We start from the raw sequence: 72,089 nt of genomic DNA, 5'->3' as shown, positions 1-72,089 counted from the left end.
AGTGCCTGCTAAGTGAAGGATTTGATGTAGAAGGTCTAACACAAATTACATCATAGCATGATGGAACGAGTCCCCAAAGTAAGGAGAAACAGGAAGACCAGGAGACATGTGAAGAATAAATATGGACATGGGGAAGAAAAAGAGAGTTAATATGGTGTAATATCTATGCAATACATTGACTGTCCTGGTTCTGCTTGCTCCTTGCTCCTTGTGTTATGAAGTTCTGCTCATATTCACACATCATGAAGAATAAGTTCTGAATTGCGAAGTTATAATATTACTTTTGGTTGGCACAGTGGAGCAGCATGTAACATTTTTGTCACACAACAAGAGGTTCGCTGGTTCAGTTCTTAGCAGGAGTGCCTTCTGTGCAGAGTGTGCGTGTCCTCCCTGTGTTTGTCTGGATTTTCTCTAGGTGCTGGGGTTTACTCCCACATACCAAAGACATGCATTAGGTGCAATAGGAACTTTAAATTGTCTGTAGGTGTGTGTGTGTGTGTGTGTGTGTGTGTGTGTGTGTGTGTGTGTGTGTGTGCCCATCTTTGTCACTTGTCCATCTTAGTAATGTGCACTAACCTTAACCCTGCCCCTAAACCTAATGTGCATCTTAACGTAAAAAAGCCCTTCCATAACACTATCACTGTTGAGACAAATTTGAGCTGAATGTGGTTGGGTTATGAGTAGTGCACTGGAGAAGGAATATGCTGAATTACTGGCTACAGTCACTTGGGCATTACATTGATGGGCTCAGTGTTGACACAGCAACATTGAATCAAAAAATGCTGACACCTTCTACACATGCCCAGAGGTTACTGCTGGGAACTTGCATTAATACAAGCTGTTTTGCAGGTTTGCAAGCCCCTCTGCACCCCCACACCCCTTGCTAATTACATATATACTAACTCTGAGATCCCACAATCCATGATGAAGGGGCATATTACCTTTCCTTGGGATTACTCTTTATCTCACAACTGTTGACCATCTGCATTGTCAAGCAAAACAGGTAAAAAATACAGAGGTTAATTTTAGTCACGATTGACCAAGCTTCTTTCATAAAAGCTGATAGTGCAGCTAATTCATTTATTCGTGAATTATGGCTTTATGAATGAATAGCTCTTTTTCAGAATTATATATTTTTGTAACTTGAGGCTTGCTTATAGTGTCTATATTTTTTTTCTTTTTTGTGTATCGACTCAGACTGCCAGTTATTGGATACTGCTAATGGAGTTCCATTCAAGAAAAGCCAGTAAAGGCACAAACAATGGTGTAGCTCACTCATTCTTTTATTAATGAAAGAATGGATAATTTTTGTAAAACTGACAAGATGTTTTTGCCTATCAGCTCAGCTAATAATCTATACTTTTCTTTTTTAACAAAACAGGCATTTGTTTTCTGCAATGAATGTTGAGTACCACTGAGTTACTCCAAATCATGAACTGTTAAGCATTTTGTGTGTGTGTGTGTGTGCGCGCGCGCGCACCATACATGACAGTTGAGAAGTATAAGATTGTCCTCAATTTAGTGTGTTATTTTTCCATTAATTGGTGGTCTACCAAGGGGGGTGGGATCCTGGTCAGTTTCCCAGCTTGCCCACTAACACAGGCCCTGATTTCATGGTGATGTATGTCTTCAGCATATTTACTTTGGCCCTGCACCAATTTTTTTTAATTTTTAGTTTAAAATAACTAGATTATTAATGGCCTGCTGTAAATGTTCCAGCTTTACAGACATTAAATGCATTATCGAAAGTATATCTGATAAATGTTGTGATGTTGTAGCTTTAACTGCAGCATGTTACATGCCACGGACGAATCTACTTTTGTGACATGTCATTGTGGAACAAACATTTATTCATTGTGAGTGAAGGACAAAGGTTGATCTTTCCTGCATCAGTTGTATCACAAATTACACTTTCAGTTTATTAATGTTAGTACAATCAGTAATAGCATCTCATTTACAACATTTTATGTCCGGCCAGAAATGCCAAGTAGTCTATCTAGCTTACAGCCTTTCAGAAGGAACAAATCTGGATCCTCCCTAACCACAGTCAAAGTTTTAATTAGTGAAATTTTTATGTCTTTTTGTACAGTAAATTTCAGTACCAGTCATGGTTTGTTGCTTAGTTCATTTAAAATCAGATTTCTGCTGTGATGCTGACTTTGGCCTCTCCCCATGCAACACCATCTCATATATACAAAGTACTTATGAAATCTGATTACCGTCAGCCAGATTCACTTGTGATGGATTAAATATGAGCAGCTCTTCACTTATAAAGGATATTTGTGAAATATACATTATCCTAAGAGGTATAGATGTAAATACACGTTAAGTATTAATGGTGCATTCCTGGCCTGACATTTTCTCCTTCTCAGCCAAGCTCAGTCTACGTTTGTTGTGCATGACTTCCCAACTCCACCACCTTCAGTGTACTTATTATATGGTAAGTACTGAAACTCAGTACATTTGTTTAAGTAAAGGCAGTGAACTCCAGCAATGTGAGATTTATTTATGCTAATCATATTAACATGGTAAGTCTACTAGGCACAAACACCTCTTCTCAGGGGTAAACTGGGAGCAGCATCCTATCTTATTGACTTGCTCAGTCACACAGTGTGCAGGTGCATGATGTAGGACTCAAACTCAGGACTGTGATATAATGCATGTTTCTTACTTCTAATTTTAACCCTTTGTGATAAACTACCTGTGGTCCTGATGGTTTTCAGGTTGGTCAAAACTGAGGAATAGTTTTGCTGGGAACCTCATAGCTTTTAAATATTTATTGATTTATTCCAGAAGAACACAAAAATATGAAAGATGTTACATACTACCCACTGAAAATGAATGGGGAACATAATAGTAATATCTGATAAAGGCAGTTTAAGACATGTCACCCAGTGTCAAAGTTAACTGTATCACTAAGGCTGCATTTCGTTTGAACGCTGTTGGTCTTAAGACAAAGAATCATTGATGTTAATCATAGACTTCCCAGCCATAATATCTGCTTCATATTGCCATGGGTAGTGGGTAATTGCATCATAATACCTACATCGTGAATGGGTGTGGGCGGCCAAGGTGGTGCAATGGTTAGCACTGCTGCCTCACAGCAAGAGGTTCTCTGGTTTGATTCTTGGCTTGCGTGCCTTCTGTGTGTAGTCTGCATTTCCTCCCTGCAGTTGTGTAGGTTTCCTCCAGGTGCTCCGGTTTCCTCCCACATTCCAAAGACATGCTGCAGGTGTACCGGACACTCTAAATTGGCCCTAGGTGTGAGTATGAGTGTGTGTGTGTGAGTCTGACTTCTGTGGAAGGTTGGAAAAGCTGAAAGAAGAAGACCTACATTGTGAATGGGTCATATAAAGTAGAAAGCCAATACATGTAAGCCTTAACTTGCCTTGAATATATGTTAAGTTACTGGGCATCATCTTCAAACATCAGGAAATTTATTGCAAAGTAAGTCACTACTAATATACCTGTTTTTACTACGATGGTAGTGAAGGCAGTGTAACAGAACCCTGACATAACTTCCAAATTAATACAACATAGGAATATATCTGTGTGCACACTAAGAAATATCAACATTCGTGATCAATATTTCTGTTACTGTGGTCAAATAATAGCTGCACTCACCTCCAAAGGATTGGAAGAGAAGAAGCTATGAAGTTGTATATGATTGTGTTATGATTAAGTCAGTTAAAGAAATAGAGGTCAATGGATATAGTTTACTTCAGAATTCAAGAAAGCCCTTACACCATGCTGTACAGGTAGCCGATGAAGATGATGAGGGCTATGGGTAGCACCTAAGATGGGAAAGTGAGTGGGGTACAAATTTACAGGTAAGAAAATGAGAAATTGTCTCACACAATGGAGTACAAAAAGAAGCCTGTCCTTTTTAGGATATTTGTGTTCTAAGTAACTAGGTAAATGGAGTGAAGGTTCTAAATGCTTACTGAAGATACACAGACTAATATAGTAGTCATTTAATGGATAACAGGATCAGTTAAAACTCATATGGACAGATAGATGGTACCTGAGATTTGGTGTCAAGAAGTGAAAAATGATGCACTTTTCAGATCTGAGATTAAAAGAAATGATTGGGTAAATTATAATTAATGTATAGGTGTTTACAAATGGGAGTGTATCAGTATGGTTTGTGATGTAAAATGCTTGCAACTAGGGTTGTGCTGGTGTGGTTTGTTTTCATTTATGTAAATGTATGATTGCCTATGTAATAAGTGATGGTTTAATAAAGATGTTTCGGTACTTGCATATTATCGCAACCACATTCTAAACTACATCTCACTTTTCCATAATTTCGCAGAATGTGCTGATGTTTACCTCATAATTTTCGGGTTGTTCCTAATAGTGTTTTGTTTTCTGGCAGTTGTTGAGGATTGATGTCCTCAATTCTTTTGGGGGTTTCCCTAATAAAATGTTTAGTTTTCTGGCAATTGTTGAGGACTGAAGTGCCTAAGTAATGACATACCTTTAAATGTAGACTTCCTATCATTCAAGAAAATGCATGCTAACACAAACTATGTTATTGTGGCAGCTTTCTAAGTTTGTACCAGCAATTTCTAAAAATCTGTGCCTGTTTTTTCTTTTATCTACCCTGTTCCCCACTATTATGTTTTGTTTTTGGGCAAATGTGTTGAAATCAGAGGTTTGGAGGTAAGTGTAACAGTGTTAGAAAGATACTGTAGTTCATCAGAAACTATTCTTGATGTAGCTTGTCAAACTTCTCCCTCCTGATGGCATTACCATTCGGGGGGGGGGGGGGGGTCTACCAGCATCTTTCTTTCTTGTTTTAACACATATTTTTTATTCTGTTATAAACAACCTTGAAGAACACGAGCAGTTACAGTGATTAAAATGCTGCCGTGATCAAATGGCGTTACATAAGAAGTGGAAGAAAAAGTTAACTGAAAGCACAGTTGAATATCAGCAGGAGTTTCTGTCAGAAAAATAAAGATCATACAGTGCAACTTGCATGCTGAGTAGCATAACATTTTAAAACATCTTCATGTGTTCAATATCCATATACTTTGTGTTTTAAACATTACATTCTAAAAAAGGTGGATGTTCTTTCCCAAAGGAAATTATAGCTTGATGGGCTGCCACAATATATCGGCTGCGAGTCGTTTGAAATGTGGTTGCGATAGTACGTAAGTACCAATGTTTCTTGTTTAAAAAAAAGTGGCAGGAATTGAATAATTTATGTAATGTTGCTTAGGTTATATGCTATATAGCAATATATGTGAATTATAACGCATGTTAATGTTAATTTGTTAATACAATTTAATTACTTTTGTATAAATATAAAATTGCCTATGTCACAAGTGATACTTCACTAAGGGTGCGAAAAAAATAAAGTACAGATGAGAAGACTGAGGAGAAAAATGTCTTGCAGTGATCAACACTCAGACATGAGGGTATGAGGAAGGTAAAAAAGATGGGGGGTTACATGGGAATGGAGGAAAGTCCTGAGAGAGGCAGTTGTCCCTTTTCAAGAGAATTGGGTGCTGGTAGGATCATATCTGGAATAATATGTGCATATTATGTGCCATTCCAGAGGACTTACAGAGAAAGAGATAGCACACTTACACAGAGAGGTTTTACTAAGATGACAAAGGGACTGAAGGCGAAAAAAAGGCCAAAAGCATTAGGCATGTAGATTGTGGAGGAAAGAAAGCAATGTAAGGCATGATATGGGCCTAGTAAGCAAAATAATTCCAGCAAACCTTGGATCCTGGTAAAAAGATTTATTGTAGAGTAAAACGAAACAATAAAAACTGGATCATCAAAGAAAACTCTCCACAGTAGTACTAAGCACTTTCTCCCACAGTGTTAACGGGCATCTTCAGAGTACAAAACATTGATCTCAGTCCATCCCTTAAATACTATTGTTTAAGTGAATAATTAAATAATTGATTGAATTTAATTGACATCAAGAGGAAGTAATTATCAATAATATGTTCAAAACACTTTGAAAAAAAAAAAAAAAAACTTCTGAAAAAACAACCTAACAACAGATACATGTAGCAATAATCAAATGTAAAAAGGATTACATACTGTTGAAAAACCAAAAATAGAACAATATCCGTTACATATAAATACATAGATAAATAGTCAATACATAAATTGATAACAATACTGTGTGATATTAATGTAATGATTAAATGTAATTTTTGTAATTTCATTGAAATTAAAATTTTATTTAAATTTAGTTAAAAACTTAGACAGAAAAACCAAATATGTTGTGACATGAAAATTTTTTATATAACATAAAAATTTTTATTCATATAAAATGTGATTTCAATTTGAGTATACTAGAGATGGAAATAAACTCATTGATGCCTGGCCAATTGCTAGCGTTTAACCTGAGTTGCCATAAACATTCTTTTGCTTCAAGCATTGCTTTCTCATCTCCCCCTTTATATATTGTGTGGGACTCTGTCTATGACAAAGAAAAGAAATCTTTTGAAATTCACTCATTTTATACTGTGGTTGTATAGGGCACTTGTTTTTTTGTGTTTTTTAATATCTCTCAAGTGTTCCATAATGCGTTGTCTTAACTTCCTAATGGTTTTGCCTATATAAAATACTTGGCAAGCTGTACAAGACGCGGCATAAACAACCATAGATGAATTACAGTTGCAATGGCCAGGACATTGAATGGTCTTTCCAAAATAAGCAATTGTAATATAAGGACTGTCATTTATATATCTACATATATGACATGCCCCACATCTATTCATCTTAGATTTGTTAAAAACATCTGTTTTATTGCTGTTTTTGAAGAGATTTTTTAAGTTTTTGCCTCTACTATATGCTGTCTTGGGTTTGGCACCCAAAATACCTACAAGTTCAGCATCATTCTCTATAATGCTAAACCATGTTTCCTGAACTATATTAACTATCTTATATGATGTGTCGTTATAGGGAATTACAAGGGTGTCATGTCTTGTCGCAGCTAAATTTGATTCAACTGTGTTAGGTAAACCATATCTAATAATAGGTTTGTAAAACACAGATCTTTTGGCTGTAATTTTTTTACTAATTTTATGGACAAATTCAAATGGATATCCCCTAGCAAGGAACATATTAAGCAAATTTTCCAACTCCTTTAGGAATAATGTGTCCTCACTGATAATTCTCGACAGCCGAACCATCTGCTCTTTTACTAAATTTCTTTTTTGATGGACAGGGTGGCAACTGTCAAAATGCAAAAAGGAGTTGGAATAAGTTGTCTTCCTAAATATACTAGACTCAAAATGATTGTTGTTCTCCAACAGAACAATATCTAAAAATTCACAATTGTTAGAAAAAATGTGATTAGTGAATTTAAGAAAACTGGTAGTTTGACCTAAAAATTCTGTGAATTCAATAAACTCATTTTTGATACCACCCCAAAATATGAGAATGTCGTCCAAATATCGTAAATACAACAATACCTTATCCCAATGTCTACTGTTGAAAATATAATCAGATTTCCACTGTGCCAACACTAGGTTTGCATAGATGGGAGCACACCTGGCCCCCATTGCTACTCCTGTTTTTTGCCTATAGTATTCTTCATTAAAATATAAAAAATTATTTTCCAATACTAATTCAAGCATTTCAGTGAGTAGTCGATTCTCAATACTATCCATTGTTCTATGTTTGTTTAAACAAGCTTCAAACATTTCTAAACCTTCCGGATGAGGTATAACTGTAAATAGGTTGACAACATCTACGGTTGCCATAATAAATGGGGAATTAAAGTCAAAGTTCATTGCAAATAGTCTAATGGACTCTAAACAATGCCAGGAGTCTCTTAGAATATAGGGCAATGAATTCAATAAATTTTTGCATTTGAAATCTACATATGCAGCTAAAGCTTCTGTCTTTGATCCCCTGGCTGACACAATAGGTCTGAAAGGGGGATTTTGTGAATTTTTGTGAATTTTGGGGATTCCAAATATGGATGGAATAATGGGAAATTCTACAGAAATATAATTAAAAACTTCTTTTTCTACCCTCACGTCCATAAGGTATTCATATAACAGCCAATCAATTTTTGTGTATGCTCTATTTATCTCATGTTTACTAACTTTGTCATAGGTATCAATGTCTTCCAATAGCGTATTCATCCTATTGTAGTAGTCATTACTAGACATAATGACAACCCAACCACCTTTATCAGGTTTCATAATTCTGTATTTGTCAGAAACTGTGAGTTCCTTGAGACAAAATCTTTCAGCTGATGTCAAATTGAATTTGTTGTTAGTCTTACTGGTTAGAATCCTTCTAATCTGACTCTCACATAGTTTCTCGAATACCTGTATCATGTGATTTGTGGGGGGTATGTAAGTGCTAGAACACTGAATAGTAATAGCTCTTGAATCTACAGTAGGAGTACCTGTATTGTGAAAAAACATTTTTAAGTTTAACAGTCTAGTATAAATTTTGAGATTTACCAACACATTCCCTATATCTAAATTAAAAGTGGGCACAAAAGTAAATCCTTTGCTAAAAAGGGATAAATATTCTTTACCAAATGGTTGATCAGTAAAATTGTATAAGTTAAAACCATTGTACGTTGTGATGAAACATTCAGAAGAGGTCATAATATCCAACCCTAAACTAATAATCTTAATCGTGTCAACAATATTTTGTGATGTATCAACGGAAAATTCCTCAAAAAAATTAATATTGTCAACAACTGTTTGAGGTCTATGTTCATCAGAAATATCAACACTGTGCACAGTGATGTTAGGTTGATCTATCTGTGCCATGAGTTGATTCTGTGAAAAGGTCGATTGTGATTTGGGTGTTGTTGATGAATGTAATTCCCCTGTCGTTCTCTCAACCTTTCTGACCTCCTCAGAACAGGTTGTTCTAAAAAAACTGGATGTGTTTCATCGTAACTATTTGTGTGAAGGTTATTGTTAACTCTGTGAGATTGCTCATCCATAGTAATGGTGTTATTAATATTATGACCGTTAACGCCTGGTGTTTTAGTGTAGTATTTCATGTTTTTGTATTCCTTAAAGTGAACATACACCTTTTTGTTTTTATAATCTGAAGTATCCCTTTCTATTTTATGGTTTTTAATATCAAGACCTTTGTTGATAAATCTATCCATATCTCTATAGATCTCTTCCAATCTAAACTTATTATGTTCAAACAAAAGGTCTTGTCTAATACTTCTATCTAATAAACACAATTTCTCATTCATATCATTGAGTTTCTCAGTGTTATTACGTATAATAAGTTTCAAAAGTTCTAACCCAGTTCTGTCAAAAATCTGTAACAATTCGTCAAAAATGTCAGTACCTTCAACAAAACCATGTGGTAACTTAAATACTCGTAGGCCCTTGGGCACTTGGCCCAATTCCAATGAACGCTCCAAAAATGCGTTATCCATTTGTAGAGATTTGAAGGATTTTAATGTCTTCTCAAATTCAGCAAACTGCGAATTCAAGTTACCCATATCCTGTTGCACTGTATACCGCCTTCTAATCAAAGAAGGAGCCGCTAGAAAATTCTTTAATTCAGTCACTGGAGCACTAATTTTAACATTGGATCCACGTACAACACGACTGTATCCGTCCCTAGAGTTCGTCGCCATGTTTGGAGGAGGTTCAGTGGTGTCTCTGTCCCCTGACGTCACCACGCCTCTCGGTGGACTCAACGAACGATGTCTAGCTGATGGTCTCTGTATGCTGCTGGTGTTCGGTGTGGAATGCAAGGTAAGTAAACGTTCCTGTGAATCCGTAATCAGTATTTCCCGATTACCAGCTTGTTGGTTTAATTGGTCTTGTAAAGTTTTAATAAGTTTTTGCGTGAGCTCCATGTGTTCTAACAAAAGTCGGTTCATTGTAATAAGGTGAATTAGTGCAACCAATAACTAGCGTAATAACAGTCTCTATGATATGCCAAACAAAACAAACAAAATGTTTGAACAAAACAGGAAAATTCAGGATGTTGGCAAACACTAATAGAACGTAATCAAGAACTGAGACCGACTGGTCGTCTCTAAAAGTCTCTGTGATGATAAATTCAGTGGTTGCGTACAAACGTCAAAGGAAACAATAGTATAGTACTGAAACTTAAATGCTGTACGATAGGATGGCTGATGTTCATTATCAATAAATCTGTTGCAAGTCTAATAATACAAGGACTTGAAAACGATTTGGAAACGAGAAATGAAAGTCACTAAAAAGCACAAAGCAGTGTACGAACAAAACTTTTTGATGGTCCCACGAATCAAATAACAAACTAGTATTCCAAACAGGTAGCTGAAATAAAGTCGTTGAAGCAATTCAAAAATCCAACACTAGTAAGCAAAATAATTCCAGCAAACCTTGGATCCTGGTAAAAAGATTTATTGTAGAGTTAAACAAAACAATAAAAACTGGACCATCAAAGAAAACACTCCAGTATGGGCCTAGCTGTGTTATTAGGGCAAACGAGGCAGCCAGATTTGAAATGAAAATGGTGGAAGGGAAGCAGAGAAAACAACTGCCAAATGAAAGCAAGAAGTTAAAAATCCAACTTAAAATGTGTTTTATTAAGGCAAGCAAGGGCAGTGAAGCCATGACAACAGTAAGTATGTGTAACTTACATAGAGACACAGGTAGTGTAGTAGTTTTGTACTTTTTGTATCTGTTATACAATTGGTTTTCAAATGTTCTTGACAAATGTAGTGACTTCATTTGATTGGCTCTTATGACAGAAGTGGGTATTTAGTGTGTGTGTGTGTGTGTGTGTGTGTGTTATAAATTTAACACCACTGAAAACAAATGTCTAAGGTGCCAGTTACTTTAAAGTGAAAACAATAAAGGAGTTTTCATGGCTCCCCACCTATAAGTGATTTTAAGGGACCTGAAGTGACCTGCTGCACAACAAAGCAATTCAAAGGAGCTTTGATTAAAGATGGGAGAGAGAGATGTGGAGAACACCATAGGGGTGAGCTGCAAAAAACAGTGTGGACTTCACAAGCTTTTGGCTTTCTTCAAGTGGCTTAGTCATACAACACTAATGTTAAACATGCCCATATTTTCTGAGGTAAATGGCCTACGTGCTTGAAATAGATTATGTTATTTTATCATTAACAATGCTTGTTATTATCATTAGTGAATTTTATAGCAATAACCCATGCCTGGGTGTGCGTAATGCGGGATTTACCCATGGTTGGCGTGGTTTGGTCACGAGGTCGAAGCCCGAGGGACCAAACAAAGACAACCGTGGGTAAATCCCGCATTACCCACACCCGGGCATGGGTTATTGCTATTATACTATGACATTATTTAAGAAAAGAAATAATTACTTTTCTTAAATAATGGCATTGTATAATGCCTCTTTGCCGCCCTTCCGCAGCTGTTTGGCCTACGCAGTACATCAGAGCTGTGACCAAAAGCAACAGAGAAAGCAAGATCTCCATTGCTTTTTACTGTTTTGCTATGTTAAATGTGTTTAACATAGCGAGACAGCTTTAAAATAAACAACGGAGATCTCCATTGCTTATTTTAAAGCTGTCTCGCTCTGTTAAACCCATTTAACATAGCAAGACAGGTTTAAAAAAAAAGCAACGGAGAAAGCAAGATCTCCGTTGCTTTTTACACACTGTGTCGCTATGTTAAAGGAGTTTAACATAGCGAGACAGCTTTAAAAAAAGCAACAGAGATATCCGTTGCTTTTTTTAAACCTGTGTCGCTATGTTAAACTCATTTAACATAGCGAGACAGTGTTTTTAAAAAAAACTTATACTAATGGAAAAAGTCCGGGCGACCGGACCTTTTTCCATTAGTATACGTCGATTTACAACGTGCACGCTGGCCAATCAGTGTGCACGTTTTGGAATATTAATGGGGGGTCATGGTATAATATGCTTTCATCTACTGCAGAAAGTGTAAACAAGGATTTTTTTAACATTGTGCATCACAACATCTTATATCACTTTTAAGCATTGTAGATATGAAATCCATATGTTGTAATATTTTATTTGGTCAAAACAAACATCAAATATTTTAGAAAAATCTTAGAAATGAAACCAAGGAAATATATATATATATATATATATATATATATATATATATATATATATATATTTTTTTTTTTAGATCGACAGCGCATATTGTCAATCCAGGCTTCACCTTGAGCCAAACATCAAATACAAAATACATCGATCCACAAAAGACTGAAAAACAAATAAAACAGATGTTTTCACAAGGGATAAGTCCACTTGCATCCCCACACCCACCCCGCTAATTACATATACCAACTCCAAGTTTGTATTACAGTGGTGAAAGGGCATATTTTCCATATACACTGTACTGTGATCTCTAAGTTAGAATACTGGCACTTTTCTAAAAAGTGGTGCTGGCTTTCCCCCAAAATTGACAAAAATACTTATTGATGAAAGACTCTGCTCCCACATATATGTGTGTGTGTATATATATATATATATATATATATATATATATATATATATATATATATATATATATATATATATATATATATATATATATATATATATATATATATATATATATATATATATATATATATATATGGGAGCACTTCACATAATCGAATTACTGAAATCTCGAATTGCATATGGTCGAGACCATATGATCGAGATTTCAGTAAATCGAATATATGTAGTGTGTAAAAATAAGAGTTTACTTACCTTAATACATTGTGTGCACACAGAGGCAAGGATTCTTGTACAGTCTGTGTGTACGTAATGTTTTTTGGGTTTTTTTTGCGGTGTTGACAGGAAATGAGAAATCTCCCATTTTGCGCTTCCACATACAGCGCAAGACGGGAGATTTCCCATTTCCCCACTGTAGCGCGACCTTGGAGTTGGTATATTTAAGTAGGGGGTGTGTGGGGGGCACAGCCCCACATGAAGTGCAGGGCAAAGCCCCCCTGCAAAAAGCAAAGTTTGTCTTTTTTTTTGGTTTCGCTTCAGAAGTTCGAGTTTACGAAACTTGATCTTTTGCTTACGGTTATTTGCAGTTCGAGATTTTGTAAATTTGAGCTTCTGAGGTGAATCCACATATATATATATATATATATATATATATATATATATATTTATAGATATATATATATAGATATATATATATATATATATATATACACACATATATATAAATGTATATATATATATATATATATATATATATATATATATATATATATGTGTGTGTATAACATTACCCCAGTCATAAGAAAAAATATATAATATCAATACAAGCTCCTTTTAAGATGATAATATGTTTTTCTTCTTACAAATGTTTTTTAAATCCTGTACATTTTAAATAAACAAATGCAAACTGTACCATTATATCTTACAAAAGCAGGATATAGTGGCAAGGTGCATAGTACATGATACAAAAAATTAATTAGATAAATGTGCTGTGACAGGACTACGAGACAGGGAATGGATGTGGCTAGTGATTTAAATATATGGTACCTGCAGATATGCAAAGAGTAATATATCACACAGTGACCCGAGAGATATCAATATATCCACAAGTAATAATTGAAGCACTTAAAAATTTGCATGCTTTAAATATTAATTTAGTACTAGTGGAGCCTTTCAGAGTGACCCTTCATCTAGCCACCAGGTAACTAACTTGTCTGTTAAAATTTCTTATCTATTAACATTCTTTTTTTTGACATTTCAGTTTTCATTTTACCTTACATACAAGCCATGCTGGTATTCAGCTTGGCCAATAGGTGGCAGTCAACACCCACAGTACCACTAACAGGAGGCTCCTTGTCTTAAACTTGATGGTGTGTTCTGAAATCTCACCGGTGTGCATGAATGTTAAGTTTTCCACCAATCCCATAAAGCTATAAGCGGCAAGTAGTACAGATGTTGGTTTTCTGATTTTGACATATGGTATATTACATTACAATACATCACTGGATAGATACAGTGTTTTTGTTAAAAAGTAAACTTAATGCTTCTATATCTGTGGTATGTATCTGGTGACAACTGTTCATCCCGAGTGTGAATATAAATCTTCACAGATATCCATTTCAAGATGTTTGTAAGTTCCTCATCTTTGTCTATGAGAATCACGCTTCTGGAAACTGAAAAAAAAGTCATAAGTGCACAGTTACCATTTCTGTTGCATTTTCTGTAATAATCAATTAACTGAAACAGAAAGAAGGTGAGGAATCAATATACAGTGTTGTCTGTGGGGAAGAATCTTGTACTGCAAGTATCTTACACATTTTCATTCAAGAGAAATGCTACTATAATTTATTTAATATATACTTTTATGATGATTTACAAAAATTTGCCTTATACAACAGTCTGCAAATTTCAAACTGCAACAAATGTAATATATATTATTTGTACAGTATAATATGTGGATTGCCTCCCTTCCCAGTGTGCATATAAGATGATCTTCAAATAGAGTGAGCAGAGTGTAGGTAACATACATATCTGTAATTCAAACATTTGGATGAGTGTACATATGTATACACACGCACACACGTACATGTGTGTCTCTGTATATATATATATATACATATACATATGATATATATATATATATATATATATATATATATATATGTGTGTGTGTGGGTGTGTGTATTTGTGTATGCATATATACATATTAGATATAATAGGTATGTTATTTCTCTGGCATATTATCAAACACATCCCCCATACCCCGTGGTCAGCTGAATGTGCTGCATGTAACTCAGCTTTATGGTGAAACATTCATTTGCCCCATTTTGTCCCACTTATTTCATAAAAACTCTAGTGCAGCAGAATTCAGACTGAGCCATCCACTTGCAAGTATTGTTTTGGCAGTTGGCTTTGAGGATTAAAAAATTTGTTTCTTGTGGTCCAGTGGTACGAGGTTTGATTCCTTAGCCCCATTACTTAACTGTGTGACTCAGAACAAGTTGAAAAAGGTCTATGGAGATCAGTGCTCTACCCTGGAAAACAAATAAATGTGCAATAAAATAAAATACGGTCTGCAGTAGATGTGCTGAAACCTTGGAAGTTGGAACAATCTGTCATCTCCAGTCAGAACTCTATTCTCTCAAACTACATTTGAGATGTCAGCAAAACTTAATATAAAAATGCATATGCCACTATGGGGCTACCTGGAGCTGTAAAGGGGCTCAAATATTATGTAGCAGTCATAACTCACAATTCATCTTTCTCTGAAAACAATCTGATTTTTGATGCCTCTTGTAAACCTATCTCAGGCTTGCATACAATTCCCCATATGTTGTTGTATCTTTCGGCTTTTCCCGGTTAGGGGTCGCCACAGCTGAACTCCGGCCCGCTAATGATTGGCAGTAGATTTTTACGTACCGACTTGCCAGGCCTGACGCACAGCCTTCAACAAAGGTACGTCCATTCATGCATGTCTCCACACAGAAGACGCTTTAGCTGAGAATAGAACAGGACAACGTCTTACTGTGAGGCGACAATGCTACTGCAGCACCACCACCGCAGCTATACAATTCCCCATATACTGATGTAATAATGCCCTGTTTCTGCTTGCCAGTTTCACTCATACGCTATCACTTAGGTAAACGTTCGCAGCTACTATGGTTATTTAATCTACCACATATTTTTATGTCTGTCATTTCATTTATAATATAATCTACTAATTTTTTGCTCAGCTGGGGTAATGCTGTTGGTATGACTGTCCTTCAGTAATAGAATTCTGTTTCTTTCTGTCACTGTATCATCCTACCATACACTTTCCTACCAGAAGGTGGTCAGCAGACTACCTCTGAAACAATTTGATCATTGTGGACAACACTCTGTAAAGAAGACAAATATTGTGTATTAGAGTCTACTCCCATGAGATATTTAGTTAGATTGCTTCTAGAAGGAAAGTGTAACATATTGTGCACAGATCCATGTTGTTAGGCATTAATACATTTAAAGCTACGTATCAATTTACAACAAACTCAAGCTGTCCGGTTTCATTGTGTTCTTATTGTTTTTATCATAGGTAATATAGCTGTATGCAAATGCTTTATTTTTTTATGTTTTACTTTCTTAAACATATTATTTTCCTGTCTATAGAAAACAGTATGCCAAACACAAAGTTGGCCAAAGTCAAAGACTGCCTTTGTAGTCATGTCATCAATTCTGGAGCTTTATGTTCTGGGCATGTTAAGCTATCAGGGGTCCTGAGCTGTCACCTTATTACCCCTTGGTGGAGAATTAGGTCAGGTAGCTGGGGAAGTGTCAGGATAGATCAGGGAATCCCAAACATGTAGCAATACTGCCTTTGAAATGCATAAAAAGTTCTTCTGTGTATCAAGAGTTCAGCTCCCTACTCTGAAAAAGTTTCTGCATTTACTGGATGAGTTTCACAATTTGAAGTCTAAATGCATTCTCTTGAGTACATCAGTAGCTAAGCCAGTGGCAACAAGAGGCCAAAAATGGTCAGTGCTTATCCTGATCATAGCCCTGCCTCCTGTTGAACATCAAAGGTGAGGCAAGCAGTCATATTAAAGCAAGAGACTTTTCATACAAAATGAGGGTGGGTGGTCTCTAGATTTGACTGGGAGATACAATCAGACCAGTAAGTTATCAGCTGCAGCAGTTATTGACATTAACAGTCAAGTGTAAGGATTTGGCAAGGCCATGATGAATGACTTTCTGATAAGCACAAATAGGTCTTGGCAAATCATCTGGTGACTTGTGGTGGGAATGACACATTGTCCTGACTGTCCACAGCAGGGATGGAGGAACACCAGTCTTAACTATGGAAGTTATTATGAAGGGAAGATATACCTTAATAGAACTCCTGAACATGGATGGAGGAACACTGAACTTGGGTCTGGATATTATTAGGAAGACAAGATATATCCTATGGATGGCCCTTGAATACATTTTTCCTTTGTGATTGCAGTGCAAGAAGCAAATGGTTAGACTGGTTCTATTTCTGTAAATTATTCAATGAAGCAATTAAATAGGCGTACAGTACCTAGGGTTCAGTAATGGATAAGATCCAGACACCAATGCTGAAAGTACTGGAAATTGTTGGATTGTCAAGGTTAAGAAACTTTTTCAGTGTTATGTGGAAGGTGGAGATAGTATCTCTCAGTTGGCAAACTGAGGTATTCGTAAGCTTGTACCTGTAGAGTAGAGTGATGAAGCCCAGACTACAGCCCAAGTGATCATAGGCAGAAAGGATGGGCAAACACATCCTATGGTGGATGAATGGTGGTATCCACCTGACTGGTACTGCTGTTCTGATGACAGAGTCTAAGCTGAGGAGTGGATGTCTATCATGATGTAGGGAGATGATGCCATGTAAATGTAGGCTTGACCACCTAAAATGGTGACAGCATGCCCTCTCAACACATGTAGTGAAACATATATATTTGGACTAAGGGGCACATGCAGTCCTTGTAGTGACACAAGTTCTTAGTTCACCACAAGGGGTGGAGTCAGGCCAGTAAAAATGGAAAACTGTCTCACTGCCATGATCTCAGTGAGATCACAAACCATCCTCATGGCGGCCTGGATGATAGCCCTTTGACACTGTAATTCTGATCAAGAGGAGGTTTATTGGTTGACAAGTACGGGACAAAATGACTTAAAAAACTGAGGTTCTTGTCCCATTTTCAACAAGTGGGGTAGTAAGGTCTGTTCCAGTTTTAGAAAATTACAACCTTCAACTGGCTTGGGAAAATATGTCAGGGTACTGGAAAGGAGATGTCATCCAATAGTTGAGCCTCGGATTTAGGAAAAGCAATAGAGATTCTGTCCTGGCCATGGAGAAGACAACCAGCTCTTCATTACAGGACAGATAGCAATGATAGTCTGCCAGAACACTTTGTATATGTTTTGAGGACCTGGAGAAAGCATAGGACTGCATACTCTTGAATATACTTTTGAGAGGCGTTGTAACAGTATGGGTCCCTGTAGTTACAGCGGCACGCCAGGCAGTCATGTATTTACAGAGTGAGAGTTATAGCTGCAAATGTAGTCTTAAGATGGATGCATTCGGGTCTATATCATATCATCGTACGTCCTATTTAGCGAATGTTTATTAGTTGAACACTAATCAGTGAAAGCACTAAATAGCAAACGTTCATTTCAGTGAAATGTTTCACTTGGTTAAAAACCAGTTGGCCAACCCAGCAAACCACAGAAAAATATCATCATACAAAACCCATAGTAGTGGAGGCCCCTAAATAAATATACCAACTTTAAGATTGCACTACAGTGGGAAAGAGGGCAAATCCCCAATGATGGCTGACTAGTTGTTTTCCCAGGTAAAGGTTTTGCTGAAACAAATGTTCACCATTTAGTGTTTTCGCTTATTAGTGTTCAACTAATAAGCATTCGCTGAATAGGATGTTCGATGGGGTTCCTATCAGGATATTGAATGCTGAAAATGCCAAATTTAATTTAATTGAACTGAAGTGTTCAAAATCTCTGAAGAGTGAACTGGTGGAACATCGATTTCTTTCCCAGGGAAAGAAATCGGTGGGCCGTCATTGGAGTTTGCTATTTCCTCCACTGTGGTGCAGTCTCGGAGTTGGTATATTTAAGTAGGGGGGATGGGGGGGCAAAGCCCCCCACTTCTGTCAGTGTTTAAAGTATTGAAAAACATTTTTTTTTTCCACGGAACACCGATGTCTTTCCCTGGGAAAGAAATCAATGTTCCATCAGTTCGCTGTTTTGACATTTCAAACATTTCAGTTCGATTAAATTGCATTTGGTGTTTTCAGCATTCGATATACTGATATAGACCCGTTCGATGATATGATACAGACCCGATGCATTCATGGTGAATGTAGGAGTTCATCAAGGTTGTGTCTTGTCTCTACTCCTGTTTATAATCTTTATGGGCAGGATATTATGGCACAACCCAGGACCTGAAAGTATCCACATTGGAGATGTGAGAGGCTATATTATTGCTGGTGTTTTCAGACAAGTTTATTTTCCTGTGACAGTGATCTGTTGTATGCACTGAAATGGTTTGCCTATAAATGTAAAATTACTGGGATGAAAATCAACACTTAAATCAGAGACTATGGTTCCTTCCCGGAAAAAGGATTTCTCTCTGTAGGTGCAAGCAGGACAGCTACCTCAGCTGGAGGAGTTTGAGTCTCTTGTGGTCTTGTTCATGAGTGAGGATAGAAAGGACTAACAGACTGATCAGCTGATGGGCACAGCTGGGGTAGCAGTGTAGATATTGTACTGACTGTGGTGGGGAAATGAGGTCTGAATCACATGACAAAGCTATCAGTAACATGAAATAACCCCAATTAGAACACCTACCCCACATCTGGTATCAGTTTGAGGGAACTGCTCTGTGCAGTAAGGATGACAGGGCAACACTGAGAGTGGAAAGTGTAGAATTTATTTTATTAAAAACAATTTCATGAGATTTGATGGAAACAGTTCTTTGTTTTTATTATTTTGCTCTATGTATCCATACACACCTATGACCATGTGCTTTACTTAATAACCAAAAGGATGATGTCATGGATACAAACAGTGGGAATGTCATTTCCTTGTAGGCATACCAAACTCTCCCTATGTCAGCAGTGAGGAGCTCAGCAATGCAGAGGGATCTCAGAGATGAGGCACCGGTCATCTAGGTTGGCAGGAGTCACTTAAGGTGGTTTAGATACCTCGCAAGTACCCCATGGATGCTTCTTGCAGAAGATATCCAGGCATTGTGTATTGGAAGCTGGCCCTGGGGTAGACACTGTACATGCTGTGAAGATTATATTTGTCATTTTTCCTGGAAATATCTTGGGAGCCCAGAGAATGAGTGAAATCCGTTACTCATGATAAGGATATCTCTGTATCCTGCTCAGATTAGTACAATGATGGCCATCTTTGAGACAAACTCTCCAGCAAGGATGGATGGATGGAATAATGGATTGGGATGGATGGTTGGATGGATGGCTATATTATGATTTGAGTTAGTCATTATTAAAAGCTATAAAACTTTATTATCAAGTGCATGGTTATATATTGCCGGGGAACCAAGGGGGCTTTCACTTTGTTCATTTGCTGTAATCCCTTACTAAGAGAACTTTTACTTACAGTAAAAATTTAGCAAATATTATTTGATGAATCATTTTTTGATAAATGTAAATTCAGAGTGTCTTAGGGGACCCATTTTCTTCTCCAGTCTCCTCTGAAAATGTGACTTGGCTGAGGACATTCCTATTTCAAGTAATTCAATAAATAAATGAATGAACAGGCATTTTCATTTTACATTTTTAGATGAGATATTCTGGAAAACAGAAAAAAAGTGGCACCAGGCAAAGTTACAGATTTTGCGCTTGCACTGAGAGAAGCAGAAGTGAATGAATGCAGATCAAAACATCCTTGCTACACTGAACTGTTCCATTGTGCTGGTAGTAGCAGTAGGCTATATGTTCTCATTCTGCAATAACTCTTTTGTCACTCATTTGTACTCATTGTTTTAATAAATAAATATAGTCTATGGTATTAAAAATTCTGCATTGATTTGATTTATGATTTTTATCAATACTATAATAACTGTACTTACTTTTTTTATCATCTTGGATAGGGCACGTTTCACCCGTTTGGATGCTGGATTCAAGCACACCTTCTCTCCATTTGTTGATAAAGTAACACTGTTAATGGAAAATAAAGAATGTATTTTATCAGGAATTTCATCAGACTCTGCAGCTACAATTCATGTTGTTTTACTGGAGTTAATATTTGAAACTAGTTATCTCATTTCTTCCCCATTTTTTCACTGCACCCACAGCCTAAATTCATTATATTGCATTACACATTGGAAAGTATTTTATGTTTAAAGATATGAACAACTATTGTTTGCCCATATGTGCTCACTGCAAATTGACCATTATCTGACTACAAAAGAAAAACATAATCAAATAATAATAAATAATAATAAAAGAAAGAAGTAAAAGCTACAGCTGCCATATTTTCATTGCTACTAAACAGAAAAATGTAAGTCAGTTAATATTTTAACAATAACCCATGACTGAGTGTGGATTTCACAAGATTGACCCACAAATGGCATGGTTTAATCATGATTGCAATCATTGTATAATTGCAAAAACTCATGCCTGGCTGTAAGTAATGTTAAAGTCAAAGTCAAAGTGAACTTTATTGTCATTTTGAGCTACATATGTCTAGTCTAAACAAAAATTTATGCATCAGCTCAATTCTTGAGATTACAAAGGAAAGTCCAACAACACATACAAGTAGAGAAATAAACATAACTAACAAATACAATACTACTCCCAATACAAGCAAGAAAGAGCAGAGACGTTTACCAACACTCATATACGAAAATAATACCCTCCCCTGAGTTAAATTAACTACCTTATTTAAAATAATATAAAACATACTACAGAATGAAATGCTTAAGTTATTTGTCTAATATTATAACTGAGTAAGTTAAATAATAATGACTATGGATATAATGAATAAATATTGCACTTACTTTGAATATATGTAAGTATATATTGCACAAATAAATAAAAATTGACTTATTATGCGTCCAGACCCTTGGGACTAGTGCTCAAGTTCAGAAGTCTAATCACTGTAGGGTAGAAACTGTTACTGAATCTTGTAGTCCTGCAGTGGATGCTGTGATATCTCCTGCCCAATGCCAGATACTTAAACAGTCCATGCGCAGGGTGTATGTTGTCCTGTATTATTTTGGTGGCCTTTTGGATGCTTCTTGCAGAATAAAGATGTGTCGATGGAAGACTGGAACCTGTTACCTTCTCTGCAACCCTTGCCAATCTTTGTAGCACCTTCCTTTCTGTAACTGTGCAGCTTCCAAACCACACTGTGAAGTTGCAGGTGAGGATGTTCTCTATTGCACCTCTATAGAAGGTGGAGAGAATATGAGGAGGAAGCTTAGCTTTTTTCAGCCTTCTTAAAAAAGTGGAGGCGCTGGTGCACTTTCTTGACCAGTTGGCTGCTGCTTCCATGAGAGATCCTCTGATATGCATACACCCGGGAATTTCATGCTCTTAACCCTCTCCATACTCTCTCCATTGATCCTGAGCACTGGCTGGTTTGTTCTCCTTTTCTTGAAGTCAATGATAATCTCTTTGGTCTTGCTTACATTCAGGTCAAGGTTGTTCCCTTCGCACCAACTGATCAGAGATGCCATCTCCTCTCTGTACGCCCTTTCATTCTCCTTTGTGATGAGTCCCACAACTGTGGTGTCATCAGCAAACTTGATGATATAGTTGGACTTGCTCTTAGCATAGCAGTCGTGGGTCAGGATGGTGAATAACAGTGGGCTGAGAACACATCCCTGTGGAACCCCGGTGTTAATCGTGATGCACTTTGATGTGTTCTTGCCTGAACATATCCTCTGTGGTCTCTCAATCAGGATGTCCAGTATCCATTTACAGAGATGTTTCCTGATTCCTAAATGTGCCAGTTTTTCTATCAGCTGCATTGGTACCACAGTATGAAATACAGAGTTGAAGTCTATGAACAGCATCCTCACATAGTTGTCTTTGCCCTCTAAATGCTTGGTTAGCTTTGTATGCAAACTGCAGAGGGTCAAAATCATGAGGTAGAAATGATGAAAGATGCTTTTTGATCAGCTGTTCAAAACATTTCATAACAGTGGATGTCAGAGTGACTGGTCTGTAGTCATTAGGGCTGGAGGGAGTGGTTTTCTTAGGTAGTGGGATGATGTTAGTTTCCTTGTAGCATGATGGTACCTTTGCCATGGCAAAAGTGGTGTTAAATATTTCCTTGAGCACTGTGCATAGTTGATCAGCACAGCCTTTTAATACTTTGCCCAGTATGTTGTCTGGGCCAGCAGCCTTCCTGGGGTTCACACTCCTTAGCTCTGTTCTTACCTCCTCTGTGCTGAGGCTGAGTATTGCATCCTTCTCATCAGTGGGTAGCTTTAGTGCCAACCTGCTGTTTCTTTCCTCAAATCTACCAAAGAAGATTGTCAAACTGTCCAGGATTTTTGATGCTGTCCTCACACTGTGCTGACCTGATTTTGTAGTCAGTGATCTCCTGTTTGCCTTGCCATAGTCTCCTTGCATCCTTCATGTCTTCAAAGTGGCTCTGTACCTTTCTGCCATACTCCCTCTTAGCCTCCTTTATACCCCTCCTCAGATTACCTCTTGCTACACTTAGGGCTGCTTTGTCCTTATTCCTATACGCTACGTTTCTGTCCTTCAGAAGCTCATATACCTTAGGGGTGAGCCATGGCTTCTGGTTAGCGCATTACCCCATCAACACAGTTTGAAATGTATGCCATACTAATGCAATAATGCAAGCTGACCCACATTTGGCTTTGTCTGATCATTTATGTTTCACCTTTATAACCAAAATACACCAACTATGGGTAAATCTTACATTACCCACAGACAGACATGAATTATTGCTTAATTATCTCATGTTGCAGATTATGCTATCCCAATTCTACTAATGAAATTGTCAGTAAGAATGACTAAACCAGGAGGTTAATACTGCACAAGTCTTCTGTCATCCATGATACAGTAGGAAAGAAATTGTATAACTCTTGAAAATATTTATTGTGCCTCCACTACCAGTTTTTCATGGGAAGGCTAGTTTTGAAAAAAACTTTCTATTAGTAAAAGACAAAGGAGGGCTTACACATACACACACACACACACACACACACACACACACACACACACACACACACACACACACACACACACACACACGTACAATGTACTACAAATGTTACATACAAAATGATACAAAATGATCTATAATAATCTCATGCAATTATCTTAAGTATTCAGGGGTTAGCAAAGAGGAGAAAAGTGCCATTGCACTTTTTCAGGAATAATTCAAATATATAAATAATTTATAGAAAAGTAAGAGTCTGTCAACATTTGGTAATAAATAAATCTCATTTTTTCTTACACCAAGAAAATGAGAAATGGACACATTTATGTTACAGTGTTCCAGACCATGAGATAAAACAAGACAGAAAATGAAAGGGGAAAAATATACAAAATTAAAAAAAGAAAAGGTGATATAATGGCTGTAATATATAACAAGGTACTTGTTATGAGTGAAATAAGAAATTGTTTCTACATGCTTGGTTTCATTTCATACAGTACCTCCCAACTTCTTTGCATAAGATTTCTGGGCAAAGTCAAAAATTCTGGGGGACAAATGTCCAAAATTAGGGATACTTTTTAAAAATATTGCTGTAATTTACTTAAAACATTAACAGAACAACAGATTTTGCTTCAATGCATTTTCTGAACATTAGTATGTATGAAACTCTGATGTTTGGCATTATTGACTGACTGTAATCCTTTGTGATTTACCAGAAAATCAAAGATTTTACAAATAGAAAATGGAAAAAAAATGAGACAAAACCATTGACATTTCTTCACAATCAGGGACAGTTGAGAAATGTGCTCCAGGAGAAAGTCTCACCCCTGTATGTGAGTCATGAGTAAATTCATGCATGACCCACACTTAGTTCATACATCACAGCTATAATCATACCCTTTTGGATGGAGTCTGGATAAAAATAGTAGAAGTGCATGAAATCTTGTGCTGTTGTACACATTAGGTGTACTGATGTATGAGATCAAGTCCATGCAGGAAGAAACATGTGGGTACTATGCCATCCTCTCACTCATATAGTATCTGACCAGTGAGCCCATGAATGAAATAAATCAGGCTTGTGTTCTCCCTGTTTACATACAGACTGATGGTCGTAACACCTGGTGTAGCCAGGGATATCATTTGGCCTTAAGCTATCAAACAAAGGTCTCTCTGGTTGCCTTGGTGATTATCATTCTGTACATTAATGTGCATAACTATACAGACCTATATTTCACAAGGACTGGTATATCATCAGTTACACTGTGGTTGCAGGCGCTTCATCTGTAGGCCTGTCTCAGATCAGCTTGAGATTATATTAAGATATAAACGTATTCAGTCCAATCAGTTTTCTAAATCTTGCCTCCGACCATGTCTAGGCTGGAGCTGGCAATGGCAGATGAGGCCTTTAAGGCAGTTGTCTCCTTAGATTTCCAGTGCCCTCTGCCTGTATCTAGATTTCAGAGTGACACAAACAGTCATATATAGCTACTGTGCTAAGAACAACAATGGCTAACAGTTCTGTTGTCATGTCTCTCCTGGTATATTATACTACCATATGATTTCACTCCATGTAGTTCCTGACTATGTTCTTTGTAATCACTAAAACCCAGATTTACTAATCTTCCATGCAGGACTAGCTTAGTCCTGCATGGAAGCGACTGTTTAGGAGCAGGATGGCAGCGCGCCATGCATAATAATGAGGCACGCTGCCTGAGCTCCTAATCTTACATGGAGCGTGTAAGAGTGCAGGCGGCATGTCTGAGAGCAGAGCCCTCAGAATAAACATGCCCCTGCAATGTAGAACAGCAGAAAGTGGTAAGAAATTAGCGAGACAGCTCATAGGTGTCCACATATCCCCACCAACAGTCCCCCATGTGTACAACAGCAACAGTACATATAAATAAAATGAAGAAACCCTTTTATTTATTTTTTTAAATCCAATTAAAGCTAACCGTAGGTGCGCGGGTGTGCCCATAGCTTAGCTATGGTTAATGTAGTTTAAATGGCTGAAGAGGATAACAAGGAAGATATATGCAAGCAAAGCAGCATAGCAATAGTGTAGTGGGCAGAGTATTCACCTTATGAGTAGGCATTCCCGGTTCCAATCCTACTGCAGCAGCTTCCATTTTCTATGGCAAAGCACATTATGAGTAATATTTATGTTGCATAACCCACTAAATAACATATTTTTATGAACTGGAGTACTGCAGTAAATGCACATGTGAGGTGTCAGTGTCATAATGAATAAGGCACTAGTAAGCAGGTTTAAGCACAAATAAGCAGTATTAAGCATATTTAAGCACTAGTTAATGGGCAAAAGCCCATTTGCGTGGTGGTAAGCAATGCCTACACTGGCTAAGCAATTCTAAAGCTAACTTTCTGTAAGCAGATGTAATGCCAGGTTAGCAGTGCTTACCATCGTGCAAACACGCTTACAACTGCTCAGAAGTGCCTTAATCATTCTGTATCTAACAACCCTTGTTCTGGCCATCAACAAAATCAACAACCATGCAGGTCTTGAACCCAGGACCCCATACACTACAGTCACAGTAATTAACCACCAAGCCATCATAGAAGTACAAATGCATGAGGTATCAGTAAACAAGTCCTCACTATAGTAAAACCAAACTGAACCTGTGAAAGGAATCAGTATACAGTTATATGTTCCATAAGCCACTACATAACATAAATATGTGAACTGGACTACAGCAGTAAGCCCAGAAGTGAGGTGCAATTTTAATAGAGTGTTGAAGTCCCCAATAAAACACAAGGACCCCATAGAGTGTACGTACACATTAATCGTGAATACCTGGCAGATATATAAGATGCAATGAATAAGAAATCAATGCCCAAAAGGAAATATAATGCAAAGTCTAATGTAAGCACCGTTAAGCATTGCACAGGCCAGCTTAGGAGGTGTAAGCAATGTGTAGACTAGTTAACTCAATGTGCCCAGTGGTATACCCCTTTAAACAGTGCCAACCCTAGGTAAGCAGGTTTGCCCATAGCTTAGCCTTTTCAAAACTGGCCAGTCACGGAAAAGTGCAGGAAATCGGCCCTACTTAAACCCAAGAGGCGGGAATACATCTCATAACTGGTTGTAGCTTCCCCTTGCAGGCACTATGGCAGTAAGGGGAGAAGATGTGCGCTTCCAGGTGCAGCACTGGTGCATCCAGGAGTCCAAGGTCATGGCAGGACTCCTAGTTAAAGACCATGCTCAGAGACTGCTGCAGGGCTAGTACCAGGGCTCCCAATATAAGGCAGAGGCCTGGGACTGTCTCGTCCGTGACCTCACCAGTGCCACTGGCATACCCCGAACTGGTGAACAGGTCAGGCACCACTATGCCGACCTGAAGCGGTGAAAGGGGGATCTCTTGTAGGAGTGGCTCCAAGAGGCTAAAGTGTCAGGGGATGTTCCAGATGTGTGTAAGCATCACCCCAGTATGTGTGCAATAATTGCCAGCTCAGGTATATCATGGATAGGTATAGCTAAATATTCCTCTTATGTCACCCACAGCTGCAATGGAGCAGGCCATGAACCAGGAGCCCACATCAGTCGCCTGGTGAGGTTGCGACATGAGGCAGGTCAGTAATACTCATGCATTTACTGTCATAGGAAATAACAATAAAAGTAGTAGTAAACTAATTGCTAGTATAAAACCTGTATTGTTCAAGGCAAGTACTGCATACACTATAGAATATGGTAGTAAGTGTCTCATATTGTCTGTAAGTCAATAAAAGCATAATAGCCTGACAAAACAGGTCTAACTGCTGGACTGCATGTGTATATCCTGGTATCATACGGTAATGTAGATATGCAATCATGTAAGAGTACTGTAGTATTAAGCACTGTTACCCATACTGTGCACCATAAATTGAATGTGTAGGAATGCCTGTATATGACAGGTGTAATCCCCAGAGGCCATTTAGTACAACTGAGAGACACATAGACAGTAAACAGGGAAAATGCAGACAACAAAATGAAAACTGAATAGCACTTGCAACTGGGCTGTGAACTGTTATTTTTTAGCACAGACAGACACGGTTCGAATACGGACAGTGGTAGTAGTCTGCATACAGAATCATTCCCCACAACTGTACAGATATGTCCAGTATGTCTATTAAAGTGGCCCATATATGTTGCCTATCAACCTGTCCCCTGGGAAATCAGTGGGATGATCCCAGACGTATAGGCAGCAAACAGGAAATACAACTGATTGACACACAGCTATGAGAAAAAAGCTGGCACACTAGCAACTCCCCAATACCTTATGTGACCAAGAAGCCACATATTTCCCATTTACACCCCAGCTTGTCAAGCTGTGGTCAGAATGTGTACAATAACAGAGTGAGATGTACGTGCATAACAGTAATGTGGAATCTGGTACTGTGTGTGGGAACATTCAGGTAGTGCTAATAAACATTCCTCCCACAGGTCTGTCAGTTACCAACACTGTGCCCAGAAATACAAGAATGATATGCAGTTGCTCTGAATAATGAGGTATTACACATCACTGTCACCCACACTGTCCTACAACATAAAACTGTCTAGGAAATCTGTATAAGAGTGTTGTAATACAAGGTCAGAATGCAAACGCACAGGGGATTAATAAGACAGAAAGCAGACAGGAGATATACATCAATATCTATATAGCAGACACAACTGTGATGGACAGTGTTTATTTTGTAGCAGACGCAGCCATGGTCTGAATCCTGGGAATGGAATTAGGCTGCATACAGATTCATACCCCACAACTGTACAGATGAGGCCAGAATGTCCAGTATATGTACCCATATCTGCTGCCTGACCCCTGGTAAGTCTGTGGGATGATCCCAGATGTTTAGCCAGCAAACAGGGAATACAAGTTATTGGCAAACATCTATGAAAACACACCTGTCACTGTAGCAACCCCTGAAACTGTTAGGAGAGTAATATGTCAAGTATGTCCTATCTACACTCCCATGTTGTCAAGCTTTGACCAGAGTGTGTACAGTAACAGAGTAAGATGTATGTGCATGGAACTTTGTGTGGTAACAGTCAGGTAGTGCTAACAAACATTGCTCCCACAGGTACGTTGGATATGAACACTGTGCTGTGAAATACAGACCATTATAACCTGTACTGGTACTGTTCACTCTGGTATTGTAGGGAATTGTGAGTGTTGCAGTTTCCTGAATAATAAAGTATCACTGGTCACTGTCACCCACACTGTGCTACATAATATAACTGTGTAGGAAAGCATGTGTATGTGTGTGTCAGGTCACTAAAGGTGGAAGAGGGCAATATTCTAGATTTGTCCAGGCACACCAGCATGTGGTCAATACATGGCCAGTGTCTGTGCAGAAAGAGTTGGATAGCATAGTGCAAAACATCAACCCGGAATCTGGGAGTATGTGTAGAAACAGTTAGTGTTAACAAACATTCCCTCCAGAGGTATACCAGGTAAAAGGTGTATACTGCAAGTAAAACCAGTTCATGTATAATAATGACGACAGCCACATCACTGTCCAAACTCATGCTATAGGGTAGTGTAGTAAGACTTGCAAGGTACAGATAACAGCACTGACTAGGAAAGTAATGTGGACTACAGGAATATACTACTTGTTAATTGACATCTTTCTCTCCATCTCACCATATCTCCAACAATAATCAACATACTCACCCCAACCGGTATGTAATGACACCTATGTTCTGATAATGTCCAATTGTTTGATAAAATGTTAATGGTTGCCATGCATGTGCTATATTGAATTATTCCAACATTGGTGGAATGGTGCCATCAATGTACCTGCATGCTGTTCTTATTACCACTGTGGTCCCATATATGCATGTGCTCTGTTTGCTATGCAACTGTTCCGTATCTGGTGTCTGGGTTAATGGGAATATCTATGCATGCTGTTATACCTAACCCTGGAATGCGCTGACTATTACTAACCCACAAATGATGATGAAATATAAACACTATAGCATGCTTTGGAAGGCCGGTACCAGCGGACCCACCTCTCCCACCTCAGCTGGCCATGGCACCGGGCACCAGCATGTCTGGGGCCCAACCCTGGACCTCCCTGTCCATTGGTCCTGCACCACCTTTGGGTGGAACCACCTCAGGAGATGGGGCTCACCCCCTCCAGGAGTGAGCACGGACAGGCACCTGTCACCTGTCGCCAGGTCAGGGTCGTGGTGCGTAGAGTGATCAATGAGCAGTTTGGTGATCTTCTATGCCAGCTTGAGGGCCGCTTGTCACAATTAGAGAGTCAGCCTGGCTCTGTGACTCAGCCCACAGCACAGTCACCTTCGGGGCTGTGAAGGTACAATGGTGACTCCCCATGGGTGGGGACCTCAGTCCCACTGTTACCACTAGAGAGCTTGTGGGCTTCTGATATCCCAACACCCCTTCCCATCAAGGTGTTTACCCCCCCACATGTGTTATATACTGCCTCTGTATGCATCTTGTTTGTCTTGTCTGTTAACCTACCCAAACTACCTCCCCAAATATACCTACTACCCCTTCCCAACATCCCACTCTCACCTGAAAAAAAAAGGGCAATCTTTTCCCACAAAACAATCTCGCCCCATAAATAGCTGTCCATTTCGCACACGTGTCCACTGGACACATGTAATCCAGCCTAATTGGCATTACAACTTATTATTGTTGTCCTCACCCCTCTCCCAGGGGTTTGAGTGTCCAAACCTACCTCCAAATACAGTGTATATGCACATCTATTGCTGTAGAAGAAATGGGCACTTATAGACTTTCCCTACACCCTTCTAGCACATCCCTAGCTATTTTTCCTGCTGTCTTTCCTTCTTTGTGTCCCTTTTTCACCACTTTCCTATCAACCCTTTTTCTTTTCATTTAAAGAAATTAGCACGGGATAAGCGGGAGGAAGCACTTTCAGCAGCAGTAAGTGGGTTTAAGCCTGTTTGTGCAGGGGTAAGCAATACCTACACAAGTTAAGTGATACAAAAGCTAACCTAGTATAGGAAACTGTAACCGGAAGTTAGCAGTGCTTACCTCCGTGCAAACCTGTGCAAACCCATTTACAACTGCATTAAAGTGCCTTAATCACACTGTATCCAATGGCCCATGTTCTACCCAGCAACAAAATAAACAATCTCTGCAAGGCTCAAATCCAGGACCCCACACACTATAGACAAAGTGATTTCCCACTAAGCCATGCCAGATATACAGGGCCCGGATGTCTTCACAAACATATCATCCAGCCCAGACATTAAACAGTACAGAGAATGTATTCCACCATTTAGATGTATGTGTGTGTGTAAATATATTATCTAAACAGATACAATATATATATATATATATATATATATATATATATATATATATATATATATATATATATATATATATATATATATATATATATATATAAATATATCTGAACATATATACGTGCAAATGGCTACATCATCACATATATATGTCTACACATATATGTCAACATACGCACAGCAAGCTACATATATATATAAGCAGATATATATCTATGTACATATATACGGACATAGCTATATAAATATATATATATATGTAAGCAGATATATATATATATATATATATATATATATATATATATATATATATATATATATAAATAGGTATATATGGACATACATGTGTAGATATCAATGGGAGATTAACTAAAACATATATGTCCACATGCACTGTTAATGGGGTTGAGAGGCCCCAAACAATATATGTCTTGTACGAATAGGTATACCCACCCCCCTATAGCCAAACACGTCCACCCTGCAATACACTACCAAGTGTTGCAGATCCCATAACCAGGACCTGACACGACATGGGCACAAGATGTTAACAGTACTACATCCCACCTGTATGATGTCAGGCTGGTATTGGTAATATATCATGTAGTACAGTCTGGCTCCCATAGGAAATTTAAATAGTGGAAGCTATCAACATCCCCAAGATAGATATACATAGACACATATATGCAGATGCAGATATACACACACACACACACATATATATATATATATATATATATATATATATATATATATATATATATATATATATATATATATATGTGTGTGTGTGTGTGTGTGTATACATATATATAGATATACATGTGACTACACATACACATGCAGAGATATGTAAAGTAAGATACTTATGTAGTAGGTGCACACAATATGGAACAGCCACTATGCCTACAGTTAACACCTTAATGACTGGACACTGGATGAGCCACCCATACAAATGGCAGTCGTTGCCTGATAAAACACCACACACAGGTCTGCAGAAATGGAAAACCATTATTTGTGTACTATTACAGATTTATATGCCATGTCATGTAGTTGTTCAGACACTGACATCCATATAAACAGAGTAATGCAACTGTGAAACAGTTATACTAATACAGTAGTCTGAAAAGGATCACAACTGTTGCTGTCCAGGCCAAGCCTTTCAAATAGTACAATAGTAAAGACAGACTAGGGCAAAGGATACCAAACAATCAACAGTAAGTGATGCAGGTGTATAGTTCAGCAGCCTCTATCTACACTCTGTACACAATCACTAGGTGGTAAAGACTTCAGTTGACCAAATGGGATGTAACTGTCACATAACAAGGCATAACTGACACCATCACAAGCACACTGACAAACAGAACAGTCTGTATGGCAGGAGGCAGTAAGCCTGCATTAACCCAATTTATGTAAGTAATGTCAATATAGGTGAAATGTATGGTACTGTACATCCAGATACCTTAAGGCAGCTCACACCTGATACCCCCACATATTGTAACAGCCTAGGTTATTTATAATGCACCCCCACCCCTAGACTCAATAATACAAGCCCATGTACCACTGTTACATACACTGGCCTCTGGAGTGCATATGGGCACACATGTATGGTGTAGGTGAAACCCACACATATATGGCTCCAGCCCACTGTATGTGTGGGGGATACAACAGCAGTGGACTGCTGTCAGGAATGGCAGCGTGATATACGTATATGTGCATATGTATCACTATCTGTATATGTGTAGACATATATTGCCCTGTATATGTATATATCTGGGTGTGTATATGTATACCTATGTACATATATATATACCCATCTATATATGTCGATATGTATATGTGTATATATCTATATAGATATCTGGATAATTATATATACATATATTTCCACCATATGCCTTGAACATGGAGTGTAGGCCTACCTCAGCCCCTATAGTCCCAATTACGTAGTGCAAGGGGATGTCAGGTATGTCTAGCAGGTATATCAGTAGATTATTGCTACTGTAATAGTGATTGTCTTCACAGACATGGTGTGTGTGGGAGGTCACATCTGCTTTTCACATGTGTGCCATTGGCTACTGACAGACATCCTAAGGACATCATAGTACAGTACCGCTGCTACCATGTAATACTACTGTGTTCTACAGCAGAGATATTGGCCAATATATATGGACATTCTGACACACTCTGGACAGTCCAGAGGTATACACAGAACTGCTTAGTGCAAAACATGTGGACCAAGCCTGACAATGTGGATGTTAACATAGGTTCATAGGTAGGTACTAGGCTATCTGCCCAAAGGCATTTATAAGCCTAGCGGGAATATGTTGGCTTTCGCCACCCCTTTAGATTAGTTCCCTGTACCTCTGTCCAATAGAGCCATTGAAGTGATCCTGGGGGTAAACTTTCTGTTTCCCATCCACTCATCAAGGTTTCTCTTGAAGAGGGTAGTGAGGAGCTCTGCCTAATGTAGATTGGAATCTTGTTCCAGAGCATGGGAAGTCTCTGGGACAGGAATTTATTCCTCCAGCACATCCTATTTATTGTTGTGGTGAGGTTTAGATCCCTGGAGCGTGTGGCTTGAGGGGGATATGGTTTTCTTTAGGTGGAGCATGTCCGTCAATTCTGGGTTGGACATGGCCTTGTACGTTAGGCAAAGATCACCTCTGAGTAGGCGGTATGCAACCGAGTACAGCTGGAGTTTCTTCATTCGAGCTGCATAGGGCATCTGCTTGAGTCCAGTGATCATCTTGGTGAGGTACTTCTGTGGTCTTTCCAGTTGTTGCAGGTGTCTTGTAAGGTACATCCCAAATGGGGCATTGTACTCTATGATAGGTCTGATGAGTGATGCATAGAGGGGCCCAATGACCTCTTTTGATCTGGATGCATACCCTTTTGTGATTAGGTGTGCCACATAGAAGGATTTTCAAACCACTTTGGCAATGTGATTATCAAAGGAGAGGTTACTATCTACTTGGGTCCCCAGATCCCTTATTATGTCTTCCGTATTTAGGGCGCTACCACCTATGTGGTAGTTTGTGGGTACTTTGTTTTTTCCAAAGGGGATGACTATGCACTTTTTGGCATTTAGCTTGAGGCCATGGTTTTGACACCAGGTATCTGTCTTAGTGAGACATTTTTGGAGGATGTTTGTGTCAGCCGGAGAGTCACTTATAGCCCCTGGTTTGCAGTTGTTTACGAACTTGGTCAGCCATAGTCCTCTATGCTTGTCTGTACCTCTGAGAAGTATATGCCGAACAGGAGGGGTCCTAGGACTGAGCACTGGGGAATGTCACTTGTAACTGGTTTAGTGTCAGACCTAGCTCCCTCATCTTTTACTATGTGGGTTCTGTCCATGAGCCAGTTGGCAACCCATTTCGTGATGTAGGGGTTTATGTTCAGGCTGGTGAGCTTGACTATAATACCTGAGTGGAGAACGGTGTTGAAGGCCTTTGCAAGGTCTAGGTAGGCTGTGTGGACCACCTTTCCCTCATCTATAGCCTTGGTAACTGTCTCAAAGAAGTCCACCAGGTTTAGGAGGCATGATCTGCCCTTAACAAAGCCAAACTGGGTAGGGTCCAGTGTTTGGAGGTTTCCTATGTCTCTGTTAATGAGATCCATGATGATGCGCTCCATAGCTTTGCAGACCAAGCTAGTCAGGCTTATAGGGTGATAATGCCTGGGGTCCGTTGTGGCTCCACCTTTGTGGAGCAGAATAACCATTGCTGTGTGCCACTTTGTGGGCACGTAGCCTGTGGAGAAGCTGAGTTTAAACAGTGTGTTTAGGTGAGGGGTTAGTTCATCTTTGAGCTCGTGTAGGACGCAGCCTGGGACACCATCCTGTCCCATTGATGCTGTGTTTTTGGCTTTGGAGAGGGTTGTTTTAACCTGAGTGTCTGTGATTTCAGGGGCACTACATTCTTCTGGTATAGTTAGGGGCCCTTTTGGGAGTGAGAGGGGGGTGAAGTTTGCACTGAACCTGTCTGCCAGAATGTTGACTATATCGGTCGGTTCAGTGTATTTTGTGCCATTCTGCACTAACTCTAAGCAGATCTGAGAACTGCCACATAGATTCATGACATAGCTAAAGAATGTCTTGTGGTTATCTTTGGAGTCCATGGCAATTTTTCTTTTGAAGCTAGTCTTGGATGATTTTATGAGGGAACGTAGTTTCTTGCTGATACTGATCAGGGATGTCTTCCCTTCTTGGGATTTTACTCTTTTCTGTATTAGTTTCCTCCTTCTGTTGTATAGCTTGTTTATGGCAAGGGTCTACCAGACTGGTTTCCTTTTCTTGGAGGAGTGAGTCTTGGTTTTGTTTGGGATAGCATGATCCATGCATTCTTGTAGGTGCCCGTTGAGTGCATAAGTAAAGGATTTTGCAGCTTGTACAGTGTTATCCTTTAGCATGGGGGCTTTGAAACTTCCCACCTCGGTCTTAAGTAATGTGAAGTTTGCTTTTGAAAAGTTTTTCATGGTGGTTTCTTTGACTGGGGGTGGTGGTAGAATGTGGATATCCAGAGTGATTAGTTTATGGTCAGATCTAACCAGCGAGGGGTTGACCTCCGGTGTGGAACACCAGTTGCCCATGTTGGTGACGACCAGGTCCATTATGTTGTCACCTCTGGTGGGGGTGTTGACCAGTTGATCCATGGCATTTGAGTTTATAAATTCTAGGAAATGTTGGGCAAGGGAGTTTGTACTTGAGTAGTTCTCCCAGTTAATGTTTGGGTAATTGAAATCACCCAATATCAGGGTTTTTGGTAGGACTTTTATGTTTCTCAGTGTTTCCTGGAATGTGGAGTGGGAGTCCTGGGACATGGTGGGTGAACTGTAGCAAGCTATAATATGAATACCAGTTTTGCCTGTTGTTAGTTGCACGTGGATGATCTCTGAAGCATCATGCTGTGCCACTAACCTAGAGGTGTGGGTATCCTTGATGAATATGGATACTCCCCCACCTTTTGTATTTCAGTCCGGGTTTTGTGGCCAAAATGTATGGTATGAGTTGTAGCCTGGTAGTGCTGGATTGCTCTCTGGAGCCTTAAACCGGGTTTCTGTTACTGCACATATATAGATTTTCTCTATACTGAGGAGTGCCTCGAGTGCATGCATTTTGAGGTTTAGACTTCTGGCACTGAGTAGCATTACCCTCAGTTTTTTGTTACTTGTGCTATTTATGGCTGTGGGTTTGTCTTTGAAGTCTTGCCTAAAAAGGCACTATGGGGGTGGCAAGAGCCTTGGCCAGTATTTGAAAGCCTAAGGGTGACAGGTGCAAGCCGTCTCTAGTGAAGCAGAGTGGCTTGTCAAGCATGTCATCCCAGGCTGACAAACACTGGATCCCCTTTGAATGACACCAGAAGCTTAGCCAATTGCTGAAATTGATAATTTTTTCTCTATATCATTCTTGGTAAAGGCATGATGCTACTCAGGGTCAGGGCTATACCAGTCTGGGCTACGTGATCAGAGAGCTCTTCCATGTCTCTTTTCATGTAGTCCAGGGAGGTATGGCTCAAGTCATTCACACCAACATGGACAATGACAGAGTCATATTTGTACTTGTTCTGGAGTGACCTGAGTGCTTGTGTTATGTGGTGGATCCTAGCACCCAACAAGCAGCTAACAGTAACCTTCTCCTTGTTCAGCCTAGTGAGTGGGATGTCAGTATGCCTGACTATAAAGTCACCTATTACTAGTGTGTTGGGTATGTTATTTTGCCTTAAGGGTTGTGATTGTGTGGCACACTGGTTTTGTGAAGTATGTGTTTCATGGTTTGTGTTGGGGGGTGGAGGTTGCTTGGATGTTTGCTTTGGAGGTCTCTGTTTCTTTTGCAGATTTTTATTTAGAGCCTCCGGGTATGTATTCGTGTATTTATGTGTGTTTTTTGCCAGTGCTGGTTTCATAGGTCTATGTGAGACTGGTGGTGTGATGCAAGTAATTCCCTTCTCCTCTTGACTGCCTGGTCCAGTCTTGGGTTGAGAAAGCTTAGCCTTCAGTTTGGCTGTATAATTGCATCTCTCGCATGTATTAGTGTTTGGTGGAAGGAGGAGAGGGTTGTCTGTGTACATGAGGCAATTGTAACATTGCTTCAAAATGCCTAGATTCACCAGTTGGAACAGAGGGTACACCTGGAACTGCCCTTTGGACATGCCTGGATAGGTACAGTGAACTGTTTTACTGATTGGCTGGTAAGGTCGAATAGAGAGCCTTGTCCTTTTCTACAGTATAGGGGGGGGAGTCTAGTGCTAAGGTTTATTAGTGCTTGCTATGAGTTTTGAGCAAGTGCCGGGATGACAAGTGAATGGTTTGAGTGCTTAAGTTGAAAGTTTGTCTAGTTCCAAAGGAAAAATTGAAGAGTAGACTTTGTGGAGCCAGGAATAGTTATACCCTAGCTAAGTGACGCTCAAAACCGTGCAAATGCGGGTTTTATAGCAGGGAAAAGAAAGAGATAGAAATTAGCCCAAAATGGCCGATAAACTACTAATTTCTGGGCCGAAACCATTCCTCCAGGGACAGATAGGCTGCTTAAAGTTCCCTCTTTCACAGTGAACAGAGAAACGTCCTTCTATCCAAGTAAGGTATGGGCAAACACAGAAACTTGTGACACAGTCCTGAATTCAGCACTAACCTGAAAACTGGACTATACTAACTTAGAAAGGCGGGAAAACAAGTATATATATATATATTTTTTGTTTTTTTATTCAGAAAATAAAGCAGATACAATAAAAAAATACTTTAAATACACAGAAATGACTATCACACTTGAGTGTGTAGCCTACAACAGTTAAACAGGTAATTTAAACACAAAAACGACTTTGTTAAAGTGCAGACAGTAAAATAAGTACAATATGCAGCTGAAACAAGCTTTTTAAATCACAGAAACTCTGGAAAATTAGTGTTTTAGGTGGAATTAGCTAAAGGCAGCAAGAAAATGCAGAAAAATGACAATCACTCCTAAGTCTCTTTTTTGTCTCTCTGCTGCTGTAGAACTCTGCAGGGCACCACGCAGGAGTTTGCTGGGCTGTATACTAGCACAAAAACCTTGCAAATGCGGGTTTTATAGCAGGGAAATGAAAGAGATAGAAATTAGCCCAAAATGGCCAATAAACTACTAATTATGGGCTGAAACCACTCCTCTAGGGACAGATAGGCTGCTCAAAGCTCCTTCGCTCACAGTGAACAGAGAAACTTCCTTCTATCCAAGTAAGGTATGGGCAAACAAAGAAACTTGTAACACAGCCCTGAATTCAGCACTAACCTGAAAACTGGACTATACTAGCTTAGAAAGGCGGGAAAACAAGTGTATTTTTTTTTTTTCAGAAAATAAGGCAGATACAATAAAAAATATGTAGCTGAAACATGCTTTTTAAATCACAGAAACTCTAGAAAATCAGCGTTTTTGGCGAAATTAGCTAAAGGAAGCAAGAAAATGCAGAAAAAATATACTTAATCACTCCAAAGTCTCTCTTTTGTCTCTCTGCTGCTGTAGAACTCTGCAGGGCACCAGGCAGGAGCTTGCTGAGCTGTAGATGGGTATAACAAGTAATGACTGGTATACATATGCCCCCATAGGCTATGCATTCACACACTCCTGTCTGTCCTGACACATACTAACCGCTTGTACAGAGGTGCCATGGCCACATACTACCCACTAGATATTGAAATACGTCTGTACAGCATCCCACTGCTCTGTCTGGCATACATGACTGCTAAGGGAGGCCTGGCAGCAGTACATCTGGCAAGTATCTGGACATGACATCTCACTGGGTAAGGACACTAAGCTGCTAGGCATGTAACAAAGCACTGCATAGGCTACAGACAGACTGGCTCAACACTGGCCTACATTTCCTATGGGGGAATGCACATGTACCTACATATATGTCACAGCACAGGGTAAGATACACCTGTGTGACAGTGCATAGCTACATCCAATGTGAACACAGCCACATATGGTACGCTAGCATATTATTACAGTATATGGACTATCTGTTCAACACCATCCTCATATGTGCCACTCACACACAAACCCTACATATACTGGGCCACTACACAGTGTGTGGTCCGATGCCTGTTTGTGGTATGGGACGTGTGTGTATGGCCCTACAAACATGTAAGCTGATATGGTAACATACAGTGGAGCAGTATGTAACATCGGATAGGATGGGACTAAGAACAATGACATCTACCACAGTCTGTACACAAGCCAAAGTACATATTAACATTACACACACTGTCGACATTAACCATAAGTACACAGACCTCAGTACTGTACACACAACCACAGAATGTCCAGGTTATGTCATCAAATATAACCCATACTGTACATAACATGTGTAGCAGTCTGATATCTCACTGGCTTGTTATCAGATATGATGTCACTAATTATGGTGTACAGCACATATGCACCTCTTAATGCTTGCCATATGTATAAAGGTTGTAGAAAAAAGCTGGTGTACCAACAGTAGCCAAAGGGATGACAGTGTAGCCAAGAAAGACGCTGCTCACACAGTTCAAAACGTTTTAATAATCCCAAACAACATGACACGTATCAAAAATATCCAGGACAAATGATGGTTAAGTGCTTTCATCTGCAACAATCAGATTTCATCAGAACCATGAGTACTACATACTTGGAGCTAAATGGAGCTTGCAAGCAATGCAAGTTTATCAATGAAAATAATGCAAGTTTATCAATGAAAATAAGGTGGTAAAGTTAAAGAACATCATTGCTAATAGGTTATATAGTCAAGGGGGGAATTGTAATACCTCGAGAATAGTGTATATTGCTACCTGTACAGTATGCAATGTTTTTTATATTGGAAAAACGGAGAGGAAATTAAGGACTAGAATATATGAGCATACATACAGGATTAGGAAACAAGATCCTAATAATGCTTTAAGTAGACATATTCTAGATAAGGGCAATGAACATTCCTTCCGTTTTAGCATCATAGACATTATTGATCACACTTATTCTGAAGGTAATTTGAAATGTTATTTAGCTTTATTAGAAAGCAAATGGCAAATACTATGTGATGCTACGACGAATCCTGGTCTAAATGACCATATTAGCATAAAACCCTTCTTGATTATGGACAGTTGAATACCATTATTATTTACACATTATTATCTACACATCAATTATCAATTTTTTAACATCCATACATTCATATGTATCTATCCATGCAATCAATTCATTCTAATTTTTTAACAGATATTTTTAAAATTATTTTTAAACTACTATTGTACAATTGTTTATATTTTTTATATATATTATTTTTTATATATATTATATTCATATACATATATACATTATTAATATTTATTAATATTTATTACATTTATTATATATTACACAATCATTTTTGTACATTGATAGATCACTAGCTAGCACCTTACATATATATATATTTTTATTAGCTGAGTCATGTATTTTTTCATTGGTCTATATACATATAGGCATCACACTCCGTTTTCAACCCAGCATCAGTAGTACAATATAGGCAAATTTGAGCAGTCAATTTGTTTTGGTGTATATCTGCTGTTAGGTTCTTAGGTTTGCATACCCTATTTCTATGTTTTATTTGTGAATGCAGTATGCATTTTGTGCAATAAATACGTATTTAGATGTCATTATGTATGTGATATTAGATATACAGATTGCCAGGTCAAACTGTTGACACTGTCACGATCATTTTATTAACCACAGGTAATAGGCTAATTAGCTAATTAATTCATCATTTCTTTTACAATTGGCGCCAAAAAAACTATATAATGTTTGATGTATGTAGTACTCATGGTTCTGATGAAATCTGATTGTTGCAGATGAAAGCGCTTAACCATCATTTGTCCTGGATATTTTTGATACGTGTCGTGTTGTTTGGGATTATTAAAACGTTTTGAACTGTGTGAGCAGCGTCTTTCTTGGCTACACTGTCATCCCTTTGGCGTATGTATAAAGGTTGACAGAGGTGTGGCTGGAAGTACATACACAGGGCCAATATTGACATGTTGCTGTGATAACCTCATACATTTACTGTTGTAACAGGGTTTGTTGCAACATATGTCCTATGAGGGATATGAAGTCAGTAACTGTCACGGTTCCACCATCTACAGACTGCAATCCTCACACTACCTTCTGCAGTTCACAGATAGGTGCTCTGTGGGTAACACATGAAACCAAAGGCACCACACACTGCCCAGTCTGCAGATGACCCCACAGATGGGGATTCCTCATACACAGAGCACTGACATGGCAGGTATTGCAACATGTAGGACAGCCATATCCACATACGCCCTGTTAAACCAACAGTACTCCAAATGCAGTATAGCAGCACTTACAGTCTGTAGTCAGGTCAGGCACATCCCACTCCTGTATGTTGCCCTGTTCCACAGTGTATGTTGTTAGAGATAAATCCCTAATCCATCTGAGATGCTGTTTGCCAAACAACAGATCGAGTTCCTGCTCACAGGGAATGGAAAGGCCCAACACCAACATAATGTTCCTAGATATTGGAGTGTGTTTCCATGCAATTGACTATGGGAATGTTACCACAGCTGTTCCACATGCAATCAGCTAGAGGAGGACTGCAATTTGTGCAGAGGCCATCAGCTGATCATGAGCATCAATTAAAATACACATGCTGCTGCCTAAGCAAAGCAGGTGTAGATCTCCACACCCACCAGAGAGGGAGTGAGAGACAAGTCAGGGAGGGGTGGGAGAGTAAAACCTACGTATGTTTGTGTCACACACCTACCAGCACAGGGTATCAAACCCCTGATGACTATGTAGTGCTATGATATTTCCATGCAGTTATTGGATGCGCCACATAGGTCACATGGTGAGGAGCCCTCAGAACGTATATGTGATGGTGAGTGACATCTGCAACAGGGATATGGTAGCTATACAGTATGTGTAGTACACATGCCTGTCCACATGTACAGGTGCCAGTGACAACACAGCCACACTCTCACAGGGACGCACACACATTGCCACACTTGGCAGGGCCAGGAATACAACTCATCACTAGTGAGATTGCCACAACACATTACTGTGCAGGTATCACATGCACCATAGGAGACACACACACACACACACACACATACACACACACACAGTGCCAGTACTGACATGCATGGATGCATTGATTCACGGGTGTGTAGTGGTCAACTGTGCCAAACGGCTATACAAGACTAGGTGATGGGTACACCTTGGCATCAGGCCACATGACAATGGTCTGCATTGTGGCTCAGGGGTGTAGTTTCTGGATTTGCCCACACAGGTGGGTATTGTATTCACCATCCAGTCACCTGGGTGACTATTGCATGTGGCCAATGCTGTACATTGCTTGCCATGTATGTGTTCCTTAGTCCATGACATGGACAGTGTCTGTGATGTGCACACCTCCCACATGCATGTACAGCAACATGGAACTGTACCTGGGGTGTCTGGCACATGTTGTGTACACATATTATCATCAGATTTTCCAATCCTGGCCTCATGTGGTGGGAACTGGTAATGGACAGCAGGTTTACCCTACACCTACATTGATAGCATGCTAATGGCATTCCCTGGTGTCAGTGGCATCTGTCCATACAGGGCATGTATTCAGGCATGGTATGTCCTTTGTGGGTCACATTTGATGGCACCACAGGTGTTGCAGGTGTCCAGTGGGGAACATGGGGAAGGTGCACTGTCTGCATGTACATGCCTATTGGACATATGGACAGGGTGCTATGTCCTCTGTAGCCCACTTCAATCACTCCATAGTTATTATCGGTGGGCAATATGCAGTGTACTACCAACATAGTGGCTGTTGCCTAGACAAGTGTGCATGTGTATGAGACATGGGTTGAGAGTGTTCTTTGGGTAATACTAGGGTTGCTAACTTTCTTTGCCTGGCCTTGATGTCACATGTATGGGTATGGATTTGCACCCCAGCCTCTCGGCTATTTCACATCTGTTATCCCTGTATGGTGGACATTGTGATATATACTAGGGCCATCATAATAGAAAATTGCAAAACCCACTCCACATTGGGCCCAGATGTTACACACTCATAACCACCTACACACAGGATACGAGTTACACACACAGACACACACACATGCACACACACCTTTCCTTTCTGGGATTAGAACTCCTACCTGACTAGTTTATTACACTACAGCACTATGCAGTAACAGTACACACCATGGAGATTAATGGAGTACTCCTTCCCCAAAGGTGTATTTCACATTGGATGACATCAGCAGGATAGCCAAAGTAGGGCATTCAAATTGCAGTGAGTGTGGCTAGGCTAAAATGCATTGCTCCCTACACAGACATTGAAACACACACAAAACATCCACAACCGACATGTGCGGGTATAGGACCCCTAACAGAGGTGTATATCACACTACAGCATGAAGCTGTTATAGGGCGCATGACAGGGATTACTGGAGAACTCCTTCCCCAAAGGTGTATTTCACATTGGATGACATCAGCAGTATTGCCAAAGTAGGGCATTTGAAATGTACTGAGTGTGACTAGCCTAAAATACATTGCTCCATACACAGACATTGAAACACATACACAAAACATCCAGAACCTCCATGGGTGTGAATAGAACCCTACTAGAGTTCTATATCACACTACAGCAGTACCCAGTTATGGCACGCGCTACAGAGATTAGTGAGCTACATCCTTTCCAGAGGTGTAGCTCTAGGTGGATGACATCAGCAGCCTTACCAAAGTAGAGCATTTGCATTGTATGGAGTGTGACTACCCTAAAAAGCATTGCTGTCTACACAGACAGTCAGACAGACACACACACACACTTGCCAAGTCTGGGATTAGAACTCCTACCTAACTAATTTATCATACTACAGCAGTACACAGTTATAGGACACACTATGGAGATTACTGGGCTACAACCTTCCCAGAGGTGAATTTCTAGGTGGATAACATCAGCAGCCTTGCCAAAGCAGAGCATTTGAATTGTAGGGAGTGTGACTACCCTAAAAAGCATTGCTCTCTACACAGACAGACACACACACAAACACTTTCCAAGTCTGGCATTAGAAATCCTACCTAACAATTTTATCACACTACAGCAGTACTCGGTTATATGGCGTGCTATGAAGATTACTGGGTTACAACCTTCCCAGAGGTATATTTCTAGGTGGATGACATCAGCAGCCTTGCCAAAGTAGATAATTTGAATTGTAGCTATTGTGACTACCCTAAAAAGCATTGCTCTCTACACAGACAAACACACATACACACACTTGCCAAGTCTGGGATTAGAACTCCTGCATAACTATTTTATCACACTACAGCAGTATGCAGTTATAGGATATGCTACAGTGATTACTGGGATACAACCTTCCCAGAGGTGTATTTTTAGGTGGATGACATCAGCAGCCTTGCCAAAGTCAAGCATTTGAATTGTAGGGAGTGTGACTACCCTTAAAAGCATTGCTCTCTACATAGACAGACACACACACACACAAACAAACACACAGTTGCCATGTCTGGGATTGGAACTCCTACCTAACTAGTTTATCACACTATAGCAGTACGCAGTTATGGGATGCACCACAAAGATTACTGGGTTATAACTCTCCCAAAGGTGTATTTCACAGTGGATGACCTCAGCAGGCTTGTCATAGTAGGGCTATGGGGAGGGCAGTGTGTGCACATGGGCCATAACCCATTCATATAGAGGTTGACATGCCACATGCGGGCACAAACAGGGTCATATTACACAGATACATGTATACAGCTGCTACATGACTACTTCCTTGTACAGTCATGTGGCATAGCTAGCACATGCACCACATAGTCTGCACTGCTGACAGATACCGGTGGCTAGTATCTGCGGTGAGTGACATCTGAACCTCATCTGGTTGTGGCCCTTTGGCTGTGTGCTGGGTGGGAGAGACCTGGATGGCTCCTTGTCACAGTCACCCTCTTTCATACATCTATGTACGTCTACCTTTGGCTTATTATAGTGTGTTGTCCTTACATATATGTCTGTATTCCTATCCACTGTGTGTGCAAAGCATGAGTGGTGCATACTGAGTTGTGTCTGCACTAAAATCTGCAACTGCCAGATATGTCTGTTCCACTGGTGTTTGCAGACATGGCCTTCATCTGTTTAAGTGTGTGAGCATGCCCAGTATGCCTGTCTGTATTGAATGTGTGGCTCATGTCCAGGTAGTTTGTACTGTAGTGCTGACCTTTGTGTTGTACATCTACAGGTAGCATGCTGCTTCTGCAGGGTATCCGTCGATCATTTGCCATTGACTGTTACTACATTTCTGCATATGATGGGGGGGGGCACACCAGACTATTTCTACATTTCTACACAGGATTGGGGGGAATACCTGACTATTATTACATTACTATGTAGGATGGGGGCACACCTGACTATTTCTACATTTCTACACAGGATTGGGGGGGCACACCGGACTGTTATTACATTACTACGTAGGATGGGGGGCACACCTGACTATTTCTACATTTCTACACAGGATTGGGGGGGTCACACCTGCCTGTTATTACATTACTGCATAGGATGGGGGGCACACCTGACACTTGTACACATTTGCTAATACTGTACTGATATGTCAGGTACTCCATTTCATTCTGTATTCTTACCTATCATGTTGACTAGAGGCATATCAGTGTACTACAGATCATAGCTTTGTTTGCCCTATATATTAGTGTCTGACTTCCTACCCTTCAAAAGTAACATCTCACTGCCTGACCTGCTGTAGTCTGTCTGTGTAGGCCTGGGGGGAGTTACCCATAGGCATCATTCAGAGGCCATGGCACAGGCTTTGTTTGGGTTTGTCTACACCTGTCCTGCTGGCTGGGACTGTTATTGGGTATGTGAACCTCCCTGACTGGCATGTGTGTGTCATATGGACACACCTGTCTCCCAGCACATTTCCTGCAGTGGGTTTTGCACCCTGTGTACTACTGGCTACTATGGTGACTCCAGTATGTGTTACACATGTCATGGTGCCACTATGGGTATCTACATTCTGCTGCCATAACATTCAGCCACCCAATTCCCTTGCATGCTTACATCCATACCATAGATACAGGTAACAACACATTCTACTCCATTTGGCAATTTGTAGGTTGATTGACTTACCTTGTGGGTGTACCAGGATTGCGGATGGTACTGGAGGGCTTCTTATGTTGGATGCACATAGTACACTCCCTATACATGGTTAAGCAAAGGTAGTGTCATGTTTGGCATCCCTTTTACTGTATGTGCGAGTCAGAGAGAGGTGTCATTCCCTGGGTTCCTACTCTGTCAGTGTATGCGCTATGCGTTGTCTCTTTGCCGTGGCCTCGGCCTACTGGACACACCTCCATCTGCTTATTGGGGCAGGCTCAGGTTGTTCTTCCTCTGAATCACTCTGTGCCTGTGCAGACCTCGGCATTGGTGGGGGGCTGTGTGGCCCTGCCACATGCTGCTCCTGCTGCAGCTGTTTCCACTGGATCATATTGTGTAGCATGGCACATACGATGACATTTTGAGTACATTTAGCTGGTGAGTACTGCAAGACTCCACTGGATGTGTCCAGACACCGGAACCGTGACCTGAGTATCCCAAACACATGCTCTATTATAAGTCTGGTCTGTGCGTGTGCCTCATTATGGCATTCTTGTTCAGGTGTGTGTGCATTTCTGATAGGTGTCATCAGCCACGGCTCCAGTGTGTAGCCAGCATCCCCCACTAGGTGACCATAGAGTATGACTCCATTGGCAAATCTCTGGTACAGCTGCGTCAGATGCCAAATGTGGGAATTGTGATAGCTTCCAGAGCAGCCAGCACATACATTCATTATAATGCCCTGAGCATCACACATGACTTGGCAGTTGATGGAGGGGATGCCCCTGCAGTTGATGTAGGCCCTAACCTGATCACCGGATAGTGCTTTGATGGATATGTGCGTGCAGTCTATAGCACCCACTACCTCATGGTATTCTGCTATTTGGTGGAAGAGACACATATTGCTGGCCAACATCTCATGGGTGTTGGAGAAATATACGTGCTCACTGGCATGTGCTAACATGGCATCCAGGAACTGGTGGAATACTCTGGATGCTGATGCCTGTGAGATCCACATGATATTCCCAGTTGAGCTTTGGGAGGTACCTGTGGCTAGTATTCCTAGACCTACACATACCTTGGTATCCAATGGGATGGGTTCCCCTCGGTTGGTTTGGTGTGTCAGGCGTGGCCGGCACAGCTCACCTATTTGCAGTAGGAGATCCCTGTCCATCCTATAGTGCTCCACTATCTCCAGCTTATGTAGCCCCTGGTAGGCTACCCTGGGTCTGTACACTCTTCTCTGTCTCCTCACTGTGGGTTGCTTGGCAACATTCACATCCTCACCACCCTCAGCCTCTTGCACATGTTGTTCTATGTTGCCTGCTGCAGCCCCTCTCATTTTGTAGGTTTGTTTGTTAAATGTTCCCCGCTTGCATACACCAGTGGTGTAGAGTATGGGAAAAAACAGAGGGGAAGGTGTTTGCATAGTTTATAGTAGTGTTCTGGGCTGGGCTGATCTGCTGCCTGTGTAATTGGCTGATTCTGCTACATTTCACCTGCCAGCTATGCTAGTTCTCCTTGATTACCTTCCTACTGCTGTTTTCCCTTCCCATTGCCTTCCTGTTTAAGCCCGGGGGTGCGCCGCACAAACAAAGTGCTCAAATGTGCACAGTGCTGCTATTTCCTGGTTTAACTTTTTTTTCTTCCTGTAAAACCTGGTGCATGGCGCTCACACCCACTTAGGCAATGTAAAGAGTGCTAGACAGATTCAGACACACCCCCTAGCTTAGCTGTGCTAAGCTAGGAGCAAACCTGAGTCACAGGGCTCCAATCCACTTACAGTATGCCTGACCCCCCCACCCCATGATGTCACCTAACTCCTAGGCTTGCTCCAAGCTATTCCTACTCTTACACTGTTGGGACCTGACTAGCATGCTGGAGAAAACTGGGATTCACTATCATTCCCCTCATTTGCATGGGATTGCCTGCTAATGCATAGTTACATGTCTCACACTGAGCCTCCCCCCTTAGCAACCACTATTCAGTGGCCATGTTGTCTTCTGCCTGCCATTGACTTGCATGGCAGAATAGTGATTTTAGTTAGAATGCTTAATTTAGGTTAATTTTGTTATTTTCCCCCCGATCCCGTTTGCGCGCTGCTGCCCTATGCTTAAACAGCCGAGATCGGTTAAAAAAAAAATAAAAGTTGTTTTTTTTTATTTTTTTTTGCTGTTTGCAATGCCAGTGGCCTTATACTTGGTCATTGGCATGCTTCCTAAGTGATATGCAGCCTTTATTTCACAGCTCTGTTTTGGATTTTGCAGAAATGTACTCGGTTACTACCCAAGTACATTTCTGCAGATTGCAATAGTCCTGCACGGCCAGTTGCAAGCTTCCTGGATCGCGAAATCACCTAATTTGCATGGATTTCTCCTGCAAAAAGGGTGATTTGCATACAGGGACTTAGTCCATGCAGGACTAGTGCAGGAGTGCTCGTGCACACCCCTGCAGGCTGTTCCTGGATCGCACAGCAGACATATTGCCTGCTAGAGCTCCTGCACCAATCTTGCATGCCATGCAAGGCATAGAGAATCCAGGGGATTGTTTTACCTTTTATTCAGTGCTTCCTTCTCAGGCATGTGCTATCACTGAGATTGCTTTTCAAAGAATGTGTTCTAGTTTATTTATTGATATTTGTTTAATGGGCTAGTGCACCGATCAATATTGACCAATTTCAGGCTAAGCCCAGGTGAAATACAAAACATTTCACAAACAAAAAATACAAAAATATAAGCAATAACAGAGTAGTTCAGACTAATTACAAGCAAAGTGTAATGTACAATATATACATTAGTTTCTAAAATTTGTCAATCTTCAGTGAATCTTGAAAGAGGAGAAGAAAATCAGAAAGCAGACTGGCTATGTGATATGTTCTGTGTTGAAGTTGAAGTATTTGGCTTGGACGAAGGAGTACGTTTTGAGTTTCATTCTGAATTTGGAATGTGTGGACTTCTTTAATGTCGATGGGGGAGAGCTTGCCAAAGAGTAGGTGCCTGAGAGGGGAAAGCATGTGCAGGGCTCTGGGGTTTGGTTCTAGGAGTAATGAGAATTGGGGCGGCTTCTGAGTTGTGTCACAGATTGTATGAAAAGTTTTAGCTGCAAGGGGACTAAAGGAGTTTGAGTAGTTTGTAGAGCTGGGATCTTAAAAATAGGTAAGATCTTTGTTTTATGTGTCACCATTTTTTTTTTCTAGGGTGATACTGAGATACTCATGGAGAGGTGAGCTTGTGATGAATTGTCAGATGCTGTTAGAGATAGTCTGAAGTGTGGCAATGCTTGTCTTGGAGACAGAAGCAAAAATTGGTAGTCCATATTCAAGTTTAGAAAGGGAGTTTATTTTGGCTCTCACTTTATGTGGAAATGAGTTTAATGACTGATGAAACCATAGTCCTAGGTATTTGAAGGTGGAGGCTGTCTATATGGAATGGCTGTGTAGGTCCAAAAAGCATAGTTTTGGTCTTGGTAGGGTTGAAAAGTAGCTATAGCTTAAAAGTCATTGTGGAGCACATATAAGTCTGACTGTGCATTGGCATTGAATGTTGATGAAAGAGTGACCTGATTGGTAAATAACCATGTCTGTAATACAGGGGATAAGTGGGTAATAGGGAAGGTCACAAGGAAGTTTGTTAATGAATATGGAAAGGGGAGGGAGACAAGAATGGATCATTGTAGTGCACCTTTGGTAATAGGTGACGATTCTGATTGGGAGGATCCTATTTTAACTCTGAAGTGTCTGTCGGGGAGGAAGATATTAAACCAGGGAGCAATGTCTGGACTGATCTGGACTGATACCAATTCTAATTTCACTTAGTTTGTTTTGGAGAAGATAGTGGTCAATGAGGTCAAATGCCTTTGTCAGGTCTATAAATAGGGGACCTGTAAGGTGGCCACTATCAGAGTACAGCAGGATGCCATTAGTTAGGGACCAAAGTGCTGTCATAGTACTTCATCTAGGCCAGAATCTATGTTGTTTGGAGGAGAGCAGGTTGTACTGCTGGATATAGAGGGAGAGCTGGGTGTAGACCATACCTCTCAACCGTACTGAATTACTCGGTTTTCACACAGTTTTGGGGTCCAAATAATGGGGTGCCATGATTCCCGAGTGGCACCCCTTAATTTCATATTTCCCGGCTTTTTTTAATTTAAAAAAATTTAGTTCGGCATTTTGAGCTGACGTCATCACATGTGTGATGACGTCAGCTCCGTGAAATGGCCAGCTAGCCAGTCGGAATTGAGCAATAGGGTCATGTACATGTATTTCCGGCTGCTCCAGCAATCCAGAAAGGAATGTGTAGCCACGAGTACTTATTATGTAGCGGCTGTTTGGATTTATCATGTCACTGCTTGAACAGAGGCTGCCGCAGGAACAAGCAGAAGACTTCCTCACAGAGTTACTTTTGATGGCAGAGATATACAGCTCAGCTTTTGATAGCAGAGAGGTATTTATAGCTCAACTGGTAACAATCCGCATCCTTAGCTGCTATGAGAATTGATTAAAAAGCTTTGAGATATCTTGTGTCAGCTGTAACAGACTGTCTAGTTAGAAGCAAAATGTGACACTAAAACTTTGTTATATTTTATTCTTATTGTCAGTTGAGCCTGTCCCTTCTCTTCCTGGATAAATCATTGCTGAGTGCGGTAACTTATACCCTAGACTATTCATTGCATGCACCATCTGTGAGACAATTACTCACTTTTCTACATTCCTTTCTTAATTTAATTGGTAAACTCAGGCTCTGTTCAGCTTGTTTTTGGAAATAAGACTGTTAGTAGTTTCATGTAGGTTCTGTTTTTTTTTTAACTGTCTTGCTATGACTAAATGCTTAGTAAATAACTAATCCTGGATTGTTAATCAGTAAGTCAGTTCTTTACAGAAGCGTTTTGGTTTGTCGTTAGTCTCTCTACCACTATATTGCTTGCCTTATGTTAACACCGCCTTCTGTTTTTAAATTATTATTAGTTGCGGTAAACGAGATACTGTATAGCTGGAAATTCTGCTTTATGTGGCTCCTAGAATAGATTTTTATATGGCCATCTAAATACTTTTGTAAATCCATTTTATTCTGTAAAATTGCTGAGAGTTATATTAATAAACAACTGTAGCAGAGTTAATTAGGTTATGCTGCTAACTTCTTTGCCTGTGCTATAATTTTGATTGAGTTTGTGTTGCATGGCCACATTTATTATGATTTAAACTGTCAACTTAAAGTATGCATTTAGAAAGTTTTTGCTTTTAACCCAGTAGCTTTCATTATGTGAGTTTTGGTAATTATTGCAATCTGTTGAGCTGGGTTTTCAGGCTGAGCAGCTGTGAAGAGTCAAAGGCATTTCATAGTAGGGTGGACGGAAGAGATGAAATAGCAAACTTTGGAACTGTAACCATTTACATAAATCATGGTTGCTTTCAGGATTTAAGCTTGTGTAGTGCTTGATTTTTGTGGGTGTAATTGAAATGATCTTTAACCTATAAGACTATAGTACAAGACATTTAGAATAAAAAAATGTATTTCTGTTATTTTTTAAAGTGTGTTAGAAGATCTGCTCCTGTTGCTAAACTGCATAGGTGTTTTCCTTGTTCAGGCACTTCCCACATCATGAATTTACTGTTCTGGCTCATCAGCTCTGCACTTTAGAGGACAAATTGCTTGTATTTTAAGAATTTCTTTGGGGGGAGGGGGCATTAATGGATATGAACAGTATGCATAGAGTATTCAGTACTTTTATACCTGTGGCATTCAGTATCACTGCAGGGCTGTGACCACATGTTTGAAAAATGTGCAAAGAAAATGGAATTGGGGAGGCAGTTGTTTAAATATGGACACACTGAAATCAAATAATAGACCTTTGGGACAACTTTCTCTTTTTGATGAGGGTCCTGTACACATTGTCACTGTGTTGTATAGTCTGGTTGATTATATTTTCTTTTGGTATCTGTCCCACCATGCATTAATGTCCTAAATGCATTGTAATTTGTTAATCTCTTCAGAATTATGTTTATGTGTGCAAAATGTGTAACTTCTAGCCTTTGTTTTTCCTTTTATTACACATTTGCAAACGTTTTGTATTCTAGTGTCTTAAGAAAATCTCACAAATTGCCTTTATTACAGTCCTCAACACATTTCTTCATTTTAGGTTTTATTAGCTTTATACTGAATTTGATGGGAGTCTATTTTCATTGGGAGACAGTATTGTAAAGTATAAAAATAAAATCCAAATGATCATTCTAGAAGTAAAGCAGTATGCACACATTAGTGTTTATGGTAAATGGGGCGAAATAGCCAGATAATGGGACATTGGAATGGCTGCAGGGGGGGGGGGACTATGGTGCCATACTTTGGTTGTCTGTTCTTCAGTTTGTGTTTAAAAGTTGATATCCCACAGTTCCATTGGAGTGGGTGGGGTTGCATAATTATTTATGCAAATTTTATGTTAAACAGCGTACAGATTTGTACCTATTTTTCATGGGCCTTGTCCAGATTTTTGATGTTTCCAGGTTGAGAGGTATGGTGTAGACTGTCTTTTCAAAAAGTTTGCCCAGAGTTGTGAAGATGGATATTGGATGGAAGTAAGAGATATTTGTTGGGTCAGCTTTGGGAGGGGTTTAATTACAGAAGTTTTCCAAATATGTGTCATGAAGTTTTGCGTGAGACATAGATTATATATGTGGGTGAGAAGAAGACATAGATGATCTCTGCAGTGATATATGAACCAGGGGTTTATGTTGTCAGATCCAGCAGGGGTGTCCGTGGAAATACTTTCAAGGAGGATAGATACTTCTTTGTGATGTATGCATGTGAAGTGAAAGAAGGGTATGAATGGTTGTGTGGTGGGCAATGCATGATCTGGCTGAGGTGTGAGGTTTATTGATGGAAATTGCTAAATTGCTTAAAGAAATTTTCTGGAGAAAGCTTTGCTGCACCACATTGAATGGTGTTTGTAGATGAGTACCATGAAGAGGCTGTCCTCCTGTAATAGAATGTCCTCTTTCCAAAAGCATTTGGGGGGAACGTGAAATGGTAATTTGTTTCTTAGTTTGTAGAATTCTTTTATGCCTTCTGATGGACTTCTTGCCTATGCTATACAAGACTATAAAGGAGGTTTGGTTGTCAGCTGTGGGGGTCTGTTTCCATTTGTGGGGGTGTGTTTCCATTTTTGCCATGCTTCATCACTTAGAGTTAAAGTGGATAGTCATGCAGTTTTGGTGGGTTTCTAAAGCATGTGGGTAAGTGGGAAAAATGTATCTTGCAGCTGGAGTAGAAAGTTGTTTAGGCTTACAGCTGCTGTAATAGGGTCATGAAAGGAGAGTATATGGTTTGAAATGTGGACTATGAGAAAGATATTGAGTTTGTCTATATTTGTGCTACTGTGGTTTCTGAAGGCTTTTAATATTGGTGGTAAAGCTGTCATCTTATACAGATCATAGACATGGTTGTAACTTTTATTGTTTATGTAACACATCTGATTATAGCCTCACCTGTTAGGGATCATTTTTAGTGTTTTATGGAATTTATGTATTCCAGTTCTATGGCTGTATGTCATTCTTTCTTTCTGTGTTTTTTTTTAACCAAGAAACAAATACATAAATAATAAATTCAAATGAGAATATACAAATGTTTCACTTTCTTTGTAATAAGAAGTACTAGGGAATACATATTTCACCTTGACAGTGACCCAGTTCCTTGAAACAGCTAATTATTACATTATAAATATGACTTATAATTTTGCTGTACACAAAGTGGAAAGACATAATCAATTGCATTTGATTTCATTATACATATTTATGATATACTAATAGCCAAATAACAATGCCAAATGTCTTACATTATCTCAGTTTTGTTGCAGAAAGTATTCCTGGGATATATTTCTATCTTCTGAATATGTTTTCTGTTGACAGAGTTTTCACCAGATCCTTTACAAATGCAACGTCCTTTACCCATAAGTGGAGAAGCTGTAATGAAATAAAATACTCTTTAATGCAATGAGAATATATAGACTCTTTTCATGCTAAAGAATCTCTTCTTTGTAAAACCTGAGTGTGAAGAGAACACTAAACAATAAAACACATAGAACAGCTGAAGAGCAATGCCACAATAAAAGACTAAAATGTTTTGGTTTTAAACAGAACTGACAGGAGACTGCAGGCATGAGTCAGATACTTGATTTGGACAGTATTGGCCAGTGGATTGATCAATACTGAGAAAATGCCAACTCTTCTTCAGAGAATTGCCAGGAATGGAAGTAGAAATCATGAGTGCAAATGCAAATAAGCTACACAACATGTATAACATTGCTACCTCATTTCAGAAACACAAATCATGAGTACCAAGATCATCTAGTGAAAGTGCTTTACATCTCTGTTCCAGAGGTACACTAAAAGAAAAGTCTTATGTACTGTTATGGAAACACAACTGCTGTGCTGCTTAGCAACCTGTTGGTACAGGGGAGTGGGGGGGGGGGCAGAGCATGTACCTGCAACACTTGAGAGCTGCTGATAGTGATGGATTGGGGGTGGCTGATGGACAGTTTACTTACCATGGGTAAGAGTGAGGGACATACCTCTCAACCACTTAGCCCAAGAAATCTGGACAAAGCCAAATATAATGTGGGGACAAGGTCCCAAAAATAGGGCCAGAATTTAAATATTGGTCTTATAAACTTATAAAGTTGCTAGAATAACATTTTTAGAATAACATATTTTGTGTTAGTGCATATTTTCTGAAAGATATGATGTCTGAAACTCAAATGTTTGTAATTATTTAGTGACTTCAGTCTGCAAGGATTTGCCATAAAATCACAAATGTTATGTAGAAGAGACCAAAAATATGAGACAAAAATCTGGCCAGTTGAGAGATATGATGGGGGCAGGGGACGGGTTTCCAGGACTGTGATGTCCTCTAGTGGGGGCAGAGAAGCTGTGCTGTGTCACACAAGGGCATGAATGGATAGCAGAGATGGACAGGTTTGCACCACTGCATGCCCACCCTTTACAGAATCAGCTGTCCAGTTTTTGTAGAATGTCCAGATTTTTGCCAGATATGTTTGCTCTCTTTCTCAGAAAATGTGTTGTTTTGTGCAAATCACTGAAGACTGAAGTTACTAAATAATAGCATACATTTGAATTTCAGACTTCATATCCTTCAGAAAATGCATGCTAACAAAAATCCTGTTATTCTAGCAACTTTCTATGTTTATAAGAGTGATATTTAAAATCTGTCCCCTCCCAATTTTTTTGGTCTTTGTCCCCCCCCACCATTATTTTAGACTTTATTCAGATGTCTTGCGTTAAGAAGTTGAGAGGTATGAGAGGACTCTACAGGCATAAGATAAAACACTCCTGCAACAGCTGATACACTGAGTTATCTCAGTCTGTTCTTCCTCTTCCCTGAAAATGGATAAAAGGTGCCAGGGAGGAAGTTCACTGATCTAGAAGAGGAGATAGAAGTTAGAAGCAGAAACATTAGTCACTCTGATAATAAGGAGCCAAGAAAAAAAATACCTTCTATTATGCAAGCCATATATAGCTGCTACTTATTAAAAAAATGTTCTTGCTACTGAAAGACTGCACTACCTTAATCACTTGCAAGGGGGTGCTGGTAACAAACACAGACACACACATCATAATGACATATGTGGGTATCAGGGTGGAATAAGTCCATGTTATCTCTTTTAGGTTGTACAGATTTTTCTTGATATACATACTATGGATGTCACTAACAAATTTATGCACAAACTATGCACACCAGTACTTTTGCCAACCAATCAGAAATCCTGCTATCTCAGACCCTCTTAAACAAAAAAAAGCCTTATAAGTTAACTATAATGATCTGGTTTCCAAGAACTGCAAGCTGTACACATTATACCAAGAGTAGTAATTGAGATTCTGTAATAAGCTATGGTAATGAATCTCATTACCCATTCATGGCATAGAACTATCTCACCTGAGTTGTCAGATTCTCCAAGGTTGGCAGAAGTTTTCTGCTGCCACAGTTCCTCAAGGCTCACTGCTTGCATTACCAGGGTTGTAATATAGGTGAAGGTGCATGGCTAATATTCAGTCCTACACCAATACAATGGAATGGAGAATGCTTTAACAGCGAAGAACTCTATAAAGTATATCATCAATGAGAACTTGAGTCCCCTTTAGGAATCAAGTGTAGAGTTTCACTGGTCTCCATACAGCTCAGCTGTCCAGATTTTCATAGACTGTCCAGATTTTAGGCTCGTATTTTTGGTCTGTTCCTCATAAAATCTGTGGTTTTCTGGCAAATCACTGGGATGATAAATAATACAATAAACCCAATGAGCTTCGACAAAAGCAGTGTTGACATTTAATATTCACGTCATCCAGTACCTTGACATTTCACCTTCAAAGGGATGACCCCAAATCACTTGGATGACCTGAGGATTGAAGTCACTAAATAATTACAGTTTCAGACTTCAAATCCTTCAGAAAAATGTATGTTAAAACAAACCCTGTTACTCTATCAACTTTCTAAGTTTATAAGAGCAATACTGAAAATCTGTCCCTATTTTTGTGCCTTTGTCCCCCATTTTGTCGGGCTTGTCCAGATTTCTTGCACTATGAGGTTGAGAGGTATGCTGGTCTCCATTAGCATATGCTGAATGAGGACTGGTGGAGCCCTTGGTTTTGGACTTGGGGAGAGGTAACATGTTTCTTGAATGGAGTAACTACTCAGAATACCGTGTTACCCTGCATTCACATTCTTTTGGAATACCACATAATAAAAAAGGTAAAATAAAAATAGTCAACAATCAGCCAGTCAGAAAATGGCATTGTTGGCAAACCTGATCTGATCCAATTAAAAGAAATTAAAGAACACTAAATTACCTAAATGCATAAATAAACCAAGAAACTAACATGACTCTCATAGACTACTGAAATAATAAAAAAATGCTGCACAGTAATATAAAAACAAAAGCATTAAAATTCTTCTCAGTACTAAACACACCTCTCAGCCTATTAGTGAAAGAAATACGGACAAAGCCTGACAAAATGGGGGACAAAAGATCGCAAATAGGGACATATTTTAAATATTGCTCTTATAAACTTTGAAAGTTGCTAGATTAACAGGATTTGTTTTAAAATACATTTTCTGAAGGGTTTGAAGTCTGAAACTCACACTTGTATCATTATATAGTGACTTCAGTCCTCAGATCATCCCAGTGATTTGCCAGAAAACCACAAATTTTATGAGGAACAGAGCAAAAATATGAGCCAAATATCTGGACATTCTGTGAAAATCTGGACAGTGGACAGGTATGGTAATAAAGTAGAAAAGGCTTCATGAGACAGCCCAGTCATAAAATTATACAGCCATACCTCTCAACTGACTGGATTTTTACAGAATGCTTAATTTTTTTTTGCTTCATATATTTGGTCTGTTACTTAAAAAAATGTGTTTTTCTGATAAATCACTGAGAATTAAAGTCACTAAACAATGACATACATCTGAGTTCCAGACTTCATATCCTTCAGAAAAAGGCATGCTAACACAAAACCTGTTATTCTTCTAGCAACTTTCTAACTTTATAAGAACAATATTTAAAACTATCCCTATGTTGGTGCTTTGCCCCCATTATTTTAGGCTTTGTCCAGATTTCTTGCTCTATCAGTCTGAGAGGTAATGTGGGTATGACATAATTTAAAACTATCCCTATGTTGGTGCTTTGCCCCCATTATTTTAGGCTTTGTCCAGATTTCTTGCTCTATCAGTCTGAGAGGTAATGTGGGTATGACATAAAGGCATATTAAATGCACAAATTGCGCAGATTATGTAATTCTTACATCTTATTGAAATAAATGGGACACCGTAATTACAATTAAACAAATCAGTCAAACAAAATAAATAAAATATACATTTGGAGGAGTCTTATTCTCATGGTAAATGAAATATCTCATATGGGATGGTCAGAGAACTTGATTTTTTGGCTTGTGGCTTTATCTCTGTTAAATGGGTGGTAACTTTTACTTGCCCATTTTATAAATATATTTATAGATGCAGATTAAAATGGAAATAATGGATAAATAAAAATCACCATAGAAGCCCAATTAAATAAAGATAGGAAGCAGCCCATCAGCTAAACAATCTTAAAGAAAACTTATGGTAGTGTGGGGGGGGGGGGCATTATTACTGTTTTTTTCCAGTTCTTGGAGATGTGACCAACATGTTTTCCCTTGTGAATATTTTAAAAATACATCTATCATGCAATCAGCTAAATCAACTTAAAAGTTACGTAGGGGAACATTACTGCTTTTATATATATTATGTTCTTGGAGTTACCCTCAAAATGATTACTTTTGTGTGCATTTTTGACTGTTACTTTTAAAGCAGTATACATGTTAATCAAGTGTTATGCTAATGATATGTTATTGTCCTCCTCTGGACTCACTCACCTGCCAGAATTCAACTGAGGTATTGTGCAATGTTGGCACTTATTTATAAACTGGACTGTGCAATAACACACAGCAGTTTGACAGAAAAGTCTCTTAAAATAACTACCCTGAACATTTTGAGATGAGAATTCCACTGACTTAAAGAGTTATAACCTTAAACAACTAACACTTGATTAAAATAGGGAAATGAATTGTTTTATATTGAAATATATTACTAAACATATAATTACCATAGAGTCTTGAACCCCCCATCCCTGTACTTAGGCTCTTACAGACTGTTACACAGAGGTCTATGTCTTGTATTCAGGGCCATTAGAGACCCAACCCTCCCGGATCTCCTGCATTTCTTCAAGAACAATAGCAGCACAAATACCAGAACTAAGGACTTAAATCTCCAATAACATATAAATAAATGGGTTGTCTACAAGTATTCACATACTAGCAGCTCAAGACACGCATGGTCACAGCCACTTACTTGAAAAAGCAAGTGCTCGAACTCCTACTGATCCAATCTCCTGCTTGTACATAGCCCACCCCACACCTGATCTTATATAGCTCTATATCCCTACTGTAACCTAAACTATTAACAACACCAACAATCCACAAACGAAATGCTCAGTTCACATACATGCTTGGCTTCATGTATAAGCAGAAACCAATTTAATAAAAAGTGCTTAAAACCAGCAAACAAATAGCAGCTCAAATTTGACTTAGCACTTTCTCCCAATAATTAGGCTTCATCAAAGTCAAATTTAAAAAGCAGGGTAATGTAGATTTTTACAGGCAAACATTTAACATGCTTGGTTTTATTAGCCCAGTTTTGCTTGCTGTTTTGTTTTTTCCTGATTATATCTTTTGAAGGAAGAGAACATCTTATTACAAGAATTAAATCAGGATAAAACAGTGAGAGTAATGAGACCGGATAAGGGAGGGGGGGGGGGGCTATATTGATGGATAGCCTAATATATGAGGCTAAGATGATGGAATTGTTAGAAAATACTTCGAAATATAGAAGAGTTATCATAAATGAAATAAATATAGCGAACAAAAAAGTAGAATTGTTTCTGAATGATTTGTTGTTAGAATGCACTATTAATGTAAATCTGTACAACTTCTTGCATGTAGACAAACCTATTACACCCAGTATATTTGGTATCCCAAAAGAGCACAAGAATGTACAAAATCCATCACTGAGGCCAATAGTTGCCTCTGAGGGGTCAATTACAGTCCCTTTGGCCAAGGTTTTAGATATAAAAATTGACAAAAATGGCAATGAGTGGCCAAGGTGTGGTGAAGGACTCTTGGGACCTATTAAGAAACATAAAGGGGAGTATGTATAAGGAAGGAATGATTTTTATAACAATGGATATACTTGATTTATTTACTTCAATTCCACACACAGAAGGTATGAAGATGTTTGAAGAAGCCTTAGTGAAATATGGAAAATTTAGCAGCAAAGAGTTTTATTTGATTTTAATGCTCATGGAAATTGTGTTAAAAACAATTTCATTCATTATGAGGGTGAATTCTTCCAACAACAGCAAGGTGTGGCAATGGGGGCCAGATGTACCCCCATTTATGCAATTATTATTTTATCCTTTTAGGAAGATAAATTCATCCTTAGCTCCAGGTATATTAACTGCTGGAAACTGTATAAAAGATACCAGGACGATATGTATTTTTTATGGGAAGATATTGAGGAAAAATGTTTAGAATTTGTTAACTATCTATCAGACTCCACGCAATTTTTAAAGTTTACATACAAAACCGATTTAAGCAAACTTGAACACTTGGATATCTCTATCACCAAACAGCCAGGAAGGTTTAACTCGAAAGTATATAGAAAGGAAACATCTACTAATTCCCATTTAGCATTCAACAGTGCACATCCGTTCTTTCAAAAGAAAGGAATATTAAAAGGTCAGTATGTAAGAGGGAGCAGGATGACATCAGATGATACAGATTTTGAGGTAGAATGCAGTAAACTATTCGAGATGTTTTGTGAAAGAGGTTACCCAGCTGACCTGATTAAAAAAATAGAACAAGAAGTTAGAGAAGGAAGGAAGGGGAAGTTTAAACCTGGTTTAGGTTAAGGCCTACTGGAGAATGATGTTACTGAACAAGAAATGTTAAACAATGGCAATGGCCATTTGGCTAGTAACTTTGTGACTGATTACAACGCTAATTCAAATGCAATAAAAGCACTATTAGAAAAGGAATGGACCAGGTTTAGTGCTACATTTGGGCTTCATTTTCAATAAACCTTTTAAATGTACCTACCAAAAAGGTAGAAGTATAAAGAATATTTTCGAAAAAAAAAACAATGAAGGAAACATGGTTGGAAGGGATAAAGTTGGCACTTTTAAGTGTGGACGTTGTTCTCAAAGTGTATGGATCAACAAGACAGATACAGTCTTCCTGTGAAGCAGGGCTAGACTGATAACAAGTAAGTGTTTTGTAAACTGTGAAACAAACGGAATAGTATATCTTTTTATTTTTATTTTATTTATTTTACATTTGTTGACCGGGCTAGTCCAGCTGGATATATGTCCATTTTCAGTGGAGGCCCGGGGAGAAAAGCTCCAATCTTGTTACTTGTAGTTACTTGTAGTAAATGTGACTCATTCTACGTAGGTAAATCAGAGAGAAAACTAAAAAGTAGAATGTATGAGCACCAGTATGACATTAGGAACAAATATAAAAATAATGCACTACATAGACATACATACTTTACAATGCCAAGATGCCAAGTTTTTCTTTTATATCTTGGAAGTGGTACATAAGGATATTAGAGGTGGCCCATGGGAAGCTAGACTTGAGTACAAAGAACTGTACTGGCAATTGTTACTAGAAGCCACTAAGACCCCTGGGCTTAATGGCTCGGTTTCTTTAAAACCAGTCCTTAAATTAAGGTCAGCAAAATTATAATGTTTTATAATGTGTTTGCTTTGTTAAACAGTGCAATATTTGTATGTATTTTATACTATTTTATAATTGTTATTTAGATATATATTTTATGGGTGAAAAATTTTAAGAATTTATGAATTTTACAATGAAATTGCTGCATTTTTTTCTGTGCTTTCAGTGTGTCTGTGTAAAAAGGTTTTAGTATTTAGCCACTAGATGGTGCTAGTAGATCATTTTATATAAAACTGCATCTAGCTAGTTGTTCTCAGTATAAATGTATTTGAATCATATTTTATTGAATATTTGTATAAAAATATAGTCATTTTCAAGATTATTTGGAGGTAGAAAGCTATTTTATGTATTTATATAAATATTTGTATATTTAGGTATATGTTAGTATTTTTAAACAGCACTCAGCTTCTTTTATGATTGCTTTACATAAAATGGTGGATATTTAATGCCCTGCCAATGAAATTGGTTTTCTAATTAAGTAATCAGTATATATATACAGAGATCTTTACTCAGTATGCACTTTCCATCTGAAGAAGTCTGTTGGGAGACGAAAACGCTGTTCATTATTCTGTCAAAGCGTTAATGTGTATGTACTGTGACCCGGAGGGGTATTTTTAAGAGTTTTATTCTTTACCAAGTGGAGTGATTATTACATATATTTTTATTGCATCCAGAGGTCTTCGTGGGCTTTTTCCAAGTGCTAAGAGTTTTCTGAATAGATAATATATCCCTAAATGCAGACTCAGTGTTTAGGTACTTGGAAACATATGTGGACAATGACTTGGCCTTTTACTGCTATATGTCTACTCTTATAAGGAAATCATTCTATATTGAGCAATTTATAAGCAAGGGTCTGGCATCCAGGCCCAAGGATGTCATTGCCGTGCTGTAATCAGCCCTCATTAGGCTAATCATTGAGTGTAATGCTCCCACTGGTATGTACTTCACTGACAGAGGTTCCTCAAAAAAATACAAGGCATTAACCACATGCAATACGCAAGCCAACTCAAAGTGTTATCTTTATAACCAGTATCCTACAGACTACTGGGAGGTGATCTGTGTCTGGTTACAAGATATAACCTGATTCAGTACTGATGCATGTACTACACATCTGCAAATCTAACAGCATTAAAAATAGCCAATCAAAGCACCTAAACCTTATTACAACAAAGGAAACAGAGCCTATTGGAGGGATAGGTACATTTCTCAGAGACTTCCCGTATTCTGGAACAGGCTTCCCATCTATGTTAAACAGAGTTTATCGCTGACCCTATTCAACTGTAACCTGGACTAATGGATGGGGAATTGGAAATGGATCCCTAGACTGACACCTATGCCCATGTTGGACAGAGATAGCTTAAATGCTCTGCCACCTAATTCCATCCAGATGCCCCTGGGTAATTTGTTATCATTTACAAATGGGGAAACATGACTAGACTTAAAAAGCTTGCTAGGAATGTTACCCTAGTAATCCCCTATTAACCTATGAACTTATGAAAGACCAATGTCTGAAAGCCCATTTCACTGGAAGACAATTTAATCACATTTGAAATAACAGAAACATGATACAGTCAAACATATCCAAGGCAAAAGTATTCAAAAACACTTTTTTGCTGTTTTTTTTACTGAGTTTCAAGCCTCCCCTGCACCCTATATACCCCTAACTTAAATATGCTAATTCCACAGTTGCACAACTGTGTAGAAAACCATACACAGGCACTCTCTGCCAATGCACATGTATAAACCAGATCAGCAGTGATTATGTACAGGGTACTTCAGGACCCAGCTAAAGCTTCTTCATATACTTCTAAATATTTCTGCTTCTGTGTTGTAGAACTACATTTAACCATAATACAGTCAATAAAATGGAATTTCAGACAAATTGTCCTTCAGAGAAACTGAGAATTTGTATTGACTGGTCCCTCATTCCGTGGATTTGTCTTTAGATAACACTATACACACACACACACACACACACACACACACACACACACACACACACACACACACACACACACACACACACATTTTGTGTTTGGATAATTTGGAATTTAGATTGTTTTAAGGAGACCCATATCTATCTCTCTATAGAGGTGTCTATATTATACCACTGAAACTTCAGATCATTAAATGGCATTTCATTGGAAATGTCATTCATTGAACCCCCCACTCCCCACTAATTATATATATCAACTCCGAGATTGCACTACAGTGGGGAAAGAGCAAATTTCCTGATCCCTACCATAACACGATCTCAGAACAGTTAGACGAACGGTATGTTCAATAAAATGCCATTTGAAATGCCATTCAATGATCTATTCTTTTGATTAGATAATAGGGACCCTCTATAGATTTATATTTATATCTGTGTCTATCAATATGATTATAATCTCCAAAAATACCATAATCACACACATGTAAAAACATATCAAACTGTACCACACCTATCACTGCAGATGACTCAACAAACAACTTAAGCATGCAATCATGGATACATCCAAACAAGCAAAACATAAACTACCTTACTTATATATAATGGTCAAGTAACTGTGACCAAAAGCAAATTCCTTGATGTAAGCTGTAGTCAACAGCATGACAGTCAACTATATAGCAGCATTCTACTAACTGTGATTTGATGGTTAATGACACAGAAACAACTGCATCTCTTTCTTTCTCTCTTTCTTTACACACACACACACACACACACACACACACACACACACAAACACACACACACACACACACACACGCACACGCATACACACACACACACACACACACACACACACACACACACACACACACACACACACACACACACACACACACACACACACACACACACACACACACACACACACACACACACACATACACACAAACTCACACAGACAGGTGTGTGGTTGCAGTGCATTTTGTTAAAAAGTCTGGTAATTGACCATGGAGTGAAGCTTCACATTTGGTCAAATACCTCACTTGGCAGCTTGCATGGAGGAGTGTCTTTTTCTTATCTGGTCTGATTGCTCTTTTGGTGGTAGTTATGCAATAAGGCTGTGTTTGGGTGGGGTGAAGCTCTGTACATAAATTATTTTTTTTTGGGTTTGTGCATGTGTGTGTGTGTGTGTGTGTGTGTGTGTGTGTGTGTGTGTGTTTGTGTGTGAGTGTGTGTTTTGTCACATTTAAAAGTCCAAAGCTTTTTTTTCTTTTGTTTAGCATTTGCTATTGTGTCTGTGTATATAGTATTCACCAATCGATCACTGTATAGTCAATATTTTGTGTTTGACTATTTGATGGTTGGTCATGTTGGTTTTCCGTATTTCTTTATATACTGTGCTTTCTTTTGCTCTGTATCTGTGTCTGTATATATACACACACACATATATCTATCTAAGTATAGATCTATCTAGTTATACTGTATGTGTATAACTCTCTCTCTGTATATATGTATATATATAGATATATATATATATATATATATATATATATATAATATATATATATATATATATATATATATATATATATATATATATATATATATATATATATATATATATATATATATATATATATACATACATATATATATATATATATATATATATATATATAGATGGATATACAGATAGATATAGATAAATATATATATATAGGCATCATAACTGTAAACCTCAGATAAAGGATGTAAAAAATAATCTCCTTGCCAACTAGATAGAAAAAGTGGCTGTTGTGTTACTGACAGTTTCTAGCTTATGCTGGCAAAAGGGCTACATGAGGGGGTGGGTGCTGGTGATGATGGCGTGGTGTGTCACCATGGCAGATGTCAGCCATTGCTAGTGACATTGTTTTGGCAGGGTAAAGTATGGGAAGCCCCCTATATAGTGCTTCTCCTACAGACTTCACTTGCCTTGACATGCTTTTTGCTATGGTGACACACTGCTCCATAATGCCCCTAATACGTATGAGAGGGGTGTGTAATGTCCATATATCACATCAGTTTTTGTTGAGCGACAACCACAAGACACTTGTGTCAGCTGAAGTGTGATGTGTTTACTGTGGCTTTCAGTAATCTGACTTCAATAACTTGTCTTCATGCAACTTTCCTGAGGTCAGTCTTGAAACTCATAGTGCTATTACCAATACCTGATATAAGCACATAGCTATAGATCTAACATACACTGTGATAGCTTGGTTACATACTATCTTAATAAGAATACGTGTTGCAATGTTTTTTCTTTGCTAAAAGTGCAAAGACGTCCACATACCCTGAATGGCTGCTGCCATGAAATAACCTTTCTCTATGACACAGCAGTCTCTTTATTAAACATCCGTGGCGGCAGCTGTGCGTGAGCGTGGGAGGGGTGCAGCTCCCTTGCATAAAGGCTTTGGATGTCTATTTCGCCAGTACTGAAACCAAATGTTATTTTTGCTGTGCAGCATTCTTGATGAAACACTTCCTTTGCTGTGGGACTGTTAAACAAGTTTGTGTGTCAAAGAGACCTATTTTGAATAATTACTCATAAACTGGTAAAGTCTATATAATTCCCTGGTTGGAATGATAAGCTGCAGGTGAGCAATGCATATTCTGCAGATACAAGACTGATTCTTGCAAACAATTACACACCTGTAAACAGATACCTGCAATAGTGTTTCCTGGACAGTGAAAACCCACATAACCCTACAGGAGTTTGCAGAGTTAACAAATGCATTCATTATTATTAGAATTTTAGAACAAAACAGTCAGTACAAATACAAAACTAGTCAAAATGTGTATGTGTTTATATCAGTTGCTGTGTGAAATCAAGTAACTCATATGCATTTATTTTACTGTAAAATAATTCAACAAAATAATTATTTTGTAGTAAAGATTTCAAGTTTTGCAAAGCAAAGATTATGTGAGTCATTCTGTAGAAGTAATTGTAATCTCAAAGGCTTTACTGATATTTAACCTAAATAATTCTGCTACCAAGCTGCAGTAAGTTAAACTCACCAATAAATGGTTTTCAAGAATCACCGCACATTGAGACCAGTAGGTGTCTTTATAACATTAATAAGAATATATTTAAAAGACTTAAATTTAGTGTTTACTTTACCTTCAAGTGTGGAAATACATATAATGGTCAAAAATAGGAGGATGACACAGCAAATATTCATGTTTGTTTAGTAATATTTTCCTTTTTAAGAGTACGATCTAGTTTTCAGTCAGTTGTTCAGCGTCTGATACAGTTTGTGCGTAACCGAGTATCTCAGCTCACAATTAAATAGCAAAACAAGTTCCCATGAGTTGGCAGTCCTCCAAGAGCAGTAATCACAGGAAATCATAGCTGGGAGGTGGAGAGATGGATTTTCCATTTAAGGTACTGGTGAATGACAGGCATTAATTATTTCCCAGAAGCCGGTACATTATTATAATAATCATGTCCTTCAAGAAGAAAATAAGTTTCTTTTTCTCATTTTTCATTCATTTCAGAAAATGGTACAGTTCTGTTCTGTAGGATAGTATGGTTATTATTGCTCTACCCTACATTAGTTATGTCACTTAGACAGCAAGTTTAATTTTTTAAATATGTGACCCAGGTATGAAGAAAAAAGCACAAGCTGTCAGTCATCATCAACAGTGACAAACTAGATGAGGTTGTGACCTGTCCACTTATTTCAGATGAATCAATAATTTTCACATTTTACTTAAAACTATTATGCTTTGTTACTAGTACAGTATTACAACTATCAGTTTCCACTGATTCACAGATCTAAGTGTTTTGTAACTAATTTATTTTGTTATTTAAATAACAGAAAGGCAGCTGGGTATGAATAGTTAAGGAATAGCAAGGCACAGAAGTGTGAATATGAGTTCTTTGGAAATGAATGCCAGGGGTAGGCACCCACTGGCACCAGCCAAAGAGTGGCATTCTGGCATATTCTGTTTGACATTGCACTAGAGACAAGAAGAGGGGGACACCTTAATTTGTGATATAATAGCCTTACTTTTTTTTTTTTTTTAGTTTTGTGTCATGATTTTTTGTAAACTTTATTTCTGGCACTTGCACGTCTTGCAGGAGAACAGTTCATGTTAGGCACTCTCCTCATGTTATTACCACTCTTCTACAGAAATCCTAAGGCACTGATCTGAAATCTATCTCTGCAAAATGTAGCTTGCTTTTCTGATTACTGAGTTAGACATCAAGATAAATGTTCAACCTGTAGTTATATTGTCAAATCGTGTTTATTGACTTTTCTGTTAAAAAGGGAACATTGAAACAATCTATATAGTTTGCTGGCTATAGTAAATGGTAAATGGTAGCTTTATATTGTACAACCATTTTGCACCACTTTTTTGTAATATAATGTAATTCTTTTCCACTTATATGACCAGCAATACAATGTAATAATATATTATGTTTTAATGACCCGATCACTAAACACTAAAGTAATTTAAGTAACAACAGACCTGTCTTCAATAAACAAGTGCAGTGGTTCAGTTTTCTAAAACAGCTTTATAATGCCATCAGTCATCAGCTTTAATACTTCTGGACTTATCATTTAGGTGTGAGTAAAACAGAAAGTGCTGTTGGACTGTCCTCTTGTGATCAGTAATATTGTATTCCTTTTAGTATAAAGTCATTAACATCTGTTCAACAGGTGGTCTCACTGAGCCTGATGTGCTTTTTCTTGGAGAAAACCAATGAGATGAGTTAATAGAAGGCATGTAGAATATTCAACGTTAGGAATCAAAGGAGTACACAGAATTACAAAACACAGTTATCTAAACATCTACAAAGTAGGGACATTCAGGACATTCTTTTAGCCACAGATGTCTTTATAAAAAACAAATCCTCATGCAAGGCTGGTCTGTGACATTAACAGAACTTGTCAGCAGGATAGATTTCTGCCCCAAAGACTCCCCTATCTATGGGATAGACTCCCTCGCCATGTCAAGCATAGTACCTCTCTAGTCCTCTTTAAGAGGAACCCGGGTGATTGGATGAGAAACAGAAAGTACACCCCGGGATCCCACCTGTGTCCCTGCTGGACAGGGGAAACAAGTGCTGACTTTGTGGGAACATGGGCAAAATTCTTGGCAAGGCTTATAAGGGCTTCCAGGCCAATAGCCTAGTATCATCCTATGAACCTATGAACAACCAACAGCAAAAACAGGCCAAAAATACTTTAAGTGCTTTTTGTAGAGGAGCAAGCCCCCTGCACCCCTCAATGTGGGCAATCCTCCATACCCCCTAAACTTATATATACCAACTCCATGGTCACACCAACAGAAAGAAGAGGAAAATTACCCCAAAAGGGCATCACTGCCAGCAGAACTTGCTGATAGTGATTTCCTGTGTAGGAACTCCAATTGTCAGTGGGTTGAATCTCAGGGAACTAAAGTCTGAGAGTTCAAACTTTGTCCACTCATAGGTTACCCAAGAAATATATGCAACATAAAAAAAACTTTCTAACAGTAAAACAATCACTACATGGACATACTTTCTAATGTGACATTGTAAACTTATCTCACATGTTCTTTAAAGTGAATAAGATCAACTCTCTGTCTTGATCCATTGTGCCTAAGGCAGTCATTCATTGGTATACCTTTATCCTAGACCTTCTATTACTAACAGACTCCATCACTGACAACTGTTTTCATCAAAGTGTTTAATTCTTCAGTTTTGGGAGTTTCTACTTTTTCCCATTTTTTGTGATTGTCCTCTTTGTTACTAATGTTAAGAAGGCCAACATGCTCACTCATGCTTTGACCAGACATAAATCACTCGCAATAGTTCCAAGGAGGAGAAATGCACTTATCCAGGCCAGAAACCATACAAACAGGATTGCAATTACTGTTTATATTGTTGCAGTCATTGGCACTCTAAAAAATATACAACCAAGTACCTCCTCCTGACATCTTGAACAGTGACCTCTCATGTTTAAAAATACATGCTCAAGCTTTTTAGGTGTACAAAAGTACTTGTGATGGCATTTCCAAGGTACATTTCTAAATTACTGGGAATGAGTTGCAAACCTTGAAAGTGTATACATTGTATTCCATGTTGGGAAATATAATTTTAAATGCCAGTAGTTTGTATAACCTGATTTGGAGCTATGAGAACTGTGGAATGGCCAGTTTTATTCCCTGACCTAAAATCTAAAACATACCTTTTATCACCTCAGATACACCTTGCTCCATTCTACGGATAGCCTTTATCCAAGTGTAAACCTCCCTTAATCACTTGTAGACTAAGTAGACAAGTTCACAGAGAAGACTGCTGCCAAAACCTTGACTTGGTTATAAAGTCAGTAACTTCCTTTAATTGGGTCCAGAAATGTATTTCCATTTGTATGTACAAAAAACCCTGAAATGCACTGAAATATTATTTTGGGATGTCTATCCAGTAAAACCCTCAAAAGCACTGTAATCTGCAAAGAAGCGCTGATGTTACCATAGAGTGTAAAAATCCAAATAATAAAAAAAAAACACACTCCAAAAGGCAAGGTAGTCAAAAAGTTCCCCAATAAACAAACTTTTATTACGAACACAACAGTGGTTTAGCGCTTTCGTCTTCTATCAGTCAGACATCATCAGAACCACTAAGTTAAAAAATAAATAACCTTAAATAAAAGAATTCAAGAACACACCCCTAAAAAACAGCTAATGAAACACAATGGGCAGGATTCACGAAGGCTTGCACGGAGTGTAAGAGGCATGTAACACTCCATGCAAGCCTCGCAATCCAGAAACAGACCGAAACACCGTGTAAGAGACCAGCCAAAACGTCTCTTACACGGACTGGGCGTGGATATGCTAAATACCTCACTTGCAGCCGAAAGGTATGCAAATGAGGTATATTAGTGATCCATGAAGCAGAAACCAGCCCGTGTAAGAGACGTTTTAGCTGCAGAAATGTACTCAGTTGACAACTGAGTACGTTTCTGCAAAAATCACAATGGAGCCATGTCAGCTCCAAATAAAGGGTGCATATGTGTCAGGCAGCATGCCAATGGCCAAATATGTGGCCATTGGCAAGGTAACCCGATGCAAATATAAAAAAAATATAATTTTTTTTTTCAGTGATGTTTAAAAGCAGCGCAGCCCCGCGCAAACGAGCTGCGCTGTATAAAACATAAAAATGAAGGTTATAAACCCACAAATGTGGGTTTTATGCAATACATGGAATGACAATGCAGGGACCAGCAGACAAAAAACAACATGGCCACCATGTAGTGGTTGCTAAGGGGGGAAGCTGAGTCTAAGACATGTAACTAAGCATTAGTAGGCAATCTCATGTAAATGAGGGTTAGGATACTGAATCCCACAGTCACATAGCAAATGAGCACAGTCTGAGTAGTGTAAGAGATACATAAAGGGGAGGAATAGAGTAGGAGATAGGTGACATCACAGGGGGGAATGGTAGAAAGAAATGCAGTTCATTGGAGGTCAGTGTAACATGACAGATGACAGACACAGATCAGGGAAAGAGGAGTGCCACAAGATAAGCATGGGAAAGTCAAGAAATGGAAGGTGTACACTGTTACTTACACCAAAGTTTCTTGCTGGGCGTGCATGCGCATGTGTGCGCACCATGAAGCACGAGTAGGGCAGTGTGCATGCGTGTAAGGCAGACTGAGCATGTGGGAGCGTGTTGGTAGATTTGTGACACTGTTTGCGCTAGTGTGCGCGCGTTTTAACCCGAATAGGCAGATCCTGAACCATGTAAGCATGTGTGTGCGCGTGTAAGCCACTGTGAGCGTGTTTCTGCTGGTATGCACGCTGCTCCCCCCTGAGGAAACAGAAAGGAAAAAGGAAGCAGCAGAATTAGTAGGAAGCTAGCAGGGAATACTGCTGGAGCTAGCAGGTGAAAACAATTAGAAGCAGGCAATTACACAGGCAGAATAGTAGCCCAGCCCAGCACTTAAAACTCTGCAAACAGCAGTGCAGGATGTTTCTCTCAAGAGACACTGCAAGACAGGAGTAAGCTATTAGAAGTGAAAAGTGAAAAAGCTGAACTCAGAGCAGAAATGTTAGGGGCTGCCATAGCTGTCATAATGAGACATAGGCGACTTGCTGAGGGTGGTGACAATGCAGATGGTGCCAGACAACCCACAGTGAGGAGACGGAGAAGAGTGTACAGGCCCAGGGTCACCTACCACGGGTTACATGAGCTGGAGATAGTAGAGCGCTATAGAGTGGACAGAGAGCTTCTGCAGCAAATAGTCGAGCTGTGCAGGGCACGCCTCACACACAGAACCAACAGAGGGGAACCCATCCCAGTGGAAACCAAGGTATGTGTTGGCCTAAGAATACTAGCAACAGGTACCTTCCAGAGACCAACTGGTGATATGATGGGGATATCACAGGCATCAGCCTCCAGGGTACTGCACCAGTTCCTGGATGCCATGTCAGCACATGTCAGTGATCATGTATATTTCCCCAATGCCGGTGAGGTATTGGCCAGCAATATGCGTCTCTTCCAGCAAATAGCGGAATACCCTGAGGTAGTGGGTGCAATAGACTGCACGCACATACGCATCAAAGCACCAGCCGGTGAGCGGGGTAGGGCTTACATTAACCGCAAGGGCTTCCCCTCCATCAACTGCCAGGTCGTGTGTGATGCCCAGGGCATAATAATGAATGTGTGTGCTGGCTGCCCTGGGAGCTACCATGATTCCCACATCTGGCATTTGACGCAGCTGTACCAGACATTTGCCAGTGGGGACATCTCACACGGACACCTAGTGAGGGATGCAGGTTATGCA

General features: G+C 39.1%; 1 protein-coding gene across 1 annotated transcript; it reads right to left on the bottom strand.

Moving 5' to 3' along the window:
- Window positions 1–13,198: 13,198 nt before the first annotated feature.
- Window positions 13,199–66,584, bottom strand: LOC122791690 (C-X-C motif chemokine 10-like). The gene is made up of 4 exons (XM_044059583.1): window positions 66,434–66,584; window positions 53,828–53,954; window positions 20,532–20,619; window positions 13,199–14,091 (listed from the first exon to the last, which is right to left on the bottom strand). The coding sequence occupies exons 1-4, from the start codon at window positions 66,492–66,494 to the stop codon at window positions 14,077–14,079; spliced, it is 291 nt and encodes a 96-aa protein (XP_043915518.1). The 5' UTR covers window positions 66,495–66,584; the 3' UTR covers window positions 13,199–14,076.
- Between the last annotated feature and the right edge of the window lie 5,505 nt (window positions 66,585–72,089).

Source organism: Protopterus annectens, chromosome 17.part0 (assembly GCF_019279795.1).
Source record: "Protopterus annectens isolate FY-2018-M chromosome 17.part0, PAN1.0, whole genome shotgun sequence".
Lineage (NCBI taxonomy): Eukaryota > Metazoa > Chordata > Ceratodontiformes > Protopteridae > Protopterus > Protopterus annectens.
Note: the sequence above shows the minus strand (reverse complement) of the source record. Positions and strands in the feature narration are given on the sequence as shown.

Coding starts and splice junctions, on each gene's coding strand:
- LOC122791690 (XM_044059583.1), bottom strand. CDS start 66,494: ATGAATATTTGCTGTGTCATCCTCCTATTTTTGACCATTATATGTATT. Junction 53,955..66,433: donor ATGTATTTCCACACTTGAAG/GTAAAGTAAACA, acceptor ATTTCATTACAG/CTTCTCCACTTATGGGTAAA. Junction 20,620..53,827: donor TGCAACAAAACTGAGATAAT/GTAAGACATTTG, acceptor TTCCATTAACAG/TGTTACTTTATCAACAAATG.